This window comes from Agelaius phoeniceus, chromosome 10 (genome assembly GCF_051311805.1).
Source record: "Agelaius phoeniceus isolate bAgePho1 chromosome 10, bAgePho1.hap1, whole genome shotgun sequence".
Classification (NCBI taxonomy): Eukaryota; Metazoa; Chordata; class Aves; order Passeriformes; family Icteridae; genus Agelaius; species Agelaius phoeniceus.
In genome coordinates, this window is record NC_135274.1 from 6,411,217 (window position 1) to 6,483,083 (window position 71,867).

The window sequence follows — 71,867 nt, forward strand, 5'->3', positions numbered from 1 at the left end:
AATGTTGGAGTCAGAAAATAAACTTCCCTTTTTTCCTTCACCTTGAGAACGGTGGTGAGCTTGTGTTCTTTCGTGTCCTATAGCGACAGGGGGCAGAAAGGAGGGAGAGGAGGAGACAGGACGATGATCCAGCCTCTCCCACCCTAGGAATGCACAGAAGCTGGCATATGAATCAAAAACACGCTTGGGGATGTTATTTTGTTTAACTCTGCCTAATTCTTGGATTTCTTAGTGGAAGAATGTTTTCATTGGAAGCTTCTGCAAAGCCACCATGTCTGGCAGCAGGACATCAAGCTCAGCCATGTGAGAACACGCCAAGCTCTGCTGAGTCCAACAATCAGTGCCAAAACAGGCCAAAAACTGACCCAAAACACCCCCAAATCTTCCAGCCAAGCCTTCCTCCTGCTCAGAGCTCCTGCACAGCAACACAAGCCCCTTCTCAGCAGCACTCAGATGTTGCTCCAAGCAAGACCCGGCCTAAGGTCAGGACAGGCACAGCACACTCCCTTCAGGAATGGGGTGAGCCATCAGGAATAAAGCACGTTCCCTCCACCCCAAAACACTCCCTCTCAGCAATGCCACTTCCATCTGATATTTGTGAGGCACTCCCAGAGCAAAGGTAGGTTTTCCACATCCTCACCCATGAGGAAGCAGCAATTACCAGGAGCATGGCTCTGTGGAGCCCATGGATGTCCTTATCTGGTTGGAAGAACCTGGATGTGCCAGGGCATGAAGTGCTTCACTCCCCCAGCAGCAGCAGCAGCTCCACAGATTCCAGCTGCCAGGCTGACTCCTTATCAGGCATTCTGTGGTGCCAGTGGAACTACTTGGATCCCTCATACCAGTTCTCAGAGCTCTCTTGCTTGTTTTAAACACATTTCTTTAATTTCTTCCAATGGCTCCTAACTGAAATTCCTGTGCTGAGATCAAATAGCATCCTGTGATAATCCACTAGCAGTAATTCAACTGACAGGGATTTCTCAAGCTGAATTACCACAGCCTCAAGAACTCAAAATCCATGGGTTATTTGCACATGTGTTGTGCTGAAAAAAATACCTGATGTGAGGCACAAAACACTCCAAGGGGGCTGCTTCCCAATGGGATTGCATGGGCACCCTTCACGTGCCAGGTGAGAGTTTTAACACTGCCATTTGGACTGGTGACTTTTTCTCCTTATTGTTTTAAATCTTCCTTTTCTTCTAAATGATTCCCATCCACCAGCTACCACAAAAAATGTTTAAATTCAATGTCCTGAGAGGAATTCCACCATTTTGGCAGTATTTTCACTTACCTCTGACAAGCACCAGCTGACCTTTCCATGCTGTAGTTTAGAGCACACAACACGTGAGTTTTTGCAGACAGAAGAGCTGGAAGCCTTCTCAGATCCCAGCACAAAGGCTGTTGAACACTCTGGGGTGCTGATTGCAAGTGTCAAACTCCAGGGAATAAAATAAATTAAATAAAACAAGGCCACCTCTTAATTCCCACCTTCTTTTGCCATTTCAGTCTCACCCTTTGCTGCCAATCCGGACACAGCTACAAAACAAAGGAAACAAAGGACATGAGGCTGAACAAGGAAAGTGTTTTGATCCTCCAAGGTGTCTTGAGATACATGGAAAAACCACAGAGCAGCCATTCTCTGAGTGTTGTTTTCCAGGTCCTTCATCTCCCTGAACAACCCCACAGCTCTCAACCCATCACTTGGGAAGCCCTGTCTGCTCTCAGCCTCCTCCTCTCCCCATGGTTTGATCCTTCTCTTCACTCCAGAGGGATCACTCCTCCACCTGAGTCCACCCAAGAACTCTGCCCTCAGTCCTCAAAGAGAAATCCATCCCACCCTGTCCTTCAGCTGCCTTTTCACCTCAGCCACCAACTTAATGCTCAACACCTCTTGCCTTTTACTCCTCCTTGCCTCATTCTGACTTCTGGCATTACCCTCCCAAGAAAAAAAAACACCTGGGAGCTACATTCTTCCTAACTTCCTCTTTTGTGTAACCACAGCTCTCTGTTCTTCATCTCCTCACCTCACCTCCCAGCCATGCTCCATGCAGCTCTTCCCAGGGTCAGTCACACTGAGACTTCTCCACATACTTTAAGACTAAAAGTTATCAACAATGTTGTCCTTACAGGAAGTCTGCCTTTCCAACCTTCTACCCACGTGATTGCTCCTCAAGAGTTTCCCCAAAAGCCCATGGAGCTAAGGTACAGCACAGGCAGCAAAATCCCTGCAGTAAAGCTATTTGCAGTCTTAGGTACAACAAATTCCTGCAAGGCATCTACTCAAGGTAGCTCTGCTATCAGCAGAATGCCTGTGGTCAAAGCATTGAGTCATTGGGACCCTCCAAGACCTCCTTGGTCATTCCAAGACCTCCAAGATCACTGAGTCCAACCTTTGACCAGAGCCCACCATGCCCAACAAACTGTACCATCATCCACCTGCTTTCTGAACACTTCCATGGATGGGGACTCCACCACTGCCCTGGGTGGAGCAGGTGGCCCAGCACCCTCATCCTGTAGATGAACCCTGATTAAATGAAAGCAAATTTCCAAAATGAAGAGTTGTATCTGTACCCTAAGCTGTGCTGATCCACTTCCCAGTCTCTGTGATGAAGGCAGGGGAGAAGCAGCCCAGGGAAGGGAGAGCTGGCACATTTCCTGCTCCCACAGCTGAGTTGAGCAGGTTCAGGTGCAGCACATCCCTGAGCCACGTCCAGCCCACCGTGGTCAGATGTCACCTGTGACACCCCTGGGGTGTGAGCAGAACTTGCACAACACACATCCTGTGTGCACATGACTCTGGGCACAGAGAAGAGGTGGATCATTTTCACCCTGGGCTGTTCTCCAACCTCACTTTCAGAGCTGTGATCTCCACAGATCCTGTTTGAACACCGACCTGGGTGTCAGGAACTGCCACTGCTGACTTCAACGCCCACGTCACTGTCAGGTCCTGCCACTGGTACCAGTTCCCCAGGTCAGAATGGAGACACCACACACCCAAGGCCCTGCTGCTGTCCCCAGACTCAGCCACTCCAAACTCAGCCAAACAAAACCAGTTCCAATTCTGTCAGACAAGCACAGCCCATCACAACGTGCCCAAACTTGAGCCAGCAGGAAAACTTCCTTCCAGGATAATGCAAGGCTTAGGTCACTGTCCACAGGTAACAAACCCTGGAGTACAGACAGGAAAGCTCTGGTGCTTTGAGGGATATGGACCACACAAAGCTCTGCCTCATTAACCCTCTGAGATGATTAATTGTCTTCAGCAAGGTTCACAACTCTGGAACGAACAGAAGCTGCACATCTGCATGAGCCAGCCAAATCCAGCTGCTCATACTTGCACAGCAGTCTCCTAAAACACTGCAATGGCTCCAGAGCCTGCCAGGGCAATGTCCCACCCCTGCAGTTGCACAAACACTCAAGGCAGCAGGTGCTCAACTGCAGATGCTGAGAGACAAAAGGCAACTTTTCATGTCCCACACTGTGCTGAAGCACAACCCTCCTCGTGGTGCCACCAGGCAGAGGATGCAGCCTGCAGTTCACCAGGAGAACCAGGAGTTACCCTGCAAGTAACTTTGTTTCATATAGAAAAAGCCTGAATTGCACATTTTGCTGAAAAAACGTGTTCAGTCCTCTTAAGCAACGCTCAAAACAACCTGGGGTGGATTGGATCTCTGGGTTAAGGAAGGCAGCAGGACAATACCTGAAGTCTCAGGGAGGCAGGTAATCCACCTTCTCTTCCTGCCAACCCCAACCCAACCACCACCAACCTGCACAATCCACACAAAGGGCAAGGTGAGGGACCAAGCTTTCACGTTAGGTGTAATAGAAAAACATTCTTTACTCTGCAAGTGTCTTTACAAATATATATTTATATATTTAAGCCCATTTCAGGCCATAAAAGCCCATAAAAAACAACCAGTACCTTTTTGAACAAGAGAAACTGCAGGGCAGAAGCCTGAGGTGACAGACTCCCACACAGGGGCTGCTCTGGCTCTTCTCTGAAGGCCTTTAGTTAGCACATAAAACCATCTCAAAAATCCTTGGATGTGAAAGGGGGGCACCATTCTTACCCCACTTTCACCACTCTCTGTATGAGGTAAACTGGGATCACTTTTACATCATCACTTTAGAAAGGAGATGTTGTATCCTGAAGACCAGCTTTTCCAAAGAACATTTGTGAATGGGTTAAAAAGGTAAGATGTGTGGATCCAACCATAATGTGCTGTTGTCTCAAAATAGAAGAAGTTGATACTAAAAAGCTATTCCAGATACATACAAGTACAAACACTAGAGCTGGTCAGAAAGATTCAGTTTCAACATTTTTTTTAAAAGCAGGGAAAATTTTCTGCAGTGTGTTTTTTTTTTCATTTCCCCTCTCCTCACTTTTCTACCAGTTCCATAAACCCTTCTGAAAAAATCACGTGTCTGCTGTCAGAGTGCAAAGTCCATCCAAATCTCATGTTTCAGTTCACTATCTCTACACTTTACAAATCCTGATGGCAAACCAAAAGGTCTCAATTTAACTTAGCAAAAGTGATATCTAGAAAATATTCAACACCAAGAGGTCTTACAAAAAAACTTGAGACTACTAAGGCATTCTAAGGCACAGTGTTTTGGAAGAAGTGCTTTCTCCCTGTAGTGTTGCTTTATACACATCATGTGTGTGAGTCCAAGGGATGCAAGGAGCTGCAGGTGGATGCCATGGCTTCTCCCAAGCAGGGAATTCCATCTTCTGCTGCTGTTTCAGACGTAGGCTCCCAACGCTGCGTGAAATTCAGTGAGACATTGCACCAGCTGCTGAAACTTGGGTCTCTCCTCAGGATCTAGGGCCCAACAGCAGGCCATCACAGCAAACCTGCAACACAGAGGCACATGGAGCACAGGGGAACCGTGTCAGCCAGGCAGCCACAGCCCCAGCCTGAAAGGCAGAACAGCATCTGGCACTGGGCAACTGGCTGAGCAGCCAGAGAGAGACAAGGAGCTCTGGATCTTATGGTTCATAATGCTGAACAGCTCCTTCCAAGGATGGACACCTGGAATGATGAGCAAAGGGGCTGTCACCAGAGGTCCTGGCTTGATTTAGGATTTAACCCATGGCAATCCAGGAAGGAGCAGTACAGAGTTCACTGGAAACAGCTCAAGTGCTATAAAAGCATGGAATGGCTTGGGTTGGAAGGGACCTTGAAGATTACCCAGTCCCACCCCCCTGCCACAGGCAGGAGCACCTTTCACTGTCCCAGGTTGCTCCAGGCCCTGTCCAACCTGGCCTTGGACACTTGCAGGGATCCAGGGTCAGCCACAGCTGCTCTGGGCATCCTTTGCCAGGGCCTTCCCACCCTCACAGGGAGCAATTCCTACCCAATATCCCATCTAACCCTGCTCTCTGGCAGTGGGAAGCCATTTCCCTTTATCCTGTCACTCTACCCTTTGTCCCAGGTCCCTCTCCAGCTCTTCTGGAGCCTGTTTAGGCATTGGAAGGGGCTCTAAAGTCTCCCTGGAGCCTTCTCTGCTCCAGGCTGAACATTCCCAGAGCAGAGGGGGCTCCAGCCATCAGAATATCTCCATAGCCTCCCCTGGACTGGCTCCATCAGCTCCACTTCCTTCTGATGCTGGGGACCCCAGAGCCAGAGTTCCAGGAGCAATGTTCACCCCAGGCTTTGTCTGCCAGGCAGAACAGACAGGCAAGGAAAGGCAGCCCTGGCTCTGTCTTTGGGCAGCCTGGCTTTAGCACCCCAGGCAGAGAGCAGCAGTTTGTCCTTCCCCAGCAGAGGCACTCACAGTTCATCGGGGCAGTTGATGGGCTGAGCTATTCGATAGCCATCCTTTAAATAAGCTGCCATCTCAAAGGGGTCGATGTCCACGTAGGGGGTCTGGCCCAGGGTCATCAGCTCCCACAGTGTCACCCCAAAGGCCCACTGCAAAGGAACAGTGCAAAAAAAACATTAACACAACATGCTGAACCCCCAGAGCTCCCCCAGCCAGGCCACAAAGTCAGCTGTGAGGAGGATTGCTGACCAAGACAATTACACACAGTAAGAAAGCTTTACATAAATGCTCTCTATATAACCAAATTCAACATGTCTTGAACTGGGCTACTGAAAAACCAGCAGAACTGGTGATAAATTGCTCAGAGAAGCTATGGCTGCCCCATCCCTGCCCCATGGTCAGGCTACATGGAGTTTGGAGCAACCTGGGCTAGTGGAAGGTGTTCTTGCCCTTGGCAGGGAGTAGGATCCAGATGGTCTTAAGGTTCCTCCCACCCCAAACCAACCTGTGATTCTACAAAGTCAAACTAAACTTAAAATCTTACTGCACTAAGATATCAGTGCTTAGAAATCATGCATTTTTAACATGAAATTACAGAACACCTAAATCGAAATTACTGAATGTTAAATGATTATCTCCTATAAAACAGTTATTTGGTTTTTTACACTTCTTTAAAATGCCTTGAAAATCCTCCAAAAAGTCTGCAAAAGTGAAAGGATCAGAAGTGAAATTATAATTTTTTATTCCAAATTATCTGTATATTTGGAGAGTAAGTTCAGGAATAGGACTCAGGAAAAAAAAAAAAAGAGATTTCATCTCATAAACCTGACAGCACAATCAGCATTCAACACATTCATCTGGCAACCCTTGCCAGAAGGAGCTTGAAGTGATGAAAAATCCACCTATGAATCCACATACAAGCAGAGTACAAGGAAAATGATTTATTATCTGGTACCCAGAGACCCAGGAGACCAAACAGAGATGGGGCTGATACTGCACGCTCGTGACTCACTACTCAAGCTCCACATCATCATTCATTAAAAAGGGGCAGAATCATGCAAGGCTCACACAATTCTTGTTTTAATCAAGAGAAATCCCACTCACTGCCTTGACCCAAGCCTTAGGGAAGGGATATTTTCAGGTGGGAAGGGCAGAGAAGGGAAGGAGCACAGATGTGGCCCCGCTCCAAACAGCCACTGAAGGATATAAAGCCCCTTTTTAGCTGCAGTGGAGAAGAATGCTGAGGGACAAGGGGTGATCATGAAGATGAAACAGAGTGATTCAAGCAAAACCACTCTGGGAATACAGCTGTTCTAATTCCATAGGTAGCTGCATAGAAATGGCATGAAGAGATGCAGAGTTTCATGTGCCACAGCAGGAAAAACAGGGAATTAAGATTCAGCAGGAATCGTGGTTTGTTTTCCTACACTCTGGCTGACTGATAGAGCTGTTGGCAGGGGAGCAACACATTATTGGGAAAGTTTCAAGCCAGCAAACACATTTGAAAGAAAGTCATCCAAAAAGCAAGCCTGGAACACATCCCCTGGCATCCCTGCAGACACAGACACTGTTTGTACCAGACTTCATCACCCATTCCCTGTTACATGCAATGGATCACTGGGTTTGTTCCTACCAAACCCACAAAAACATCTGACATCAGCTTTTTGTGAAAGGAGTCCAGGTAGATGCAAAGCTGATATTTAGGGCACATGGTGTTTTCTACACCCAGAAAAACTGTTCACTTTTGAACTCCACAAAACTCAGATGGCCATGTGTCTGCAGTTAGAACTGGGTGTTAAAAGGTGGGTGGCATTCATCCCTAAGCAATGAAAAAAGTACTTCTGGTTAAAATGGACTGGAAGAAATGCTGAATTGCACTGGAGTTTTCAAAAATGGTTACAATAATGAGATTTACTCATCCTAATAAAATTCCACACCTCACTGCTGCTGTTACATAAACTTTGATTTCCCAGTTCTCACAAACAGTAATTGCTTTCATGTCCCAGATTTCTTAAAAAAAGTAAAAATAAAAAAACCACCATTTGATTGACTTCATTTAGCTCTCTAAAAACATGCTTTTATAGGCAACTTCCATTTCCTCTTCTGTCTTCAGGTTGGATCTAACACAAACCCCCATGTGTTTTCCAATGAACACACATGTGGAGCACAACTGGCACCTTCCCTTCCTTCCTTCTTTTCCTTGTTTACATGGCTGCAGCACTAGAACAGAGACCTTGGAGGGAAAAAACCAACCAGAACTTCTCTAAAGTTGCTCAAACTGGCACCAGACCACTATCCTGGATGGGATGCATCATAGGGAACAGGCTGAGGTCACTGCAACACTGCTCTTATCTCTGAAAGGTCACCTCAACTGGGAGAGGTTCCTGGCCAGTGGAATGAAGGAATTCTCTGGAAGAGCTGGGATTTGGGGGACTGTGGGCCACAGAGTCAAACACCAGCTCCTGGTAATGCTAGGGAGCTCATTATCCTGGAGCTCACTCCCATGTCTGTGAAGCACAGGGATATCTGGGAACAGCCAGTGTGGATTTATCAAGGGAAGCTGTGCCTGAGCAGATCTGTGCTGAGCAGACTGAGCACAGGGTGAGGAATGGATGTCCACCCTGACTTCCAGAGGGTGCTGGGGCACAGAACAGGATCCCCAGGGAATGGGCAGAGGCCCAATGCTGCCAGAGCTCCAGGAGCATTTGGGATTGTTGGGGTGTCCTGTGCAGGGCCAGGAGCTGGACTGGATGATCCCTGTGAGTCCCTCCCAACTTGGGATACTTTATGAAAAGCAGTCCCAGTGCAGCTCCCTGAATTTGAGTGTGTTCCCTGCCAGCACTTCCAAGGGAACAGGGAGCACTTCTGCTGTGCACAAAGGGCCTGACTGATCCCTGAACCATCTGCCACGAGCAGCTGAGGCAGGAGTGGGAGAAGAGAGGCTGCTCTGAACAAGCCACTGTTACCTATCCAGTGCCATGGTCCCCTGCCTCCAGCTCTGGGGTCCCCAACACCAGAAGGATGTTGGAGCTGCTGGAGCAAGTCCAGAGGAGGCCACAGAAATGCTCCAAGGGCTGGAGCAGAGCTCTGGAGCCAGGCTGGGAGAACTGGGGGGTTCACCTGGAGAAGAGAGGCTCCAGGGAGACATCACAGCCCCTTCCAGTGCCTAAAGGGGCTCCAGGAGAGCTGGAGAGGGACTGGGGACAGGGATGGGGGAACAGGACAAGGGAGAATGGCTGCACACTGATAGAGGGCAGGGTTAGATGGGATATTGGGAATAAATTCTTCCCTATGAGGTTGGGGAGGCCCTGGCACAGGGTGCCCAGAAGCAGCTGTGGCAGCCCCTGGATTCCTGGAAGTATTCCAGGCCAGGCTGGACAGGTCTTGGAGCATCCTGGGACAGTGGAAGGTGTCCCTGTCCATGGCAGGGGGTGGAATTAAATGGGCTTTAAAGGTCCCTTCCAATCCCAACCATTCTGGGATTCTTCATTCTGGGATTCTCCATTCTGGGATTCTCCATTCTGGGATTCTCTCTGGAAGTGTTCCAGGCCAGGTTGGATGGGTCTTGGAGCAACCTGGAACAGTGGAAGGTGTCCCTGTCCATGGCAGGGGGTGGAATTAAACAGGCTTTAAAGGTCCCTTCCAATCCCAACCATTCTGGGATTCTCCAACAGCTGAAAAAAGAGCAAAATGTCAACAAAACACATTTCCAAAACGTAAGAAGGAGGAAAAAAACCCTCACCACATCACTAGCACTGGAGAATTCATTGTTGACCAGGCTTTCCAGAGCCATCCAGCGCACGGGCCTGTTCTCGTTGTCCCCCAGGCAGTGATAGTCCATGGGGAACAGGTCCCGCGACAGCGCGTTGTCCGTGATCTTCACCTGCAGGGCATCGTCGATGCTGGGCACAGAGAACAGCACACTCAGGATTGGGATTTCAGGATCTACCTCAGAACCTTGGGCCCCTCCCCGATGATCCCTCCCAGGTGTGTCAATCATCTCTCCTTTCCCCACCCTGACCCCTGCCGAGCACTGTCTGTCAATCCTGGAATTCCAGAAGGGCACTGAGTGATTGGGCAGATACAAAGGATGCCCTCTACCCCTGGGGGGACATTGGGCCATCCAGGTGTCCTTTGTCCATTGAGACCTCCCCTCCTGTACGTGGTTGGTGGCTCCCTACCCCTTCCCTCCCCCTCTCCCTGGAGTTAAAAGGAACAGCAACCACGGGGTCAGGGAGCTCTGTTGGAGCTGTTGCTGCATTCAGAGGCCTGTGGGTCAGAATAAAGCTCTGGATGGAAACCCTCCATCAGAACCAGCTCCTTTCCTTCACCATCACCTTAAAGCTTCTCTACCAGAGGTAAACCTGAGCTCCTGCAAGCCTGGACTCGCCTCCCTGTGCCCAGCTGCAGCATCCAGCCAGCCAAAGGTGTCTCTGGGGTGAAACACCACAGTGCCCCTGCTTGGTTCAGCAGTAAGCTCAGGCACATCCTGTCTGCAGTATTGGTAATATTCCAATAGGTCAGCAACCCCACAGCCAACAGCTCTGCCCAGCCCCAAGGGCCACACTCAGCATCTCACTGGGCACTGCTAATCCACAGCTCGAGCACTGGCTCTCTCCTGCATCAAGACACGCTTACTCTGATTAGCAAATATTATCACACCACCAGTTTAATTCTGTGCCAACTGATAAGCATTAGAAAAATCAGCAGGCTTGATTAAATAAAGCCAAACACTTGCAAGCGCAAAAAAATACTGTTAAAGCAAACAAGTAACTGCCTCAAGTTACTCCTGCTCTGTTGGAGATCCCCTATCAGGGCAATTAAACACTTTGTAGCTCTAGTACCTCTGTGGCAATAATGAGGCAAAGATCTAAGCAAATAAAGAGCCAGTAATATCTTGAACCAACCAGCATCCTTTGTGGTCCAAAAGCATGGCTCCAATCAAGCCATCTGCTGAAAAGTCTTTATTCCCTCCAGAACAGATATTGATGCTTGTCAGAAATAGGGTACTAAGGGAAACTTTCATCAAGAAAAGATGACTCAAAATAACAGAGAGAATTTGCCCCCTCTGGGGTGTGATTCAAACTCTTTGAACTTAAAACTGTGCGCAATAAAGTTCAGTGTTCTCATAAACAGCTGACTTCAGAATATGGCAAAGATGTTGGCTTCAACATTGTATGACAAATATCCAGAAGGAACACTGGGGTGGGGGTATTGTAACAAACTGGTTTTTGCTGTCTTCTCATCTTACCAATTATTTATTTTGATGAGAAAAATGAAATATAAATGATCTGTGTGCTTCTCTCTTTACTATCCCAGATACCTTTTTATTTTTTCTATGCACTTTCAAGCCACTTCATTATCCTCAAAATTTACACAACAGGAAATTTATTATCTAGTAATTTTCAAGAGTTCAGAGAAATTCCTAGAAGACCTGTTTGAAAATAAATGCAATGCAAAGGGCATTTCCCCAGCAATTAGACAGCCCTGAGTTGTGTAACTCTCATGTCCACTGTAACTGGACCTGGCTGTGCCATGAGCACATGAGACCACAAGCATTTCCTCCCTTAAACCTGCCAAGATCACTGGAATCTTGGCTCCCTTCCCAAAATTAGGAGATGGGTCTGATGCACTTCCCAGCCTTTCACCACCCAGAGTAAACCTGGGGAACAAAGAGGGGTGGGTGGAACAAAGTCCTTCAGGGGACCTTGGCTACTGGCACCTCTTTATCTTTCCAAACATAAAGTTCCAGGGGATGTCCCTGATGTTTGTGACTCCCTGATGTTTGTGATCTGTCTCCTGTGGTCCCACTTCCTCCTCAGTGTGCTCAGCAGTGAGGAACAGCAATAGGAATTAGGAACAGGATCTGTCATCACACTGAGCACCCTTATGGGGCACAAGAGCAGAGATGGTGGTCACTGAGTGACTGGGTTCCTAGAAGGCCACCAAACACCTCCACCTCTACATTTTGGAGTGTATTCCAACCTGAAGATGGTCTCAAACCCCTCTCTGGCACTCCTGCCATTCCAGAGCACATTTGTATCTATCCATCATTTGGCAATTAAGAAATCTACCAATGAACAAAGTCTTTAACTCAGTTTTTAAGGAGAAAGAATGAAGAAAACCAACTTCAAACAAAAATCTATCCATTGATAAACTGTCAAAGATAGTCCAAGTTTTTACTAAAATTGAAGGAACCTTTAATTCTTTTCAAGCCTTTGACAAAGTGATACTCAAACCCAGCTGAAGCATTTACAGAGAGGATGTTCTGCATCCTTTAGAACCACAACTCCTGGTTCCCCTTGCTTTGGGGGAAAACAACTTCACTGACTACACCAGAGACCCCAACCCTGCATTCTGAAGGGGAGCTCAGGCTGAGTGCAGGGAGCTGCAGCTGCAGAGGGGACAGTACTTACACACAGTTCCTTGCAGCCAGGTCTTTGTGGATGACCTCCCTCCTGGCCAGGTAGCTCATCCCACAGGCAATCTGGATGGCCATGTGTACCAGATCCTGCTGGGAAATTGCCTGCAAGAGCCCAGAGCAGCAGCCATCAGCCCCTTCAGCCCAGCACCTGCAGGGTTACTGGGTGTCCCAGTGCCTCCTCCCCTTCCAGTCCCCACAGACACCTATGGGCACTCATGATGGTGTCTGACTTGAAATTTTAACTTATTTGACATGCCAAGGGAAAATACTTCCATCTTGCAAGTGCCTCACTCTCTGTACCTACTTTTCCTTTGATTGGAAGTGGGCATAGGCAAAAATGGTCCATTTTACCCCTTCCCACACCTTTTTCACTTTGTTTCCCTGGAAACCAGCTAATCCCAGGCAGCAGCACAGTCAAAATCCTTGCTGCTCTCCAAAACCAGCATCAGAGGCTGCTGCTTCAGCTCCTTTTGCAGCTTCACAGTCCCATCATAATTAAAATCTTGCATGCATTTATAGCTTGGGATACCAAAAGTAGTATCAGTAAATCTGAAATTTCTCCATACACCATTTCCCTTAATTTAATCCACAATTTTCTCTATTTGTTGCTATAATTTTAGGATGCATTGATTGAGCTTCTACCCTAATGAGAAGTGACAGCATCCTGCCCTCTGAACACCCAGGATAAACTTTTCCTGGTGGGAAACAAGGCAAACACTTGCTGGGGAGCCACCTCTGCAGCTCTCCTGGATCACACTGACCAGGAGAGTGCCACAACCATTCCTCTGGTGGCACAAACTCAGAGCAAATGGAGTTTTAAAGGGCACAAAGTCCCATATGCCCAAGGGTACCTGAGGATTGTTGGCCTCCACCAATTTGCACTGTCTCAGGAAGAGTTTAAGGTTCCCCCAGTTCATGTAGGGCAGCAGCACCATTGGTTTCTCTCCCTCCTCTATACAGACATGAGTGATAGGCAGCAGATTCCTGGAAGACACAGAAATTCCTAATGTTAGGGAACTAGAATTTGATTAAAATAATTTTGATTCCTAAACACAGCAATAAAATTAATTCAACATGAAAGAAAAGCATTTAATCTTGTATTAGGAATTGCAGAGTGCAATGTGTCCAATTAACTGAAGCCCTAGACAGTACTTTTAATAAATGAAATATTTGACTACTTTCCCATTATGAAAGAATCCTCCAAACAGTTTCACTTGGTCCAAGAGGGCTGAGATAAATTGTTGTGAATACAGGTGAAGACACAGAAGTGCTATATCCTAAACTGGGAGGTGCAGCATTCTAAATCTATTACAGATATAAAAGATATACTTCTACTACAGCATTTAAACAAAAAAAAAAGTCAGAACATCATGTTTGATCCACTGCAAAGTGACAGAACAGAAAATTTTAGCTGTGAATCAGCCACTTTAAGGGCATTTCCATGACTTTTGTGGCTCAGGTAATCCCCATGCTGCAGTGTCTCTGCACATCTTCCTTAGAAGAAATATAATACATAATATATATATATCAACATGTAAATTCATAAAAACTCAAACCAAACTGGAGACAGTTTCAATTTCCATTAAGCACTTTTTAAAATACCTGTATTTTCCATTGAAAATCATTAGCAAAGTCACCAACGACTTACCATTGTTTTTAATTTTGAATTTTCTTACTCTTTCCTGAAAATTTCTCACAGCCTGGTGTCACATCCAGACCCATGAGGGTCCCAGCTTTTTAGGCAGTGTAGGGAAGAAAAGCTTTCTGGAGTTTTTTAAAAAAGCTTGACTTATAAAAGGGAGGACAACAGCTCATTTGGAATGATGAGAGCAGAGCAAGTTAATTTTGTTTCTATTTAAGTATGTTTCACCAAAAACTTGCTACTCCTGTACTTTAGGCAAGGCCTTTATTACATAAGGCTGGGAATGTCCAGCCTGCAGAAGGATCCAGGGAGACCTTAGAGTCCTTTCCAGTGCCTAAAGAGGCTCCAGGAGAGCTGGAGAGGGACTTGGGATGAGGCATGGAGTGACAGGACAAGGGGGAATAGATGCACACTGACAGATAAGGATAGATGGGATCTTGGGAAGAAATCCTTCCCTGTGAGGGTGCTGAGGCTCTGGCACAGGGTGTCCAGAGAAGCTGTGGCTGCCCCTGGATCCCTGGGAGTGTCCAAGACCAGGTTGGACAGGGCTTGGAGCAACCTGGGACAGTGGGAGGTGTCCCTGCCCATGGCAGAAATGAGCTTTAAGGTCCCTTCCCATCCAAAACCAGCTGGCATTCCATGATTCTACAGAAGTGCTGCTGAATTCCCAACAAACAGCTCCCTCTCCCCAGGGAGCTTTAGCCCAGGTACTTCCACCTCACAGTGACATGGAGTTGTCACCCTACCTGTGGTGAAGCCCTCTGAGTTTACAGCTTTCTGTCAGCATCATTGTCACCTGCACCTCCGAGGCTTGATCTGAGGGAAAAAGGAGCCACAGATAAACTTTGGAAACAAATCAACACATTAATTAAAATTCAGTCCAGATCTGCAAGTCACTTCAGGTCACTTGAGCACGAACAGAACTTGTTTGCCTCCTTTCTTAAAATGGCACTTAGAAAAAGAGACAGAAAAAAAGTTCAAGGCCAAGTTCTGAGGCTCATTTCTGCTTTAAGGAGTGGGGTCAAGCCCAGAAAGGAAATCAAACACATTCCAGGGGCTGACAGGCTCTGGTTCTGCACTTCCTGACAGCTGCACTGGGCAGTGGGGTCTCATCCTGCACAGGAGTGGTGCCCATGGAAGAATGGGATGTGCCAAATGTTCCCAAGCACAAATGTGCTCCAAGGGATGCTTTGCTGCTGAGTTACCACTCCAGGTACAGTTGTGTTTACTGCCACATGGCTGGAGGCTGTTTATGTCTATATTTACTTATTTCCTTGCTCTCTTGCTTGACACACTTGACTCTTGGTAACCTTAGAACTGTTTGCTGTTCTCTCCCCCACCTTTTCAAATGAATAAATAAATAAAACCACTGCTGCCAGCTAAAATTCAGGCACCTGTGATAACTCCAATAACCCAAAGCAATCAGAGCATCCAGTGGGCAGAAACACAGAAGCCTGAAACCCCTTTCCCACCACTATTTGTGTATTTGGGGTTTTTTCCCACCTTTGGTGGCAAGAACCTCCAGGGAAACATAAGGAGACATCAGCAGGAGCTCTCCAGTCCCACCCCCGTCACACCTGGGAGCATTTTCCATGCCTCCCTCATGCTGGGACTAGTTCTGGCAGGGAGCTGGCACAGGAGAGCCCAGCACAGCCCAAGGAGCTCTCCTTGCTGCACTAGGGGGAATTTACATGTCCTGGATGAGTCAAGCCAAGGTTTTACTGCCCTGGGAGGAAGAATAGGCAAGAAATCCTCTGCTCTTTTCCCTCCTCCAAGGTCTGATCCTGCTCCTGTACAGCCCTGACACCCTTTCCTAACTGAGCCTGAGCCCTGCAAAAGAAAATGGGGCTGAGTGAAGAGTGATGGGAGCACTCTGCAGAAACTCAGAGGTGCCACTAAATTAGTGACAATTGTGGTATATTATGGGATGCATCAGCCAGTGCTTTTGGGCCCATCACTACAGGGACTTTGAGAGGCTGGAGATTCTCCAGGGCAGGGAACAGAGCTGGGGAAGGGGCTGGAGCACCAGGGACAGCTGAGGGAGCTGGGAAAGGGCTCAGCCTGGAGCAAAGAAGGCTCAGGGGGGCCCTTCTGGCTCTGCACAGCTCCTGACAGGAGGGGACAGCCGGGGGGGTCGGGCTCTGCTCCCAGGGAACAGGGACAGGATGAGAGGAAACAGTTCTGAGTTGCACCAGGGGAGGTTCAGACTGGATATTGGGGAATATTTACTGACAGAAAGGATGGTCTGACATTGGAACAGGCTGCCTGGGGCACTGGTTGAGGATTTAGGTCTGGAGGGGTTTAAATCTGTGTGGGTGAGGCACTTGAGTGGTGGCCTTGACAGTGCTGGGGGAATGGTGGGACTTGATGGTCTTGGAAGGTTTTTCCAACTCAAACAAATCTGTGATTCCCTTCTATTTGATAACAACTCTCTATGTGGGGATGCTACAAACAGGTTCTTGCAGTGCAGGAGACACTGAAGCCATGGCCAGCTGAGGTCTCTGGTCTGCACTCCAACAGAAGCATGAGAAAGGGAAGGTCCTACCCCTGTGGGCTGGATACTTGATGAATTTAATTATGTACAAGACAGATGCAAAAGGCTTGGAAAGAGGAAAGAAAAACCAAGACCCTACCTTAAAACAAAGTTACACAGCCCTGAATGACTGAATCAGGCAGTTCTAAAAGCCAGCATTAAAAATGGAGGTGGAAAAGCAGATTCTGAGAAGTCAGAGGAGCAGGTTACCTGTACAGAGCTTCAGCAGTAATTACAGGGCCCAAGGACCTCAACCTCTTCATCCAGCACATGATGAAGGCAGGAAAGAGATTCCTGGGTGTGAGTTTAAGCTGATTAACTCCTCACACACTCTCTGGCCCTGTGCTTGCTGAACTGGTTTGCTTTTAATTATAAGAGCCACCAAGCAATAATTTGAAGCTTTAAATCAGAGATTGTTTAAGAGAGGATTTAAGATCTACAGAACGAGTCAGGCTGGTTTGGACAAGGCACCCATTCATCTCCAGAAGGTGACTCTTCTGCCAAAGCCTTTCCCTTTCCAGCACTCAGGGAAGTTTCCAGCAGGTCAGTGTTGTTTTCTCCCCAGGTTATAGTGGTTGGGCACCCAAAAGGATGATTGACTCCCAGGCAAGTGTATACGGAAACTGAAATCTTATCTTGTGAAACAGTCCCACCATCCATATTGTGTTTGCTTATCAATATTATTTCCTTGTTTTCTGCATAGAAAAAACTTGCCCAACACCAACAAATTCAACAGACTCAGAACAAACAATAGTGTTCAAGGCTAATCCTCCCCTAGTTGAGACCAGTGCCAATTTAGAACCACCACACAATTTGATTATTGTGGGTTTGTACTAGATATAATTCAAAACACAGTATTAATCACCATTTCTTGGAGTGATTCTTGTCAAAAGGGGGAAAAGAACACCAAAATACTGCTACTGCAACAGTCCCCACTGCAATCAGGCTTCCTTTTAAGGCATTTACATCAGTTACAAAGGAAAAAGTTCAGTTAAATACTCTGTCACATTTAATAGACTATGACCACTTTTGAGCAACCAACACACACATCTTCACAGACCAGGACAAAGGAGATTTTGGCAATATTACATTTTTTGTTGTGGAGGCCTGGTGAATCTGAGCATCCTGTACTAAAAATCCTTAAAACCAATCCAGCAAACCCACCATTTCTAGTTTTAGTAAGAGAAACAGAGCCCCAGTGCCACAGCAATCCCAGCTTGCTGAGACCTTTTTCCAAGGACATAGTGAGATGAATCCTACAGATTCCATCTTCCTGCCTGGGCCAATGTATAACCCCAAATTCCCCAAACTGTGTCAATCCCTGAGTGCTACATGTAAGCACACACACCTTGTTTTCTTCTCAGAGCTGTTTGTGCAGCCACTCAGACAGAAAAGGGGAAGGATCCTGTCACACCCATGGGATGTAAAAATAAAAAGCCCATGGGCTTTTGTGGCTTCTTTTGTCTGCCCCAAATCCATGAAGGTGTCAGATATGAGCACAGCCACACACACAGCTACAGAGGGGAGAGGGGGAAAAGCCTCCCACAGAGCCAGAAACCTCTGAAATTACAGCAGCTACTTGGAGACACAACTGAGGAGGTCACAGTCTCCTCTTCATTAAATCTGGGCACCAGGAACAGCCCTGAACTTAAGTTGAGTGCTCCAGGGCAAGGCAACAAGGGCTCATTGCAAAACTTCCTTAAAGCCCTGAAAAAAGCTGAACTGAGATATTACCATTCTTTATGATTAAGAACATGTCAGTGCTCAGCCACAAATGGAGTTGCAGTTGGATACTCATGAGGAGCAGCCAGATTTCCACAAGGTGATCATGCACCAACAGCTGAGAAACCAAAGAGCAGCAAATTCAGGTGAGTTCAGAGGAAGATTTAATACCCAGAAATATTCCAGATACTCAAGTTAGGACCAAAAAGGTTCAACTTTCAGAAGGTGCTTAAAACCAAGACTGAGATAGATGTAAATGCATTCCAGAGAGGAAGATGCTCTCCAAGCCCTGGTTTTACCCAAAAGCCTGGCTGTGAAAGCCTGCCTTGAGGCCCAGGGCAAGAACAAGGCAGGATTCCAAGCTCTGATGGAGCTGCAGGTTTATCTCCTGATATCACAGGATTTGTATGCAGCCAGGCACAATGGGGCTCTTGGCACTGCTGGTTTTACATCCCTCTGTGCTGGGATGTGCTGGGGCCCTGCCTGGTTCATGGGGAGAAAAAACACCTATTCCATTTTTACCAACTTCTTAAAATCCATCTGCAAAAATTCATTTTAAAATCTTTTGTTTGTTATCATTCATCAATCACATGAATCATCAGGTGAAAAGTTCTGTGATGACACCAAATTGAAGGGAACTGCCTGCTCTGAGACCAGGCACTCATCAGCTGCAGGGCACCAGGCTCTGCTTCACCAGGAAAAGTCACTCCACACCCCAAAGGACGTAGCAGAGATGAAAAGCAGCAATTACCTGGATATTGCAGAGGGGAACTGATTAGCTGGATGCTTTCATGAGTCACTTTGCAAGTCAGACCTCCCAGAGCCTCAAAATTGCAAAGCACAGCTTAAGTAGGATCACAGAATCCTTTAGGTTGGAAAAGTCCTCCAAGATCAAGTCCACTCATTCCTCCAGTGCTGCCAAAGCCACTCCTAACCCATGTCCCCAAGTGCCACATCCACACCTCTGTTAAATCCCTTCAGGAATGGGGACTCCACCACTGCCCTGGGCAGCTGTGCCAGGGATGGACAGCCCTTTCTGGGAAGAAATTTTCCCTAATATCCAACCTAAACTTCCCCTGGGGCAACTTGAGGCAATTTTCTTCTTGCCCTGTCCCTTGTTCCCTGGGAGAACAGAGTGACACCCACCTCACAACCCCCTCTCAGGCAGCATTACAATTTACAAGACTTCTCCTTGTAGAATGGTCACTGAAATCTGTTTCTTCAGAAAACAAAGCAGAACCTGAAAACCCATGTAAGCACAGGTTTCAAAATTGAACTGAGTCCCATTTGAACTCTCTCACAGCCTGCTACAGGCACTAACAGCAGATTCTTCCAAGACTCCTGTCAGAAGCAGCTCTGCAAATACTACAGCAAGGAGCTCTGAGGCTTCTGATCAATGTTTCCAACTACAATATTTAAGAAGATGTTTTACCTGCAGCTTTTCTCATCTTTGGACCATTTGTAATGGCTTGTTCCCCTGTGAACTTTCTCCTGTTTCATACTGCAAGGTAATACTCCCCCACGCCACAACACTTACACAGGCCATTTTCTACACCCCTGCCTGTTTTCACAAGCTTCTATTACCCTTATTATTTTTCAGCTTTGTGGGCTTTGCCAAATACCCCATGACAAAGTGCACAAGCTCCAGTTATTGAGAGGTAACAGCCACACAGGCAGGCACAGTGGTCACAGGAATTTAGAGTGCAGGACTAGAGCAGCTCCAGGTGATAAATGCTCCCAGTATCAACACATCCTTGTTAATTACTGCTTAGTTAGTTTCTACATGGCAATTAATTAGGTAAAACTGCTCCCAAGGCAGAATTCCACCCCAGTTCAAAGAGAATGGATGCCTGAGTATTGCTTTAACCCCTCTACATGAGTATTTGGAAGTAATTCAATGCCTGTGCTCACATCTGTTGCACAGGATGTTTTTAATGCTCCTATCAGGTAACCTTCACAACTTTCCTTCACCAGAAGGAAATGCATGAAGTCATGATCCAACCTGCTTTATCTCAGGCAGAAAGGAAAGTAGATATAAAAAATATTTCAGCTTTCAAATTTCCAGGCCCCAGGAGTCAGCCAGAGCCAAGTGGAGCATCTGATGCTTCCTCCTGCCACGCACTGAGCACAGCACACTCAGCTCCTGTTTGCAGCTCAGAGCTGCAGGAGGTGTCCAGGTCATCACTTCCACAAATTCAACATCCCCCTGCTTTCCAAGGCAGCTCTGCATCCTACAGAATTCCAGTCTCCTGTAAAGACATGCACTCCAAACCACAGCAGGAAGAGGTTACAGCACAGGACACTGCACTTAGTCCTGATAAAATTTCCACAGAGCAGGATTTCTCTTCCAATCCTGCTATCCAGGCATCAAGTATCAACCACATGAGTTTATTTTGCAAAGCAAAGCAGCTCACACTGACAAATCCAAGCCTAATTTTAATAAATCTTGGGATTGAGTCAACATGACACTGCTAAAATAGGGAATGCTATTCTGGATTTCCTACATTACAAATGCACATGCAGTTTTAAACCACAGAAAAGGGCAGAGCAAAGCAGGATTTGGGGATAGTCTTAGTTCCCTGTGTAACAGTAACACCAGAATCCAGGAAGCAGCAGCAAAGAGGAGGCAGTAAAAGGCTATTTGTTCAATAATCCATTTAGCTCAAAGTGAACCTGAAAGTGTTAGGTAAGTTGAAAGTGAAACTGGGAAAGAGAGACATGACTGATGCCCTGGTCCAAAGGTCAAGTTGCAGCACATAATAAAACTGATGTACAAGTAGAGGTTTTAACTGTATGTAAATTAAAGTGTCCTGCAGGTGAATATCTTTAGCATATGGAATAATAAATCTTTAAATGATCTAGTACAATACTTTGGAAATCATCCCCTCAGTATTTTCTGAAGCATACTGTACTGCTTTAGGTGTCTCAGGATATTTTCCTAAAGAACTAGGATTAAATGGCAAATCAAGTGCATTTTTAGGCTGATATTCAGAAATTTGCTACTTATTCCAAATTCTTTAAATTCAAGTATCTTCCCTTATAAAGACACTCAAGAATTTAGCTCAGATGAGCAGTAACTCTTGATTTCTTCTTTGGCATAAACTATACTCTTCAGAAACAGGATCCTGCACTCTGATTTTGGAAGATTAAATACTTTTGAACAATTACTTCAAATACTGTGTGTTTAAGGTACAAACTTAAACTTAGAACTATTTTCACATGGCTGTGCTTCTTAAGAATGAACTGCCCAGAAGAGCAAATTCCATCAATTGAAACACGACCCCTTGAGAACAACTATGATGCTCCAAGTTCTGTTTAGTGTGAACAAGAAACCTTCACCTTGGTTAACACAGGGCTTCTTGTCCACACCTAAATCCCTTAAATGTGCCCATTTCTTTCTCCTGCTTGGCACAGCCTGAATTCCCAGCATTTCCATTCCTACACTTCCCAGCTGCATGAAGTCCTAAAGGGCCACCAATGTTGCAACCATGGAATGGTTTGGGTTGGAAGGGACCTTAAAGCTCTTCTCACTCCACCTCCTGCCATGGGCAGGGACACCTTCCACTAGATCACAATGCTCCAAGTCCTGTCCAACCTGGCCTGAGCACTTCCAGGAATGGGACATCTCCTCTTAACTAGCAATAAATTTAAAAACTCTAAATAGTAAAATGTCAGAGATAGCCAAGAATGCTGAAAGTCTTTTAGTGACCTAAGGTGACAGAACCCAAAAGCTTTGTTAAAAGTTGGTAGAACAATAAAGTTTAAAGAGCTGACCTTTGTCAACACTTTGTTTCCAGTGCTTTCCATGGATGGTTTGTTTCCAAACACTCCTTCCTTGTACATCAGAAAAATGTTAAGTGGTTAGAACACGAAATGGGAGCAGCTGGGTTATCTTGAACAGCACACTGTGTTGTTTTTACCAAAAGTGTACCTTGGCCAGAACATCCTAAATGAGTCAGGGCTCTGCACAGCTCACCCTCACTTCATATGTTCCTGGAATAACACAATTCCATTTGTTTTGCTAAGAATTTTCTCCTTCACAGGAAAAGCACCATTAAACAATGTGTTCTTTAAATCAAAGGTGAAACTTGTGTGTTTTCTTCCTCCTCTGACATCAGATGATTTAAAAGATGCCCCAGAAAGGCTGGAGCGATCTGTTAAACCCTGGCAAGAGATGTAATGCCAGCTTGGAGAAAGATGCCATCAGAGACACTTCCCAAAACTGAGAGGGATTGGAATCCTTTGATTGGAAAGTGAAGCATTCCATCCTCATAACCCAATTTTTCTGTAAAACAAAAAACACAATGGAGAAAGCAAATGCCAGCTAAGTCTCTCATCTTTCTGACAAAGAACTCATTCAGGTTGTGTTGATCCAAAGATTCCAAAATCCCAAATATTCTAGATAACATATCCTTGCTCTTGCTGGCAATGACACATATCCTCAATCTTCATCAGGGACTGTTTGAAGACAGAATGAAGGTGAATTTTCCACTGAAATGTCTAAGTGTGAAAGTAACTATGAGCACCTTGCCTAGCAAATGAACACAGTGGAAGTGTGAAGTGCAAAGACAACACAACAGCTGTATGGCCAACATGAAGGATGCAGGACAGCCTGAACAAGTCACACTTTTCCCCCAGAGCTTGGGATCTTTGCAGTCTGGAGTTATCAGAGCTTCCAGAAAGCCAAAAGAGATCCAGGTTCCTTTGAAGCTCTCCTTGGCACAAGGCACTGCACATATAAGAAGGCTCAGGCACCCAGAACAGATGATACAGCATTAAAAAAACCTTATAAACTCATCTATTTCATGAACCTGCATGTAGAAACTTTGTCACTACCACGGGCATGTTACAACTTTCTCCCAGGAGTGAACGAAATCTCCATGAAAGAAAAAACTCTTTTAAGGATCTGGAGTAAAACCCAGCGATGAATCCTCCTTCAGCCAGTCTTTGTAAGAGAGGTGGTGTTGAGATTTCAAGAGAAGCATCTCCAACTCTTACACCCCATCAATTTAAGAGCTACAGAACAAGTAACCACTGAATCACTTCAAAAGTACTTCAATAACTTCATGAAGTGTTCAAATGAAAGACCCCAAATTCTGTGGCAGATGAGAAAGCAGTCTGATCATGCTGAACAAGCACACTCCAACCTGACACCCACCTGAGTGGCACAGAGCTCTTAACAGCCAACAAACTCAAACTCTTGGCCCATCTGTATTACTTGTTGGGCTGGGGAGGTTCAGCCTGAAGAAGAAAATTTTCCAAGGATACTTTACTGTGGCTGGTGGACTGTAAGAAATACTGAAACAGAGTTTTGATCACAGCTTGCAGGGACAGGAAAAAGGGCAATGATTTAAACAGGAAAAGGGTAGATTTACATTTGACATAAGGAAGACAATTTTGAAAAAATTAATTATTTATTCTTCCTTGTGAGGTCAGACACTGGCACAGGTGGCACAGAGAAGCTGTGGCTGCCCCTGGATCCCTGGAAGTGTCCCAGGCCAGGTTGGACAGGGCTTGGAGCAACTTGAGCTAGTGGAAGGTGTCCCTGCCCATGGCAGGGGTGGGAATGGATGAGCTTTAAGGTCCCTTCCAACCCAAACCATTCTGGCATTCTAGGATTCTCTTGAAATTCCAGGTTTAAAGCCATAACAACTCCCCTAATGTCAGAACAGTGTCTTCAGTTTCTCAAGCTCTGATCCTGGTGAGAAAAAAGAGGTGTTTTTTCTCTCAAGGTTATTCTTCCTCACAGTACCTACTCAAAGAACCTCAGTTCACATTTTCCAAAGATCTGGGATACTCCACCCCCATCCCCATTGTTTCCTGACATTTGGAGCACCACTGGACTTCATTTTATCACTTTCAGAATGCACCTCTGGGTTAAAAAAGGCAGTTCTGGAGCAGCTCATACTTTTGGGAAAGGGTTAATTTAGCTCCATAGACAAAGCCTTTATTCCTTGTCTGTTTTCCATGACCCTCAGGCTTTACTGCCTTCAGCAAAGAGATACTTAAGTCAGTTTAATGGTTCTCATACCCATCAAGCTTTTATGGTCCTGCCCTGCTTCTGCTTGTGCCAGAACAGCAGTGTGTGTGTGGCCACAGAATGACTGAGATCAAGGAAAAACTCTGGTTACCAAAGAATTTTTGCAGGTTTTTCTCTTCCAACCAGATCAAATTCCCAACTTATTACATGTCCCAGCCACACACACAGCAATAACAGCCAGGGTGTGAAAATGAAGCTGTGTAATATCAGCCCTGCTGTGAGGAGAGGGGATGTTGCAGGTTTTATTCCTTGCAAAATTCTGCTGCCCAGGCCCAAGTATCAGCAAAACCTACTCTACATTTCTTACACACAGATCCTTTTTAATGCTGGGAAATTCTCTACAGTGATGAATGCCATCACTGCACTGAATCCTTCCCTGCAAAGGGAAGAGTTTTTCCCTATAGGACATGAATGTGTCACAGGCACAAGTCACTCTAAGGGAGAATTATGGATTTAGGAGTGCATTGGAAGTACCATTTTGGGAAAGCAATTCAATAAGAGGTCATGGGAGGCAGCTAAATTAAGATCACTTTTGACAAATGTTATGTTGTTTAATCCAGTGCTATAAAAAGTAGCTCGGGTGCCAAGGGCCAAGTTTTTGAGAACTATTATTAAATAAGAGCCAAGAAATAAAAAAGACAGAACTGTTTGGCAGTGAAAGGGAACAGAAGAAGGCAGAATTCAGAAAGTGTTCCCAAAATACTAGAAAGAAGCAAATTTTTTTGGTTTTTAAGCAAGAGAAGCCAGGCTGGGAGAGCTGGGGGCATTCACCTGGAGAAGAGAAGGCTCCAGGGAGAACTCAGAGCCCCCAAAAGGGGCTCCAGGAGAGCTGGACAGGGACTTGGGACAAGAGATGGAGGGACAGGACATGCTTTAAGCTGCCAGAAGGCAGAATTAGATGAATATTGGGAAGAAATTCTTCCCTGGGAGGGAGGTGAGGCTCTGGCACAGGGTGCCCAGAGAAGCTGTGGCTGCCCCATCCCTGGCAGTGTCCAAAGCCAGCTTGGACAGGGCTTGGAGCAACCTGGGATAGTGGGAGGTGTCCCTGCCCATGGCAGGGGTGGGACTGGGTAATCTTCAAGGTCCCTTCCAACCCAAAGCATTCCATTATTCTATGTCACGTGAGGGAGAAGAGCACCAGAAACATCTGTTTGTGCCAGAAACACACCAAAGTGGCTGCTTCCTTTAAGCAACATATTTTCCTTAAGGCTAGCAGAGAATAAATGGGTAGCAGAAAGATTCAACAACAAAATTCAGCAGCTTCACCATTTCCTAATCATTATCTTTAAAAATTAATAGCCAAGCCACAAAAAAAAAAAAAAAAAGCAGAATGAGTTGAAAATCTTATAGTGGCTTTTTTTTTTTTTTTTGCAAGAAAGGATTAAAGAAGTTGTCAAATGAAAAACCAAAGGCAATAAGACACCCAACAGAAATGACAAAAATAAGAGGGAAAACAACCACTGTACTGGGAATTTGGCAAAAAGAGAACTTGTGATGATTGCAGAGGAAGGGATAGATGTAGGATACATTAACACAGGGATACAGGTAGGATACTTGTAATACACACATGGATACATGTGACAGACATGTGGGACATTTGCAATATTTTCATCTACACCCACCTTGCTCCTTAAGTCTACCTATCCCCATTTCAAGGCATTTCCTGAACACAGGTGCTGTATTTGGATAAATTCAGTTCTAAATGCCAATTCTCACGCTTCAGTTGCAAAGTTGAAGGAAGGCAGAAACTATGCCCTGTCTTTTGTACAGCCATGCATTTGTAAAAGACTCTTAAGATACATTTCAAGTGTTTTTCAGCAATTTGCAGGGGACAAGGCTGTGACTGGGAAGACAATGATATGCTGAGAAAAAAAAACAATATAATCTTCTACTTGAAAGAATAATAAACAAAAGTATTCAAGGGTGATGACTGAAAGTACTGGTGCATGCATTTTTCTTCCATATACGATTGCTGTTCTCTATGGCTGAAGGAAGCATCCGAACTGCTTTTACTTTTCATCATTTGCATGTTTTGGAGAAAAGGGGGTTGTTACAAAGCCAAGTTTGGCACTCTCAGCCTGCAGCACAGTTCAAACACCTGCACACAAACCCACACCTTCATGCAAACATACCTTTAACAGTTTTGACAAAAACTTGTTTCTCTTTACTGGGGTCTTTTTCTTCTATTAGAATTCCATGGAAAATGCGCCCAAACGTGCCTGGGAACAGAACAACCAATGAGTAAAGTAAAGAAACACTGATAACATTTGGAGTATCTTAAGCAAACAGTACATTTCTGAGAAAGTGAGGAATGCCTGCAGTTAAAGTGTCTCCAAACCCAATAAAGTCACCAAGAGAGAACCCAACACCAGCACAAGGGGGATTCACAACTACAGGCAGCAAATGCTGAAGTTTTACATAAGTAAGGGGAAAAGCATGAGAGTGAACTAGTGATAGCACTCAGTGGAATTAAATATCAATATGATGATGGTTTATTTGTGGCACTTCAGTCAACTCCCTGCACTAAGAACTCCAGGTCCCTTTTCTCACCCATCCAGTCTGGAATTCTAAGCCAAGGCATTCCTCACAAGGACCAAGTGTTTCTGAAAACATTCACAAGGAAACAGCAATTCTGGCCAGCCAGCACACATGGAACACTTTGAAACAGCCAGCATCACATTATTCACAAGCTTCACCTCAGCTGGAAGGTGCTGGGGTTGTTTGGGGGTCATTCAGACTCTCCAGCATTTTTCCATTCACAAGATGTTACTGATGCTACTGCAGGAAGAGGAGCTACTCTGAGGAGCTGGGCTGGGAACAACTGGTAAAACACAGAGAATTTAATGGGCTTTTACTGCTCAGCTTGGCAACACTTTCCTGCACCAAGGTGTGCATCATCTCCACAGAGTCTACTCCAGCATAACAGCCCCTTCCCAAGGATTCCTCCTGCCTGACTAAGTTGAAAGATCTTTGACAGTATGAAATACAGGTCTTATTTGTTTCTAAATACCTTAAACAGGGGCAGTACAACACTTCTGTCACCTACCCTGAGGCTGGCAAGGAAACCCTGCATGACAGGGGTTTTCAAACTGCAGTCTCAGTAAGCAGCAGCTGAACTCAGGAGTCACTCAGGCACACAACACCATTAATTACCTAACAGCAACTAAATTCCTCCTGTCTTGGTTCTTGAAGACTTTGAAAAAGTGCCTAAACATATATTTCCAAAATGTAAAAGCTACAGAAGCTATGTGAAATTTATAATGAATCTGTGGCCAAGATCTGTAAAAAAGTTCCATGCATGTATTTACTTTGTCCCCTTCTTCCCCTCTGAAACTCTTTTGTTCTTCAATGGCAGAGACTCAGCACCACTATGATCCGAACTAAAATTGGTCAGGTCTTCTCTGACATGTGGATGTGGCACTTGGGGACAGGGGTGAAATTGGCAGTGCTGGGGGAGTGCTTGGACTTGATGACCTCAGAGGGCTTTTCTAACCCTAATGACTCTGTGATTAACTTTTGAAGGCTCTGACTCAAAGTAACAGCTGGAGGCTAAGAAACGAGATCCCAGGATGAACTGGGTCCAAACTGCATTCAGCAGCTCCTTATGCCTCATCTGGCAGAGCAGGGCAGCTCTGCCACCAAACATCTGCAGCGTGGCTGGGGCACTGAGTCACTTCTAGTCAAGGGTGACTCCCAACATCCCAGCTCCAGGCAGCCCAGAGCAACACAAAGCACATCCCACATGCCAAGGAAGGTTTTTGCAGAGCCCACACTGGGAGTGAGCACAGAGCTGCCACCCCAGGGGTTCAGAGGCACACACTGAACAAGAATGGGAACATCCTCCACTGCTGCTCAGACTAACACAAAGCATTCTGCCTCCAAAGGATGATTAACTCCAATCTCCAACCTTTGGGAAGTTGATTTCTCAGGAAACAGAGACTTGAAATTGCAGCAGTAAAGGTGAATGACAAAGAAAATTAAATATTTAAGCCTATTTTTCAAATTCAGTTTCAACAAGAATCAATTCACGTTGTGCATGAGCACTTTCAAAGTGCACAGGAAACAAGGAGTGAACAATTCAGGAACTGGATGATCCTTGTGGGTTCTTCCAACTCAGGATATTCCAGGAAAACAATAATGTAGTATCTGAATCTTTTATATCAGGGCTGTAAATGATGCATCTACCAATTAGATTTTCCAAAGCAAAGTTATCAAACTGAGACATCAAATTAGGACAACTGAAGTTCTTCTGGGCTTTGGGTTGGTTTTGCTTTGATTTTTATGTTGTTAAGAGCAGTTCCTGTTGTGTTGTTAAGAGAGTTCCTGTAGGAACTCCCAGAAGTGAGTTACCTTGTGCCCTGAGTGATTCCCTTTCTCCTCAGGCACCCATCATTTCAGGGAGCAGGTTATTAAGACAGACAAGCTCAATGAATTACTGAGCACACCTGGTCACTCCCCCAGCCTAATTAACTCTGGAAGCTTTCCCCACCTGCACACCCCAAATGCAAACATAACTCATCATTCCTCCCATCCACCAAAGCAACAAAGATCAGAAACATCATCCATGAATGATTTCTGTAAATAAATATCCATATATTTGTATTTATGTATCTACAGCACGTGGTAGGAATGAAGTGTCTGAGAGCTGTAAATACCTTCTTGGAGCACATCTTTGAGGGTGATCCTCTCCCTGGAGATGGCTATGTCCTTCACTTTAGCTTTGGCCTCCATGAGAGTGACACTTTTCAGATCATTCTTCTCTATCCGTAATGTGGGATAACCTGAGGAGCCAGCAGAGCCAAACAATCCAACATAAATACCCTTGGAATGAGAACAGGCATAGGGCTTCACCTCTGACCACCTATGGCTCCACACACCAGGGAGCAGCACCACCTTAAATATATGCTATATTAATTTTAAAAATATTTAAGTATTTAGCAAGAAAAAACACAAGAATAATCATCTGCAGGGAAAGAAATTACACAGGAATTCTCTGTAGTGTCATGCAAACAACTTTGATTATTAACTCCTGTACTGAAAGTGATCAACACTGCACTGCCCTCAGGAGGAGGAAATAGATTGTTGGAGAACTCAGAGCTGGAAAATGCCTTACCCCAGCAGAACATTAACAAACTACCAGTGCCCTCTTCTGGCACTTCCAGCCATCTGGATACTCCAGTAGACTCAGAAAACCCGGAATATTTTTGTACATGTGTATGAATTATTAGAGAAATCTTGAGAATTATTCTGATAATAGTTTCTTCAAAATTTAAATGTTACCAAATTAATGCAACTGTGAAATGTTTTTTTCACACATCAAACCTTTTCTCTTCCTCTCCTAATTTTCACCATTTCCAGTGCTACTTGGGGTGTCCCAAAGCAGGTAAGAGACATTGTGAAACAAGGGCTGTCCCCAGCAAACAGGTGTCACTTGGGCACAGTGGCCACCACACTGGGCAGGGTGGGGAGGGTTGAGCCATCACCCTGGGCTTGGTCACCTGCCCTTGGTCAGAGGATTCTGGGGGCCAGCATTCCAGCAACTGGAACTCAACCAAATTAACCTGAGTCACTTGGAAAGCCAAAACAAAAAATCTGAGGTCGACAGGATGTCAGCAGCTCAAACTGAGCTGGGATAAGACATGGAGGGGCTGGAGCATGTCCAGGGAAGGGATCAGAGATGGGGAAGGAAATGGAGCACCAGGAGAGGCTGAGGGAGCTGGAAAGGGGCTCAGCCTGGAGAAAAGGAGGCTCGGGGGGACCTTGTGGCTCTGCACAGCTCCTGACAGGAGGGGACAGCTGGGGGTGGTCAGGTTCTGCTCCCAGGGAACAGGGACAGGATGAGAGGGAATGGCCTCAAGTTGCACCAGGGGAGGTTTAGAGTGGGCATGAGGAAAAATTCCACTTCCCAAAGCATTGTCCAACCCTGGCACAGCTGCCCAGAGGTGGAGACCCCACCCCTGGAGGGAGCTAAAAGCTGTGTGGCTCTTGGGGACATGGGGGGCCTTGGCAGTGCTGGAAAAACAACTGAACTTGGTGATCTGGAAGAGCTTTTCCAACCTAAATGATTCTGTGATTCTAAGAGACAGAAAATAAAAATGCTGGGGAGGGACTCAGGTGACAAGAGGGAAACAAGCTCTAGGATAATTTGCAGGGTAAGGTCTCTTCCAAACTCTGTGAAAATTAACTTTTTTAACATTTCATATATTAAATTTTTACAAGCCTGTTTCTAAATGAATGCTTATACCAAATACATTTTAATGGCAGCTCTTTGCAAGGGAAAGATGAACTCAGATGACAAATAAGTTTGGGGTTTTTTTTAGGGAGATACTGTACAATTTAGAAGTGAGCCAAATCTCTCCCAGAGGTGCAGTTCAACCTCAGGTAACACCTGCTTCCACACATGGGGAGGAAAAAAGGAGAACACAGGAGGGCTGAGATGACTTTACTGCTGTACTCCCTCATTGTGGGACAGTCACTATCACCAAGTGCCATCAGAGAACAATGGGAGAGACTTTGGGTCTTATTAGTTGGTTTAAGAAAAAACCATGTGTGTCCCTTTGCTGGCCACCTTCCCTCCAGCTGGAACAGTCCCTTCACTGGAGCAGGGCTGGATGGGATAGCCCTCCCTCCAGCAGACAATCATTTGAGGAGTAAAAATTCCACAGGTAACAAATACATTCATTAACAACAGAATTAACTCAGAATACAGCTGAGAGCACTTGGTCTGTTCAACATGGAGGAGACTGAAAGACCTGGTCTGCAGCTGGGACAGCTCTGAGCTCTTCTCTCTGTGACCAGGGACAGGAGGACCCCAGGGAATGGCTGGAGCTGTGTCAGAGGGTTTAGGTTGGAGATCAGGGAAAGGTTCTTCCCCCAGAGGGTGCTGGGCACTGCCCAGGCTCCCCAGGGAATGGGCACAGCCCCAGGGCTGCCAGAGCTCCAGGAGCCTTTGGACAACACTCTCAGGGATGCACAGGGTGACATTATTGGGGTGTCTGTGCAGGGCCAGGTTGGACTAGATCATCCACCCCTGTGGGTCCCTTCCAGCTGGGATATTCTGTGATTCTGTGGTATCAGGACAGTATCTAAACTGCTGCCACTCTTCCTTTCCTCTCACTGCTCTCTTCAGCTATTTTATATAATTTCAAGCAAAGCTGTAAGCAACAGGAGATGACAGGAATAACACAACCATCAGGATTCATGCACATGGCATCACCTGCTTTAGGAACTGATCCCAGGGCTGGGTGGACACATCCTGCTCTCTCTCCTCTGCTTGGCCTGCATGAGGCAGGCTCTTCCCAGTGTTAAAACAGATACCTCACAGCTACTGGTGAAGTCTGGCTGACTGCTCTGAGTGCAGGGAGAACAACCCAAGGCACAAACACAGCCTCATGCTCACATGACCACTCACATCCCCCCAAACTCACTCCTGACTATGGCATGGCTGGATAAAACACACACTGTGTGAATTCAAGAAGCAAAGTGACAGAACTAGAGAATTATTCACATTCTTCTCCTGCATTTGCCACCAAAGCAGCATGGCAGGAGGCTCTGTGCTTAGATTAACACTTACTGGTTACTGGTGTGGCATTGTTGGGTGTGTCAGCCCGTAGGTACTGCGTCGTCTGTGTGGAGGGCTGCGACAGCCCCTGCGAGCTGCTGCTGTCACTGATGCTGTGGGGAAACAAAAATGCACATCAACATCACTGCTTGCCACTCCAACACATTGCAAATTAACCTGTTGAGGTCAAAACCAGGAGAGTTTCCAGGCAAGACTTCAAGAACTCTGCTCTTTTAAAGTCGCTCACACATGAGAATGTATTTCAGGCGACTCAAAAATCTTGGCACTAAGCATGAACAGCTTCCTCCTATTTGCTTCCCAGAACTTGCTCTATCTTCTGGTACTTCTCCCCACTTTGGAATAATCAAAGTGACAAAACATTCCTTGCCAGAACCACCCTGTCATACCAAGAACAACTATTACATCCCAGGAAAGATTTGCACACATTTCTCTCATGGCACTGGTGTCCCACTCCGACAAGGGCTCTATTTCACAGCCTGCCCTACTTTGTCACTCCCCTCCCTAAGGGTACCTCTTACTCCTTCCAGCACCACCTAAAATGTGCTTTTTGAGATGCTTTCTTTGAGCAGAAGGACCCAGGGGCCCACAGAGTACTTATGAAACAGGTAAACCACAGCCTAAACCACAGCAGGCTCACTTCTGTCTTATTTTCGTAGTCAAAACCCTAAAAAGACAGCTGTTGCAGCTGTAATAGACCAAAACTCCTGTTAGCAGGTCAGATGGCAGGGCCAGAAGCTTTTTTGTAGTTCTTCCCCTCCAAACACACACAAACATCTCCCACTTTGATCCAGCTTCAAGTGGGTTTTCCACTGCTGACTGTATTGGGAGGACAAAGAGGAAACTGGTTTGGGATACAACCTCTGCTTTGCCAAATAATCAACATTTAAGGTTTCTTGAGCTGCTGCTGAGCACTGGCCAAGCAGGGCCAGCCACCCCTGTAGGACTGTCAGGCATGGCTGGTGATGCCCTTCAGGCCCACTGCTACCTTTGAAGCCAGGCTTCCTTTAAAAACCAGAAATCCAAGTCCACTCTTCCCCATTATAGCACAGCCATGGATGAACCCACTGAATTTTTAGTTTGGAACAGAATCTACTGGAATCTCACAATACAAACTTACTCATTTATAGCTGGCCTCAATCTCTCCCTGGAACTTTTTTTTTTTACAGTTATTCCCACTTCCAGGTGCAGGGTTCCAGCACAGCATTTAGCACGAGCCTAAAAACCACTGATGCTGGTCCAGCTCCTCCCCTTTAACTTCCTTCAGAGTTTTTGAATGAATATTCTTTGGTGCTGGCAACTTATTACTGCTTATTTGAAGTGTTCCCACTATTGCACCCCCGAGCTGCCTCAGTATGATCCACTCTGCAGCTCCCCAGGAAGGAGAGTCTTGGCATGGCCACCACATCAAACACCAAGGCACAACTTGCATTTCCTTTTCTTGCTCTGGCTGGAAACTCCTTTTGTAACCTGATCACCCACTAGCCCTGCGGATTCCTTTGGCTGGAGGCAAGTGTGAGGAAGGAATTATTCTTTTAATGCCTGCTGCAAGATTGAAAAACTGCCTTTTGGGTTGGCTTCATTCTGGTTTTTAGGTTTAACTCACTTCCTGAGCTTCCTCACTTGCATATTCTGTCAGCTATTTGAGCGATGCCTTCTTGCTTTAATGACTCCCATTATTCTGCTGTTAAGCCATGCCAGCTTTCCTTGGCACTTTTCCAGTGCCTTTGCTCTGAGGTTTGCAGATTTGCTGTGGACTTCCAATACAATGTTCCTAAATAATCCATGTGCAGCCTGTAAACTCGGCTTGAGCTTCCAGTTAACAACCCTGCTCAGTTTTATTTAGTTCTGGGGGTTGAAATTAAGAGCACCAGTGGGTTTTTCCAGGCTCTGTTGCTCCTGGGAGGTCGTTAACCCTAATGACATTGTCATATTCCATTTAGGAACCTTTCACAGAAACAGTCTGAGATTATTATTCACAATCAAATTAGAAATTCTTGCTTCAAAACAAGCCCCTCACCTCCTGAGTTTCAGGCACATTTTGCTTCTGTTACACCTTTGCTCTGGCACTCCCTGAGTACGTCCAGGCCAGGCATCTTCAGGCTCAAAAAATAAATCATCACATGGTGCTTGAAGAGCTAAACCCCAGGAGCTGCACAAACTTCATAAAATCTCACAATGGTCTGGTTTGGAAGAGACCTCAACGATCATCTCATTCCAAACTCTTTCCACAGACAGGGAAAGTGCCCTGAATTTATCAGAATTTATACAGTGATTCAGAGCAAATTATTAACACCTGCAAACCACAAAGGACCAACATTAGATGGATTTTTAGCTTTATCTCCACAGAAAGTCAGTTGTTTTTTTAGGATTTTGACCTTGTATCTCCACAGAAATCCAGTGCAATGGAGTAGAGGGGAGGACATCTGATCACATTGCTGGGCTGGACACCTCAACACCTCACTATCCCACACTATTAATGGAATGTTCTTCCTTTCTGAATTAAAGCAAGCTGCACATCCTTTAACACCTTCAGCTGATTAAAACCCCTCCCTCAGACAAGCAGGCACAAAGGAATTGAGGAAAGCTGACAAATTCATTTGGTTACAATTCAGAAACCACAACTGCTCAATGCAGCGGCAGTGCCAAAGCCACATGGGCTGGGGACACCAGGGGAGGGAAGGGCAGGGAGGAAACTGAAAGAAACAGATGAATGGATAAGGAGGAGGATGAAAAGATAAAGCTACTCCATGAGGCTGCAGGCAGCACAGAAGCACTTCAAGACATCCTTTAGTTCAAGATATCCTTTCACAGGGGTGACCACCCACAGGCTGTTTTCCAAAGGATCCAGTTTCACACTGCCTGCTCCTGAACAGTTGCATCTGATGCAGGCTGTTCACACAGCCTCAGTCCACCTGCTTTTCCAGCCTCCCTTCTCCTTGGTGTTTAATCCCCACTCCAATGCCCTTGGACTCATGTTACAACTCCATTTTCCATGCATGTGCTACATTTTTTCCTGATTGGAAATATATTTGAGAGAGCCCAACACTGCCAGTTTTATAACCAGGCAGTTGTAAAGCTCAGAGACTGTACCCTAAGGCTGAACTGAACACTGGAAAATCAATCAAAGTAGGGAAAACTGAAATTCAGTCTCCTGCAGGTGTCAGTAAAACCCAAATGTTTTCATCCAATCGTGTAAAAGCATGGAATGGTTTGGGTGGGAAGGGACCTTAAAGCCCATCCAGTTCCACCCCTGCCACAGGCAGGGACACCTTCCACTATCCCAGGTTGCTCCAAGCCCTGTCCAACCTGGCCTTGGGCACTTCCAGGGATCCAGGGGCAGCCACAGCTGCTCTGGGCACCCTGTGCCAGGGCCTCCCCACCCTCACAGGGAAGAATTCCTTCCCAATATCCCTAATATTGGGATATTTCCTAATATCCCCAGTATTGGGATTTTCACCTATTTCTTCCTAATATCCCTATTTTACCTAAGGTAAAATAAAGGTAAAAACTCTCTGGCAGTGGAAAACCATTCCCCCTTCTCTTGGCATTCCAAGCCCTTATGCAGGAGCTCCTTTAGGCACTGAAAGGGGCTCTAAGGTCTCCCTGGAACCTTCTCTTCTCTGGTATGAACACCCCCAGCTCTCCCAGCCTGCCTTCCCAGTGAGCCCAGGTCAATTTTTCCTGACAATCACTGCAGATCTTATTCTGTCTGAATCTTCCCACTCCACACAAATATTCTGGCAACACCTGAACAACCCTTCCACTTAATAAACAGCAGAGCACCTGCAACTTGCAACTGCTGCCTTTCTGCAGCACAGCTCTCACCACAGCCCCACACAGGCAGCATCTGCTACAGCTTGGCACTGAGAGCACAAATTGCAAACCACCACAGAGTGCTCATTTTGAGACTGAACTCCCACTAATCTGAGCAAATATGTCCCAAAACCACCCTGGGAAAGCTTGAACACATACCTGTCATCCAACTCTATCCTTTTCATGCTATGGAGGTGCAAGACAGCCAGGATGATTGCCACCAGGAATATCACAGCACAGCACACACCCACACTGATATAGAACACCCGGGTCGAAGTGGTGGGAGCTGCGTTTACAGGATCAACTGCAACAGATGTGGAAAAGTTACTGAACCCCTCTCAAAAAAGGAGAAAAACCAACAAAAAGCCCCAAAGAAACAACATTTGTTTGTTATGGTAACACAAGCAGAGGGGCTGGGGGCAAGGAGAGGCAGCAGCCTCAGTGATCCCAAATGTTCTGTAAGGTATCCTGGAGAACAACTACCCTGGAAGAGACAGTGGGAGGTAAAGAGAGCACTGCACACTCTTTCCCACTGCTTTCCAACAGGATTTTGGAAAAAACACTCCCATTTTGGGTATTATGGAGCCACAGTCAGCCAATGATATTTCCAGCTAGAACAGGAGGAGGAAACTACCTCATTCTATTCCTTCAATAGTGATAAATTGAAACAGCAAACCAGACAGGTCCCAAGGTCAAGAAAATAGATCAGAGCCATGTACAGAAACCAGAGCCCCTAAGATGTGATACAAAAGTTGTTACAAGACTTGGAATAGGGTTTTTTCCTCTTCACCAGTTAAAACAATTAATTACCAGAAACCCACTGCAATACTGGGTATGGTACACACTACCTGGGGATTGTTTTCATAGGGAAAGCTGTGGAATCAAAGCACATAAAAAGTTTTTCAGTTTTTAAGCCCCAAGTTGTACATTCAGGATTACTTACAGATAGCCTTGCTGCTGTTTTTATCAGCTGTTGGAGATTTGACTTCTGGTTCAAGCTCTAAAGAGATGAGAGAAAACCATGAAGTTTGGAGCATATTTATTATTGCAGCCCTTCACATTGTCTCAGGTATGGAAAAACAGATCTGTTTTTCCAAAGGGAAGAGCTGATTCAAGGACTACACCAATCCCTACATTTCCATTTAAACACCTAACCAGGTAGAATTAAAATCACACTGAAACACATGCTCAGGCAAAACCTGAACCCACTGAATCCTTGTAAAACCCTACAGCTTGTCCAAGGTCCAAAGCAGCAGAAAGAAGAGGTACAGAGAATGTGTTTGCTGAGGCACTAAACAAAGACCTCACAGAATCAGTTCCTACAGCAGAGAAAATCATTGCTGGGATGTTCAGTGAAGACTGCCCTGATCTTCTGGAGGAAACCCTGGCTCCAGTCTAATGTGGCTCACCCTAGGAAGGGGTCAGAGATGCAACCATAAGCACTGTGCCTTCTCAGCTGATGCCAGTCAGGAGTCAAAGAGTTAAAACAGAAGGATGGAAAAGGTGATGTCCATTTAAATACTCATAAATATGCAAGTGAAGGCAGGAGGACAACAGCTCATGTGTGGTAGCAGTCCTTTAGAAAGTGGGTAAATCTTCATTGAGCCTACTCTGTGTCTGGGTACCAAGAGGGGCAGTGCAAACCTGGGCAATGCAGGAGATGCCTCCAGATGAACCCTCCCAGAGGATCTGCAGGCAGCTGAGGGAACCCCATGGATTTCTGAAGCTGCACAGGCACAGTCCCACTTGCACACCCCCCTTCCTGCTCTCAGTTGTGTCCAACACAGCACAGCCCCTTCCCACTCCTTGTTGAGCCAGTGCAGCTTAGGAAAAAGTAATCAAAGGGAAATAAAAATCAAAGAGTTTTTCTTTTTTTATCCCTTTTTTGAACTTGAGGAGGAGCTATCAGGAATGCCCTGAGCAAAACCACTAGCAAGTTCCTGCATATTCCTAACTTATGCATTAAATTCAATCAGAAAGCCCCATATGCTCTACACCCATCAATACACACCAAAGAAAGATTTTTTTGTTTTTAGGAAGCTGCAGAAGTCTCTGTAAGGAGCACTTCTGATGGTTCAGGCAGTGGCTCTGTCTCATCCCCAGTGTGGTGCTTCTGGAAAGCTCCATCACACATCCTCAGCTCAGTAAGCTGTGAATGGCTCAGCAGGGCTGACTTCCCCCACTTGGAGTATTTGAAAAAATACCCAGGAAAACATGAAATAAAGGTAAAAACATCAACATTATCAGCCAGACCTCCATTTTACTAGAAGGAGAAACACACTTTGAATTAAGAATGGTCTTCCTGAAGAAAGGAACATGAGTATCCCAACGTTATGTGCTACAAGGCATGGTTGACTCTTCCATCCACACCTTCCCCAAGCTCATCCTTTGGTATTTATACTCAAGAAAAGTGATAAACCCCTCTTTGGAAAGACAGCTACTGTCCTCAAAGGCTCCAGGTAAGCTGAAGAGGCAGAAAGAGCATGCAAAGAGAGAGGTGGCCATCCCCAAATATTGCCTAGGAGTGGAATACCACAGTATGAAAATACTAGAAAATCCTAGGAAAATTCTAGAAAGCAACAACAGTAAACAGGAACAATCCAAGAATAAATTATGCTTGCAAATTCCCAAGTGGTAACACAGAAGAGTCAATTAAGGATTTCCAAAATCTGGATTATTTCCCAAGATCATTTTGTACTTCACATCTAACAGACTAACACCTCCTACATTCACTACACAGCTAATTTTATCACAACTGATAAACTAAGTAGATTTTCTTGGTAATTTTTAAAACAATTTGAATTCTCAGAATGTGGCAGCTTTGAGGGAACTGATTTCTTCTTTCCAAACAGAGAGAAAATATTTTTTGTTACATATCCATTAAAAGGTCAGTCAGTGCAGTGGAACTCTTGGGGAAAGTTGGTTAAAGCAGAACTTGATGAATGAACAAAAGTCCTCATTCCTCTCTGAAAGGCAGGATTTTACCTGGTTTCTTCCAATCCTCCCCAAAATTCACTGTTTTATTCCTGTCCTGGATCATACACCATCCCACTCCCTTTTCCTATCATACTTAAACAGTAAAAACTTTAAAATATCTGAAACTTAATCTCTTACTCTTGTAGCACATTTTCCTTCGTTTGAAATTTAAAACTGTGATGTTTTTGGAGGAATTTATTGTTAAGTTGAGCTGCATCAGTATTGTGACGTCAGAGTCGAGTCTGCCGGTGCAGGAGAGTTCAACACGGAACACTGTGAACACAAAACAGGGGTTACAGGGGAGTGGGGCACTCTCAGACTCTCAGATGACATTTAAATAAGGGCCTTTTGAGATTATGTTTATGAAGCACATTACAAACATCATAAATTATCACTTTATAAAGAACTCTCAACTAAGAAATGCTATTTCAGTCTTCACGCCTCATCACTTCAGCTATTAGAGCATTGAAGGACATGGATTTTAAATTAATTGTTGTCAGTTTTATTAAGTGTTCACAGATCACTAAAACTGCATTTGTGGCTAAATGACCATTATTCATCCATCAGCTGGATGGGGGTGGGGAGTTTACCTGAAAGGGTGCGAGGAACTTCTCCTTGTAGAGAAATGTTGGCCTGGGGCAGAGCCATAGCCATGGGATCATGGACCTGAAACCCCAGTTTATACTCAACCTGTAACAACAGATGGGAGAGAGAAAACACATCAAAAATCTGTTCTGGAGTATAAAGAAATGCAACACCCCTCTTCATAATTCTTCTTGAAAATAAAAACCCATACATTTTTTTCAAGGAGTGCTGGTGATTTTAGGCATCCATATTCCAAGTTTCTTATGTGACATTTTAGTATCAAGACTTTTGTGACAGTTCAAATGAAGAAAGCCAAAACAGAAGCTACTCTTGAAATCATTCCTTAAAATCTGGGGTAGAATTCAGAGTGCTTGTATTAAAAAAAATACTCCACAAATTTCACTCAATTATACTTTTAAACTTGTTCAAAAGTCAGTTTGTTAAAGCTGCTAGAATTCAAAAAATTCCCCCTCCCACAGTCAGTTTAACAAACAAAACTGCTTAGAAATAGTTTATTCAACTATAGTCAAGATTTTGTTTCCACTTAAGAAGCTGACTCTGAAAAAAAAAGTACAGGACCTACTCTAAGTCATAAGCTCCTCTTGGAAATTCATCCTACCCCTCCACTCTCAGCTGAATTAATTTGTTTGACTTTGTGCCAATAGTTAGTTTTTCCCCTTTTCTAAAAACATAATATGGTTCATTTCTGTTATCAATTTATTTTTTAATCAAGATGCCAAGGGAAGAGACACAACCCTGTTTCTGAGCTCCTCCAAGTTGCACTACACCAGGCCAGAGAGGAGGATGCTGAAGGATGGAACCCCAGGAATGGGAAGCTCCAAAATTCCTCCTCAGAATTCCCAGCCAGGCCCAAGGAAACACAGGGCAGGGCCAGCAATGCAGGGAGCCTGGGCTGAAGCTGTGACAAGGGAACTCCTCTCAAATGACAAAGTGACTGAACTGCCACTGTGCATGTGGAATATGGCATCAGAGCTGGCTGGCACTCAACCCAACTCCACTGCAGGCCAAAAGTCACTCCTCTTAACAAGTTACACCTCAAAGGGAAGAACAATGGCAGGAGGAAGCTTCAGGACCTGCACTGGTGGACTTGTTTAATACTACTGCTCCTGCTGCAGCCTTTCCTACTTAAGGGCAGAAGAAGAACCATCACTCAGGTTTAAAAGAACAGAATGAACATCTGGCAGAGACTAAACAAATCATTTCATATATGAAAATAAATTGTTAAGTAACTGGAAATGTTTCAGAATGTAAGAGCATACGCAATCTCTCTGACAGCTGCTGCTGCATGCTCCAGGCACAGTGATTAAGTGACATAAAAAGCCTTTCCATTTAATCAGGGCTCAGTAACAACACACTGGATGCTGCTTTTATAGACTCTCCTTGTCTCCAAGCATATGTTTCTAGAAATCTCTACAACAATTGCTCTACATATGATTTCCAGAGGCTTCAGTTCATGGCTGCCCTCCTGTGTGTCCAGTGCACCAAGGGAAGAGATTCCACAGACAGTGGCTTGTATGCATACATGGACCTTGCCAGGAGCAAGAAGTATAAAATACTTTGAAATAAGTGTTTCAACTCTCTAAAATAAGAAGCAGCTTGGACGTATGCCATCTTAACTTATTGCCTGCAGTCATATAAATAAGTATTTTGCACCTTGCATATGTTAATTTTTTCAAAGAAAAAAGCCAATAAATGATAGCAGTGAGTATTCACCAAGCAGAAGAGCTCATGTCTCCAGTACCCAGAGCAGAAGTCATGCCTGCTCACCTTGGATTTGGCATGCCAGGTGAAGTGGAGATTGTTGGTCTCGCTGGGTATCAGGAGATTGAAGGACAAGGCATAGTGATTAACCACATCATTCCTCACATAAGACAACTCTGCATCCAGACCTGTAAGAAGAAAGAGAAGAGTAAGACAAGGAAGAACAGGACCAAACACATTGGAACAAGCAACTTTCAGGACCAGCAGCTCCACTTATATCTGCATGTTTAAGCAAACACTTCCTCCAGCCCATAAATTCCAAGGCAGGTTTGGAGACCAAGGCTCACAGCCAGCAGCTCTCACAGAGTGCTCCAAAACCTTATAGAGCAATCACTTCAGAGAGGTGCCACAGCCTAAGGAACAGGTAAAAGCTGGAATGTAATGGAAGGAAACACAATTTTTCACACAAACATCCAGGAGAGTCATTACAGGCTCTCCTGAACATCCCCTGTTCTGCTTCTGGGAATCACAGCTCGTTTTATTGACAACTGTGCTCACTCAAACCAAACAGTTCTGGATTATCAGTTGGTTAATCACAGGTAATTCCTTCTGGAATAGCTCATTTCTTGAGCCTGAGACACCTAGGCAGTATGGAATTAGCTCAAGGAAATTAGATTACAGAACCACAGAATGGTTTGGATTTAAAACCCCTGCCACAGTTTAATCACAGGTACTGGGGGTGGTGAGGGGAAGAACCCCAAAGACTGGATGCACGAAAGGAATCAAGATAATGGAGTAATCCCAGGGAGAAATGATCTCACATGAGATGTTGAGCAGAAAAAGATGCAGGTGCTGCTCTAAGTGTTTAATGTAAACAGCCTGAGACAGTTCTTGTACACACAGTCCCTATTTCCACTTAAAAATAAATGGGAAATGCAAAAACGTATCCACCACCAAAAGAGGGAGGAGGGGGAAGCCCACACAGCCCCAGAAACAAAATAGAATTTTGAAAACGCATAAAAGCAACAGCAAACTTCAAAAATCCCAGCCTGGATCATTCTTACATGTCTACATGTTTACACATGAAACCCAACTCAGAGTAGGCAAACACAGGAGTGTGGAGAAGAGCTCACAACTATCAGACACTTGGCATTAGATCCAACCAAGATGGGAAGGTTTAAAGGTAGAATTTTCATTCAAATGAACGCCATTAAGTACAAATAATTTTTAAAATTAGGGAAACAATGTGAAACAATGCAATTGGAACAAGGAAGCTGCCTCTGGAATAAGGAAAAGCTTCTCTTGTTGACAAATGGTCCCAGCAACCAGAGGTTCACAGAAACAATTCAAAAATTTCAGGATGATAATCCTTGATTTAATAGAAAATTTGCAGAGAATCTGGTCATTGTAATCAAACAGGTACACAGCAATAAAATTGCCTATTGCAAAAACCCAGTTTCCTAAGAATAATATAAAATGCAATCCTAACTGAAGCTGCCAGAAATATCTTGATGTGCAATATCATCCAAAGGTGTACAAAACCAAGTTACCCAACAGAAAATCAAACCTCTAAGCTTTAATAGTGGTACAACACTGAGTAGTTCCATTTTATAGGACACCAATGTTTTGTGCCTGTACTAACAGAAAAAGCTCCACACTAATAGGAGACACTAATTATATGAATTTCACAAGCAAAATGTTAGAGCTTCATGAGCATCAATGCTGTGTTGTATTCAAAATATTATGCTTCAAGACTGGCATAGAAAAATAATTCCAGAGGTTTTGTACTACAGCTCTGAATTTCTACAAAAAGGCAGAAGATTGTCTGGCTCAGAGTCCTGTTCCCATCAGGGAGCTAAAGAAACTGCCTAGGGAAGGACTCAAACCCAAGGACACAATGACACTTTACCAGCAGACCCTCTGTGCTTCCAGTGTTCGTGGTCACAAACTTCAGGAAGTTCCTCAAAAAGGTTGGAGTGAGACCTTTTAAAAGGGGCTGGAGTGCCAGGACAAGGGGGAATAGCTCCCCACTGCCAGAGGGATGGGATATTGGGAAGGAATTGTTCCCTTAGAGGGTGGTGGGGCCCTGGCATAGGTTACCCAGAGAAGCTGTGGCTGTCCCATCCCTGGAAGTGTCCCAAGGCCAGGCTGGATGAGGCTTGGAGCAGCCTGGGTTAGTGCAATGGTGTCCCCTGCCCATGGCAGAGTGTGGGATTGGATGGGCTTTAAGGTCCTTTCCCACCCAAACCTTTCCATGATTCTGTGATTAAACTCACAGGCAGTATCTCCCAATCTCTTCTCACTAGATACTTTTTCTCCTAGGAATCTGGGTCAATGTTTTCTCCAAGCCTGGAAACAGATGGATACACCCTTGGGAAATGTTAGTTTCAATACAGCACAGTCATTTCCCCTTTTAAGCTTATCAATGATTAAAACATTTCCCCTCTAGCACATCTCTTCCAATCAGTGAATCAGACAAAATTCCTTTTCCCATGCACAGCTAAGAACCAGGGTCCTCCCCAGACAAGCAAGCTCCCATCTCCCCAGCTCCAATCCACCACAGGACAGATCTGCTTCCAGACCATCCTTCCATTTCTAATTTTTCATCCCCTCACTACCTCCCCACCTCAATCCTGAATTCCCCAAGCACTCTGTCTGTATAATTTATCTCAATCAGGCCAGCAAAACACACAGAACTTTGCAGCTGAACCTGCCAGTGAGAAAAAGCCCCAGCCTGTGCTGCAGGCAGGCAGCCAGGCAGGCAAGCGTGTTCTTTCTGCAGCCACAGGGGAGCCCAGGGCTGATCCTGGGCTGCACCAGCCCTTGGGGAAGGCACAGCCAGGTCAGGAATCACACAGGGCACTGCAGAGAACACCAGGGAGAGCCAGAGCTGTGGTGTGGGATCTGAGTCTCACTGGGACAGCTGAAATCAGAACTGCTTTAATTCTGCATTTCCCCCTTTTCCTTCAGACTTGCAAACTTATACAAGCCTGGCAACATTCCTTATTTAAGCCTTCAGCAAGCCAAGTGCAAGGAGTCAAGCTGGGAGAGAAAACAAGTGGGGGAACACTCCTCAGTGAGTTGAACTCCCTGGATTAGTGAGGATGCCCAGGGGCATCCCACACTGAGGGTGAGACTGCAGCAGCACTTAGATGGAGCTTACACTAGAACAGTCCTGTGACTTCATCAGATGCTGTAAGGTTTTTCCAAATCATGCTTTGGACTTGGGTAGCTTAGAAAAATGGTATCAAATGAAGCAGGTCACTGCCAATACACAGCCTAAAGCAGCAACCCCAATGTTTCAGTTCTTTAGTGTAAATCTCTTCCAAACTCAGCAGCAGCATAACATGCAGCAGCTGAGGTAGCAGGCTGCAGAGGAAAAGAGAAACAAGTTCTAGTTTCTCAGTTGTTTCAGATTTCAAGAATGCTCAGTAAACTACTAAACCTAAGCCTCCTTACTGGTGGGTGAGGGGAGGGAAATGAGAAATGAGAAAATGTCATTCTGCAAGATGCTGGGTTCCTCTGAAGGTGCTCAATTCTTCCTTTGCACTATGTAGGGTAAATCCAAGAGGGATTTAATGTTTTATATCCTAAAAGGAATAATAAAAGGAGAAAACAGGTGGCTCTAGGAGGAAAACACAGATGTAACACAAACAGCTACAGGAAATTGACAGGTCCTCAATAATTTTCTAGGCAAAGTGGCAAAACATAAAGAAAGGGTAGAGAGCCCTACAAAGAAAAATCACAAAACACAGAGGAGGAAAAGCAGCTTCTGTTGGTTTAAGCAGAATATTGGTGATCAATTCTGACCAGTTTGAAAAGCTGGGCTGCAGCTTTGCTTTGGCAAAGCTCCCTAAACAAGTCCATATGCAGACAAGGCACAGCACAGAAGGATCTGGTTTCTCCTTACTTGGACTTGACTAACCTACACCAACACACATGAAATCAGTTCAGAGCAATGCTCTGCTGGATTTCGAGGCAAAACCACCAACCTTTTACCCAGGCAACCTCTAAATCTCATTATTAACTTCCCCATCTTTGTACCTTGGGCGCAGACTTGAAAGAATAAATTAAAGTTGAAGGCAAACAAAAAGGTAAATTTAAGCAGCAGCACAGAGAAAGTCTGTCATTCTTTGCACTGTTTAACATAACAAAGCATCTGAAGAAGCTCAGAAAGGAAGGGGGGAGGCCAACTTTCATTCCTAGATGCCAAGGATGCTGGGCAGCCCTTGTGCTCATGACAAAATTGAATCATGTCAGCCTAGCAGCCTAACAAAATACTTCTTTTCAAATGTCCTTGTGCAAATGCAGTCTAGCTTCAATTCTTTTTTTTTTCTTTTTTTCATTTTAAGCACAATATACAAAAGAAACTTGCCTCTGCCATCATGGGAAAAGTGGGTTTTATTTTTATGAAGAAAATATATCCTGCAACATGCACCAGTATTAACATATTCTTCTTAAAGATGACAGCAGTGTTTAAAAGTCTCTTACCTGAGTTTCCACTTTGTTACTAAATCACTTGAAATCTGCATAACATAATTCTGGCAGATTTCTCTTAAATGGGGAGATACAAAATGAGTGTGCAATGCAAGAGTTTCCCATTATATTTGCTGCTTTGCAAAAAGCAGCATTTCATTAACAGCAGTCTGGTAACAATAGCTCACAATTATCTGTCCAGTGGCTCCCCAGCAGAGAAATGACTGAAATTGGGGGTTGTTTTCTTAATGCTCTAGTCTGTAATTTAAAAGAGTTTCTTCATCAGCAGCTGAGAAATCTCTGCAGTGTGACATCAAACCACCACAGCCCACCCAGAGCAGAGCCACTCCTGATCCTGACTCACAGCCACTGAAACCAATTAAAGGCAAGATTTACACAGTTCAGTGAGTTATGATCTCTATATAAATATTTTATTTGTTCTATTATGCACTCCAGAGAATGAGGCCTCTGCTCCTGAGCTGCTCATGTGGGTCAGTCCTCTGGCCACAGCAGAGGTTTCCATGCCAGGATGAACACTCATGTGAGAGAGGACAGACCCCAAGGTTCAACACCCCTCCCACACCACTCCCTCCCAAGCCTGCTTATCTCACTCCACAAACACACTGGATTCTCCCAGCACTGGATAACTTACCTTGCTGAAAAAGACAGCTTCTTTTTACCTCAATTTTCCTTTCATTTAAAGTGCACCCCCCTAAGTCTGAAACACTGACTTTAAATGCTAAACTTTGCTGGTTTTGCAGCACGTTCTGCAAATTGGAAAATACAGCCCAAACAGAAGGAAATGTGACTGCAGAATTAAAAATCAGCTCTTGACTACTGAAGCTTCTTTTTTTTTTTTAACAGGGTAGAAAGAACACGTTCCCAGAACAAGCCTTATTAGTTTGAATGTACTTAATTAATTCAACAATCAGCTTTGCCCAGGGCTGAAACTACAGCTGGGAGTTCAAAGATACAAGGAAAAAAATGCAAACTGATCCACATGGATCGATTTAGTTTAGAAAATAGCAAACTACTGGGAATGCAATACTAAGCCTCTGAAAATACTGACACACAAAAAGCTACTTACATCATATTTGTGCATATCCAGTGTATACAATAATAAAGTGAATTTTGCTTTAATAAAACAAGTAACTGACCACAGCCTTCCACCTGCATTTTTACTTAAGCTTTCCACAAAGCTACAGTCTGTCAGTTAGAGCTGCTGGGCAGGATTTTGGGCTGAAATACTTGTTTTTTAAACACCTTACACGTTGGGAGTCTGTGGAAAAGATGACTGATGAAAAATAAATCAGGGCAAAAACAAGTTAAAGCTTCAGCAGTATGGAGATGATGAAGAAGCAGCTTTTCAGTCTCCTAACACAGGCACCAGGGACTGTCCAAGGATGGTGATCAGTGTCAAGCCAAGAAATAAAGCAGCAGCACAAACCCAGCAATACTCACACCTCTGCAAGCTCACCCAACTCCAAGGAGCAGCAGCAGAGAGAACATGGGCTGTGGTTATTGGTTACCTGGGCAGAGTTAACTTCTCATGAGCTGGAGGGGGAATACAACGTGCAAGGCATTCAATTTGAGGAAATACCCAACATAACTTCAAGGCAATTAATGCATCCTTGAAAACCAACCAAGACTCCCCGGCAGGAAATCTTAGCAGGAAGCTTCCCAACACCCAGCAAATGGGAGAAAAACTCTTCGCTGAGAGCTCTCATTAAGTCCTTGTGAAATCTTCACAGGCAGTTTACCCCCAATTCACCTCATTGATACTGTTAAATACAATTTGCAAATTCAACACCCCGGGCAAATGGGATTTTTTCCACTGAAAGGCCTTTTGCAAAGTCAGAGGGAGGACTTCACTTCCACAGGAAGAAGCTCCCCTAGGAGATGCCACCTGCTGAAGTAATCAATATTTAACTCCATCCATACTAAATAGAAGATATTTATTGTTCCTGTAACCCACCTGCTTACCATTTATTTGTCTCTGAACAGCAACAACTACATTTCAACCACCTGCTTGTTCTTCTCTCCTTCACCTACAGAAAAAAAAAATCTCGACTTCTCTGCTAGGTAGGATATAAAAATGTCTGTAGAAGTAGTTAAATGACCCTTCTTAATGGGGAGATGGAGAAAAACCTAAATCAAAACTGTATATCTCACCTCAGAGCAAAATGCAAGTGAACTCTGCTCCTGACAACACCTTTCTAAATGAAATTTGGCCACTGCAAGAAAAAAAAGAAAACCTAGAAAACTCACCAGAACAGCAGCCAGGTTGCTGTTAGTAGGCAGGATGGTGCACATGAGTTACCTGAAGCACCAATTCCAAAGAAAAAATGCAGCAGAGATGAACAAAATGGATACTTGGAGGCAGAGGAAAATTAGTGGCAAGGATTTACACACAGGGCAAGGAGAAATGGGACAAGTGAGAAGAGGAATGGCACAGGGTTGGAAGCAACTGAAAGGAAACTCAGTAATACAAAAAATAAATCTAACTGTTGAACAATATAAAAGAACTTTATTCTTAAGTGTACTTATGAAATAAAAATTTAACTTAGCAGCTATGGCAAATCTCATAATTACTGCAATATGAAGTTTGATGCTTCTTTTGAATTAGAATGAAAGCAAACACTGAAAATAGAAAAAAGGTTCCCTTCTCATGAACTGCAGCTGCCAAGAGCATTGCTCTCAAAATAAAATCTCTGATCAAATGCTCAGTAGTGCCCCAAAGCTTTGGAAGGGAGCTGCTGTCACCTTCCCAGCTAAAACACCACCTCACAGGTATGCCAGGTGTCATTTGGGCTCATGAGTAACATGTGTTTGTGGTGTTTCAGTGTCACCTACCCAGAGAAATTGTGCCATTGTATTTTTATTTCATTTAGTTACAGCAATGCACCCACATGTTGATTTAGTTATCCCTGTAGACAAGACCCTAAGTCACCTCCAGAACAGTGTCTGGGCCAGTGCCAAGGCTATTCCAGTAATGAGTACCTGACAGAGCACAAATAAATTTAATATTAATTAGGAAGAATAGACACACCCCCTCCCTCAGTGCATCATGTGGGAAATGGATTCATATAAAATATTTAAAATTTGACTGAAGGTTCATATAGTGTGTATTTGTATGTAAATTTTGAGATAAGAAATGTTGATTTAGAAATGTTATGGAATAGGATAAATATTGTTGAGAGAGAAACAGAATTAGAAATAAGTTTTAAAAGGTGGTTTTGTAAAAATATTAGATATTTTAGAGAAATAGAACTATGAAAGATATTTTAGTAGGATTTAGGAGAGGTAATTTTAGATGATTGATTTTAAATTATTTGTAAGATAGTGTGGTAAAAGTTGATAGGTTAAGAAATGTTTATAGTGTATTGTAACTAAGAAACAGTTGGGTTTTGGTTGTAATGTTGTGAATTGTAACATTTGTATTATTTTTTATATGAGACTGAAAATGGAATAAAAGTTTTTAAAACACCAAAAAAAACCACTTCAGACCCCTCATCTTTGAAGTCTGTACTGCTGGTTCTGTGCCCAAAGGGATTGCTGAAGGGATGACGGACTGCCCACATCTTTTTGAGATGCTTTGAACACTTTGATCAGAGTGATACGGATTGTTTAACACAAAACCAAGCTCTAAACAAACCAAGCCAGGTCTGTTCACTCCTGTGGCCATCTCTAAACCTACAGAGCTTAGTATTTTTTTCTTTTATTAGGAATTACTCTGCAAGGCCATCAACTTATTTCATAAAGGCCCAACCAGATTGGAGAGGATAACCATCATTAGTTTATCAGCCTGCTCTAGCTTTCCAAGCTGCAGCTCCCATGCTTGTGCTCTGCTCTTTCCCAAGCAGCATGCTGAAATCAATATTCTGGTTAATTTAATTACAGCTATTCAACACCCAGTAAGTGGCAGGGAAATTCTAAAGCATCACATTAGTTTCATGCTGTTGCTTCTGCTCCCAGCTCTCTGGAGCAGTCAGTGCAAATATGTGAGTTATCCGCTTGAAAGAAGGACAAAGGCAGCGATGGAAGAGGGATAATGCCTTTGAAGCCTCTGCCATCGAGCCCTTTGTGCCATCACAAGGCATTTGCAGAGAGTGTTAGCATTCATCCCGACATGGGAGCTGCTGGTGCTGCTGCCATTCTGGGGGAAAAAGGGAAAAGAGCTCAATTCAACAGGCACAACTCATTAAATGCACTTCAGCCTGTACTCCCTGCTCTCATGGCTGAGACCTCGAGTAGGATTCAATCCTGCACACTAAAGTACAGAGGAGTAAATCTGACTCCACTGCAAGGGAAGTAGGAGCCTCCACGATATTCCAGTCTGGAGAGTTTCAGGTAGGAATTAGTCATCGAGTCATTTCACTAAAGCTCAGCACAACCGTGAATCAACACATTTGGAATTTGTCTCATTAATTCAGCTTTTCCAGTATCCAAACACAACTGTGAATAGCAGAAGGGGAGGAGAAAAACACAAGGCTTCGAGCTTTAAAATAGCCAGGGTGTACAGTACAGCTGCCTCCACAGCTCCCACTCTCAGGAAAACACCACCCTGGGATTTTCTGTGCCTGTGAACATGATCCCTATCTCCTTTATTTCCCTCTGCGCAGGTGGTGTTTGGGAGCAGTTTCGGTCCCTGCCTTCCTCTCAGTATCCTGAGCCTTTCTTGCTGGCTTTTCTCATGCATGCAGGGAGCTGTGCCTCCATTTCCTCTCTTTCGTTTCCATTCTGTCTGTGCACTGGAGGGAGAAAGAGACCAAACAATCAGCAGTGATAAATAGGATGCTGCCAAACAGAATGCAGGTGTAAAGTCCTCCTCACAGGAATGAGGAATGCAGCTTCGGGAATTTTTCCCCTCATCACCACCAGGACAGCCTTCAGAGGTCAGGTTTCTTCCAAGTCCCTGACACACAAATGTTACAAGAGCCACAAACATTTATCACTAGACAGACCTTGGCCTCTGGGGAGCTGAAATGGCTGTTTCCTCCCAGGCCTGAGCACAGACAGAGCTGCACCAGGCAGCCCAGCTGCACTCCACCCCTGCAGTCCCCCCTGAACACGGATTTCCAGAAGGAAAGAGCCTTCTCCAGGCAGGATTCAGACAGAGCCCTCAGCACTGTAAATCCCAACACATCAGCTGATGTGGTAAAGCAGGGTTCAGAACTCAACCACCCACCTCAGCAATGCTGAGCAGATCAACTCACACAAGGCCTGAAATTTATTTCAGACTTCTGCCTTAGTGGCATCACAGAATATGGTTCCAAGCAATCCTAATCCAGGCCAGAGGCTGCCTCCTCTAGGAGGAAGGCCTTCCACTGCCTATTGCAAGCTTCTAGAAGCTTGTTCTTCTGCAGGTTTGCAAGCTTTACCAATATTGCAGTGGATTATACAATTTCACACATCCCCAAAGAAATGGCACTGTTATTGGAAGTGTGCAAGCTAAAGGGGAGGTAACAGAATGGAAGGGGACAGAGGAGCCCCAACTGCAGCTCATTCTCAGAAGCCCCAATATGGACATGAACCATGTCACTGGGTCAAATCAGACAGACAGACACCCAGGCACAGTGGGAGGCTCCAGAAGGAACACAGGTAAATCAGACAGACAGACACCCAGGCACAGTGGGAGGCTCTAGAAGGAACACAGGTAAATCAGACAGACAGACATCCAGGCACAGTGGGAGGCTCCAGAAGGAGCACAGGTAAATCAGACAGACAGACATCCAGGCACAATGGGAGGCTCCAGAAGGAACACAGGTAAATCAGACAGGCACAATGGGAGGCTCCAGAATGAACACAGGTAAATCAGACAGGCACAGTGGGAGGCTCCAGAAGGAACACAGGTAAATCAGACAGACAGACACCCAGGCACAGTGGGAGGCTCCAGAATGAACACAGGTAAATCAGACAGACAGACACCCAGGCACAATGGGAGGCTCCAGAAGGAACACAGGTAAATCAGACAGACAGACACCCAGGCACAGTGGGAGGCTCCAGAATGAACACAGGTAAATCAGACAGACACAATGGGAGGCTCCAGAAGGAACACAGGTAAATCAGACAGACAGACACCCAGGCACAATGGGAGGCTCCAGAATGAACACAGGTAAATCAGACAGACAGACACCCAGGCACAATGGGTGGCTCCAGAAGGAACACAGGTAAATCAGACAGACAGACACCCAGGCACAGTGGGAGGCTCCAGAATGAACACAGGTAAATCAGACAGACAGACACCCAGGCACAATGGGAGGCTCCAGAAGGAACACAGGTAAATCAGACAGGCACAATGGGAGGCTCCAGAATGAACACAGGTAAATCAGACAGACACAATGGGAGGCTCCAGAAGGAACACAGGTAAATCAGACAGGCACAATGGGAGGCTCCAGAATGAACACAGGTAAATCAGACAGACACAATGGGAGGCTCCAGAAGGAACACAGGTAAATCAGACAGACAGACACCCAGGCACAATGGGAGGCTCCAGAATGAACACAGGTAAATCAGACAGACAGACACCCAGGCACAATGGGTGGCTCCAGAAGGAACACAGGTAAATCAGACAGACAGACATCCAGGCACAATGGGAGGCTCTAGAATGAACACATGCTGTTGTAGGGAACTTGTCTCAACCTGCTGCTGCTGCTGCACAGCCCCAAAGATCTGCCTGTCCCCAGCCCCACAGCTCCAGAGCAGGCTGGGTACAACTCACCCACAATCCCAAACCCACCGTACTGCACACCCATCACAGTCTGTCAGTGAGCTAAAGGACTTTACAGAGCAAGGTAACAGAATTATTATCCTAAAAACAGCACCTGCACTTCACTGGATATATCAGAACATTTTCAGCAGTTCAGTTTTGTTTCAGTGTGTGGTGTCTGCCAGGATTAGAAGTGCACTTTCCATCCAGGTGTGCACCTATGTAAATCTTCCCTTTCTACTGGTGCCATGAAGTGGGATTTTGTACTCCTGCAAAGACAGGCATGTGGAACACTGAAAAAGTACAGCCTGCAAAAAGCTTCTGTTCTTCAAAGCCAAGCACTTAAAAGCTGTGAAATGAAGATTTCAGAACACATATACAAGAGAACCTGAACCTGAACTGTAACTCTTGTACCACACACACACCTGCTTCTATACCTTGGGGTACTCAAACATCTGCTCCTTGGGGGACATCTCCTTCATCCTCCTGCAACCTTAGAGGCTCTTTGCTGCATTTTTTCCAGTACCTGTGAGTTCCCCAACTCCCATGGAAAATGATCTTGGGTGCTGCTAACAGCCCTCACTGAGAGCACAGCACTGGCTGGCTGGTGGTGCTTCAGGCTGTGATTCTGTCCAAGGCAGGCTGAGAGGGATTTTAACAAGGCTCTGAAGCTTTTCAAGAATCACAAAGAATACCCACTTTCAGCTCCCTTTCATAACAATCAGGCAACAAAGGAACAAGAGGATTTCCAGCCACTATAGATGCTGTGCAAGTACCATAAAGCACTTTTGATGGGAACTCCTGTGTGTGACCAACTCCCCAAAACAGTGACATCAACAAAGATGTTTCACAGTATAAAATGAAGACAATTATCATCTGCTGCAACAGGATGATGCTTAGACTCCATTTCTAACATACAACATTGAATTTGGCCTCTAATTTCCCAGGACTCTGCTCAGCCCTGGTGAGAACACACCTGGAGCACTGGGCTTCCCAAGAGAAGAGCCACAGAGCAACAAGAGAGGGCTCAGTGAAGGACCACAAAGGGAATTAAAGAAACTGCAACACCTCTACCATGAGAAGACACTGAGAAAGCTGAAGCTATTCAGCCCAGAGAAGAGCTGGCTTGGGGGGATCTCATCAATGTATATAAATATTCAAAGGTGTGTGCAGAAAGGATGGAAGCAGGTTCTTCCCACCAGTGCCCAGTGAGAAGATCCAAAAACCAGGCACAAAGTGAAACACAGGAGGGTCTGCCTGAGCAGCAAGAAAAACTCATACAGAGAGGGAGACTGAGCACTGGCACAGGCTGCCCCCAGAGGTTGGGAAGTCTCCATCCTCTGAGACATTCAAAAGCTCCTGGATGTGGTGCTGGACAAGCAGCTCTGGGTGGCCCAGTTTGGGCAAGGGGTGGGACCAGATGACCTCCAGAGGTCCCTGCCAACCTCAACCACCCTGTGAGTCACCACCTCAATTTACAAACCAAACAAACAACCCTCTGCTGTAATAGATTTTGCATCGATGGTGCATCTTGCAGCCAGACAACTCATTTTAGTAAACTGCACAATGGCTTTTAATGAAATTCTAGAACACATAAGTACAAGTCACATAAGTGAAATTAATTTAACTCCGTAATTGAGTGAGTGCAAATATAAAACTAACAACAGACAGCATTCAGTGATTGCTCAGAAGAAACTAGGCCAGAGAACACTAAATTTGGAAACTCAATGTAAACATTGTAGGACTTCTGACTTTAAAATTCCCCTGCAATTCTAATTTAGCCCCCTGTATACATGCATTCTGATAGCCCTTAGTTACACAATAATGTGGTGGTATTTTCCCCCCATGGGACTAAAGTCTCAGTTAACATCCAGACCAGACTCCTAAAAAGATCCAGAGCCATGTGACAGGAGGGCTATCCACAAGACCAATTTCACAGCTGAAAGGCACGTAGTCTCCAAAAAAAACCCCTGCAGGGACAGAAAGGGTTGTCCTCACTGCTTAAGCACCTTCCTGCTGCCATGAATGCTGCAAAAGAACAGCATGCAATGCCAGGAAAACTGCTTAAGCCAAGTTTTCACAGGCAGCTATTGATTCTGGTCCTCAGAATCAGAGGGTAGAACCTGTGAGGCTGAACTGCTGGGAACTCACAATCAAAGTCTAAAAGATACACCAGGAATGCACAAAGTGCCAAATAACATTGTGTTCTGAAACAGATTAGATCCAATCCTTAATTAGTAAAGTAAGCCATCTATCTAATAATAATGAGTATTTTCTACCTTATTCTCTAAACCTTAGATTTGTACCTGCAAAACAGGGATGTACCAGCCTTCACATCCCAGGATCCTGTGAAAGCACAACAATGGAGCATTTCAACATGGGGCAAACACCACACTCTGACTTCATGGGAAAACTGCAATGAAAGTCACTAAATCAAGCAGAGACCTCCTACTGAGCAACTCATCACTAACTCCACACCACCTGCATGTTCAGCACCACAGGGTGGTCACTGGAAAAAGGGACAGGATCAGGTGGTGCTCTCACACCTGTACAGTCACTAGGTAAGACTAACAAAACTTTCTTCAGGTCTAAGCACAGGCCCAAAAAAGGGTCTCCAGATGAACCAGCTCTAAAAAGCTACAGATGATGGTGCTAAGAGAGTTCACAGACACCCCTAACATGGTTGTGGTGCTCTGGATGTCTCTCCCCAAAAAGCAGCAATTCCCTTCCTCCTCCCCAACTCCCCCTCACTCTGTCCCTCCCCACTGCTCTCACCCTGACACCTCAGGCTCCTGCTGCCATCGCTGGAGTCACCTCAACCAAGTCCCCTCAGCTAACTCCTTCCTACTCCATCCCCTCTAGTGCTGAATCCTGCCTGGTGTAAGTGGAATCTGACACATTCAACTATGTGAAAACCACAGATTATTTTTCCCAAAGGCTTGTAGTCTGGATGGCTGGGAATATTTTCCATGGGAATGGCAAGGGATATTTCTGACAGAGACACCATATGCCTGCCTTACAGCAAGTCCTGCTTTCAGACCCTGAGAACTCCACAGTGTTTCGAAATAAAAATCCACCTCACACAACAAGACGAGCCAGTTTCCTCTGGTTTTCTTCTACATAAAGTCCTGAAGACTACAAAACAATTCCTCCTAAGGCAGACACATGGTCAGAATTCCACAGCCCGACGGTGGAAATCTGGCGTGAGCACACAGGAAAGGAGCAGGCAGTTTTCACTGTAAATCACTGTTTCTGTCCTTCCTCTGTGCCACAAAGAACAGCAGCCACAAATAATCTGCAACAAGTTCCTGTTTCACTTCCAAGAGCCACAGCCTGATTAAAACACAACCCATGGTTCTGCAAGACACTGAACTCTGGGTCTGGGGAAAGCAGCAGCACCAGACACTCCACTGAACCGTGTCAGCCTGGCTGATGGAGACACCACATGGGGATATGGCCCCACAGATTTCCCACCAGACCCTGGGATGCTCCAGCTCTGCACTGCTGTCTGTGACTGATTCAGCAGCCACATGTGGGCTTACATTTATTCCTAATCAAACTTGTCACCTAAAGATGTACAGGGGTGATATTTAGAAGCATGAAAACAGCACGGGCTGTAGTAACTGTAGTAATTCCATGTAACATTTGGGTTGATGAGAAGGAAATCTGAGTGTTTCTGTTCAGCCACAGCAAGACAGTAGCAGACACGAGATTGTTTAGAGACAAAAGGTGAAAGAATCCAGTTTCTATTAGCAGCTTCAGTGAACTTAACACTTCACTTCACAAGCAAGCTCATTTTCCTATCCCCCGTGACTGACTATCCCAGCATCTGCTGAACCACAGCTTTTCTCAGGGAAGTTCCAGAAGCTGAACCCCCTCACTGCCCTTTGCAAGTTCACACATCAGTATGAGACCTTAAACCATGAACTTGATTATATGTAAATCTGTAAATCCCAATCAGATACTACAAAATGGAACATGTGAAAAGCTGGCTTTGTTTCCAGAATCGTGAGCACCTGGAACAAAACTGTCTCTGGATTTTCTTCTGCCAAAAGAATACATGAAGTTATTGATAAATTGGCCTGTGTCTAAATGCCTCCTTAAACGTCATCTCACCAACAGCCAAGGGCACATGTAGAGATGCCCTAAAATAAATTCTGCTCATGCCAACAACACAATTTAGATTGTGGAAGTTTAGTTTGCAACAGATTTCCAGTGATTTGAACCCCACTAACTGAAGGAAGTCCCAGTTTACCTCCACATTAGATTCCAATTTATCTCTGGCGTCACAGAGGCAGAATAGATCATTCATGTCAGATACTAAAAGTGATATAAACCAGTCACAGAGTAGTAAGTGATTTCAGCCATGTAGTAATAGACACCCATAATGGAAGCTAGAGGAAGAAATTTAGCTTAAAAAATAGTAACAGCACATCTTGCCTCCTCAGTTGCTACTCCATGATGAATAATTATGCCAGTGGGCCACAGAAGCCTGAACAAATCCAACTAACAGAGACTTCAGGCACTAGACAGGGGAGAGCTCAAACCATTCAGTACTCCCAAGATTAACTACTTATTTAGAATCCCAGCTCAGCAGCAAGCCAGACATTTTCACCCTCTATCTGTACCAGAGCATCTGGCAGCAAGCACGTGCCACATACAAATGACAACAGCAGGACACTGATCACCAGGGCAAACCATGAGGGAAAAATGTTTACAGTGTTCTTCAGTGCTCAGATCCCCTGACTTGGGTCAGCTGTGTGCTCATGGAGTGCAAATTAACTGGAGATATTTTTATTTTGTCCATTTGACGCAAATAAAGTCTCGCACTGCCAGTTTTCCAGCTTGCAGAGATACAGGGCACTTGGGAAAAGCAAATCACTGGGGACACCAACAGATTTGTTTTGAGACTCCAGCCACCAACTCTAAACAAGAGCCTATGGAAGGCAAAGCCTACAGAAAACAAATCTTTGTTTAAGTCAGACTCTCCAAGCACAGAACTCCTGTGAAAGCCTTCCACGGCGGGCCAGATGGGGGACTTCAGGAACTGCCTCCAAGTCCTTGCGCAGCAATTGTCAGCCTGCCTAGAAATTAAGATTCCTTTCACACACACACACCCAATTATTGCCAGGTCTCCTCTCTGCCCTCTGCATGTCGCTTGCCGGGCTAATTAAATCATGGGCCTGAGCTCACCTCTGCCAGGGCTTACCCTGCTCCCACAGGACACCATCCTCAGTTGCTCCAATCTGGGGAGCCCCTCACCATAAGGGTGAAGCCTTTTCTTCCCCTAACCACACACACACACACAAAGCAGCACAGAGACCCCTTTGACTCATCTATTCTCACCACGACCCCAGTCCTACAAAACCAACAGATCCCTGGGACCACCCATCCCCATCCCAGTCCCATAGTTCCCCATCCTCTCCTATGCTCCAGGTCTTTCGTCCACACTCACAACCCTTTCCATCCTCCTCTGCACCCCCAAATCTGCATCCCACAGACATTCCCCCCGTCTCCTGGACCCCCCAGCAAAGCCCTGGTCCAGCTGACACCCACCATCCCCACCCCAGTGCCTGAGCCCCCAACCCTCCCGAGCCCCAGCTCCTTCATCCCTGCTCGCAGCCTCTCCCACAGAACCCACACAAATCTCTGGATTCACCCATCCCCACTCCAGACTCACAGACCCCCATCCTCTCATGAGCTGGAGATCCTTCATCCCCACTCACAGCCTCCCCAGCATCCGAGATCTGTTTCCCTCCCAGCATTCCCACAGACACCCCAATTCCCCCCGGATCCCACAGCCACCTCCGGTCCTGCTAACGCCCATCATTCCCAGTCCGGTCCCACAGCTCCCCATCCTTTTCCAGCCCCCTAAACTTGCACTCCGGCCCGCAGAACTCCCCTGAGCCCCTCCTGAGCGGCCGGACTGCCGCCGCCTCAGCCCCGCATTGCCCCCGGGCCCCGGGGCGCACTCACCGATCAGCTGCCGCACCTCCTCCTCGCTCAGGTAGATGCTGAGGCTGGGCCCGGGGCCGCTGGGGGGCCAGTCCGGGGCATGCGGGCCGAGGCCGGGCTGGCCCTGCACGCCGGCGGGCAGCACCAGCAGCAGCAGCAGCGGCGGCGGCGGCAGGAGGCGGAGGAGATGGCGGCGCGGGCCCCGCACCCGCCGGCCCCGCCGCGGCCCCGCGCCCGCCTCCCCCGCCGCCTCACGGGGCCGGCCCCGCCGCCCCCCGCCGGGCTCCCGGCGCCGCGGCACCATCGCTCCGCGGGGACGGAGGGACGGACGCAGGGCCGGGGGGAAGCGGGCGGGACCCCCCCGCCCCGCCGGACCCTCGCACGGCGCGGCCGCCGCCAGGCCCCGCCCCGCGCACGCGCCGCTCCCGCCGCCGCGGGCGGCCCCTGAGCGCGGGCGGGAGGGGCGGGATCCCCCTCACGGCTCTTCCCGCCTCTTCCCGCATCCCGCCCGGCGCCGGGAGGAAGAGGAGGAGGGACACAGAGCCTCCCCGCTCTCTGCCTAGGGCCCGTCACGGAATGACAAAATCACTGAGGTCGGAGAAGACTTCGAAGACTGTCGGGTCCGAGCTGTGACCGATCCCCACCGTGTCACCCTTCACCCATGGCACTGAGTGCCACGTCCAGGCCTTCCTTGGACACCTCCAGGGGTGAGGACTTCAAACCTCCCTGGGCAGCCCCTTCCAATGCCTGGCCACCCTTTCCATGATGCCCAATATGAACCTGCCCTGGCACAGCTTGAGGCCGTTCCTTCTCTGTGCCATTCACATTCTCTGGAAAAATACCTTCACCCAGGATTTTTCTCCTGGGAAGCTGAGAAGCCTCAGACAAAAGGGAAGCAATTCTTATCTCAGTTGCTTCTCCCTTGTTTTGCCCCTTGGGAATGTGTTTGGAGATTGTTTACCCACAGGTGATTGTTTCATTGGATTCTGGTATGAGTTGTTTTGACTCATTGGCCAATCAGTGCCAAGCTGTGTTGGGACTCTGGAGAGAATATTGAGTTTTTATTATTATCTTTTTAGCATTCTGTAAGTGTCCTTTCTGTATTCCTTAGTATAGTATTCTTAAATATAGTATCATAAAATAATAAATTAGCCTTCTGAGAACATGGAGTCAGATTTATCATTCCTTCCTTCATCGGGGCACCCCACAAATACAATACTTCTCATCCTGTCCCTGTTCCCTGGAGCAGAGCCTGACCCCACCTGGCTGCCCCCTCCTGTCAGGAGTTGTGCAGAGCCAGAAGGGACCCCCTGAGTCTCCTTTTCTCCAGGCTGAGCCCCTTTCCAGCTCCCTCAGCCTCTCCTGGTGTTCCAGACCCTTCCCCATCTCCATTTCCTTCTCCGGACACGCTCCAGCCCCTCGATGTCCTTGTCATGAGGGCCAGAACGGAACACAGCACTTGAGGGGCCTCACAGTGCCCAGTCATTGTCACTGCCCTGGTCCTGCTGGACCCATCGGCCTCTTGCCCACATGGGCACACTGGGCTCATGTTCAGCCACTGTTGACCAGCATCTCCAAAGCCTTGGCCAGGTCCTTTATGGCATCTGACCCCAATCCCCCATCAGTGGGATGCACCCACTGAATCACCTCGTGCTCATCCTGAGACTCTACACATCTCCATGCTCCCACTTAGCTGTGGTTGATTCCATCCCCAAACACTTCCAGCCTGCCCCAGCCATCCATCCAGGGTGGGCTAGGAGTTCACGGCCATGAATGGAAATGCTCTGCCAAAATATCCCTGAGAAAAGATAATCCCCCAGGGACAGACTGTGAGATGCCTGGTGCCCACCAAAGCTGCTCCATCAGCTGGACAGGGGAGAGAAAATATAGTGCTCCTAAGTTGAGATAAAAAACAGGAAGAGACCACTCAGCAATTACTGTCATGGGCAAAACAGGAGGGAAGTTTGAGGAAATTTATGGAATTTATTACCAGATTTGTAGGATAATGAGAAGTCTGTTTTGGAGCTGGCCGACATCAGCTCCATCAGACACAGGGGAAGCTTTTGGCAGCTTCTCAAAGAAACCACTCCTATAGCTCCCCCACTACCCAAAACCCAGCACGCTGCTCAGAAGCTTTCCCAGTTGGAAATACTGCTGGAATACCCGTGCTTTAGTTTAAGAGAATTTCCTTTTTTGGTAATTTTTTTAAAACAAAAAAAAAATTAAGGTTTTTTTAAATGCGCTGTTTATAAGTATATAAAACATACTGATGTTGTATTTAATGTTTTAATCTGCTTTTTTGTCTTACAGTCCTTTCAGAGCTAAGAAGCAGCAGCATTTCATTTCACTGTAACAAAGGGCTTTTGGCCCACAGAGGATGGGGATTTCAGCTCCAGCCAAGCCATTGCTGCCTGTAACGATCCTGAAGTAAAATCCAAACTGTAAACACATCTCCTGTTCTGTTACAGTATGGAATGCCAGCAGCAGGGCTGCTTGACAGCTGATATATTTTAAAAGAATGCAATAATAATCAAGTCCAACGATGCAAACAACATTAAATTCCATTGAGAGGCTTTGAATCTCCTATACAAACATTCCTGACCTTTTCCCAAAATTCTCTGCTGTGTAGTATTTCAAAAGTAAGGATTTCTGTGGCAGTTTGGTGCAAAACCCTTTTTCAAGGTGTCCACCTTTCCCCTGAAACACAAAACCTTTGTTCCAATTGGCTTAGGAGTGGGATTTTGTTTTTCTGAGCTGGCTGCTGACCTAAACACACCTTGTTCCTCATTTATCAAGGCTGAAGAGCCACCTGCATTGTCACCTTCCTACCTGCTGTCACACCTGGCTGCTCTCCAGCTCCTCTGGAATCCCTAGAGCAGTGACAGCTTAGCTCTTAGCAAATCCATCGCTGGGAGCTGCCTGCTTGCTTGAAATTTTCAGCAGAAGCATCACAATATTCACTTATGACCATTAAATCCCTTAATGTCTTTAAATTCTGAGCTCCCTCCTGAGCTGCCAGGAGGAATGTTTTCCTGTGGGACACTGTGACAGGAGGACACTGCAGGCTAATTTGCCACAGCAGGGTTCAATCACTGAGTCTTTCAGCTCATAATCATAAGAGTGGAAAGTGTGTAGGAAGTTCTGTTCTTCTAATCACTGAGGTGAAAGAGAAATCGCTCGCACTCCTCCCCACAATATCCATCACTTACTTAAACAGTGTGAGGTGTAAAAAAAATAAAATACCAAACTGAGATGGAGCTGGAAATTACATGCAGGCTTGTAGTTGGGGGATGTGGCCCAGGCTGCAGAGCCCTCCACACCACAGCTTCTCCACAGGCCATTTCCTCAGCCTGGAAGCACGGCGCCTGGGCATCTGTGTTTATTTGCCCTGCAGATGTAGCCTAAATCCCAGACTCGGCGTGGTTTCTGATGCACCTCACTTAGGGACTCGTGGACAGACAGACAATGTGTGGTATCTGATGTGATCAAAACCAAGACTGAGGCTTGCCAGCCAGAGACCAACCAAAATTTTGATGCCCTTTTCTGGTGACATTAGCAGGCAGCTTATATGGGAAGGCACTAACAGAGTGTTGGCATGGATTTATGTCTTGGAGGGCCCCTGCTTCGATCACAGTGAGTGTGAAGGAACAGCAGAAATTGCTGCTGCTCTCTGGAGGCTGGACAACTCCAGTGAGGTTGAAAACGTGGTGTAGGCACCAGGCAGGAGACAAACAGCTCTTTTTATCTGTGAGTGACACTCCTCAGCTGTAACAGCCTGTAATGGTGGCAGGACCCACAGGAACCCCAACATGGGGGTCCATTTTTCATTTTCCACTGAGCCCCATTTTTCCCAAACTTATTTCTGGCCTGTCCTTCTTCATGAGCACCAAAGGGACAATATTCATGCAGCCACCATGGATAACAAACGTGACTTTAACCTTAACCTCAGCCACCCCTGCCTTGGGCATAAGGACACAATATTCAGCACAAATGTGACGTTCAGCAGAAGGGCCCGTGCGGGGTTATTTCCCTGCATTTCTTTTCAGTGAGTATGTAACTTTGCCTCCTGGAAGCCACTGGCTGATTTTAACAAAAGGTCACCAAAACCACATAAACCAAACACAAATAAACACATTCTTGGGCTGCAGCTGCCAGCCTGTGCACAGCCGCTCACGGGGCTACAGGACTGGCTAGGCCCCCCTTGCCTATGAAGCCAATTGCTTGCTGGGCTCTGATGTTGTAATTAAAATGCAGGCTGCAAGGATAATTGGGGGTATTAGAAGCCAAATGAAGGTTTCATGGATGTCAAGAAACATCTCATTGGAAAAAGGTGAAAAATGCAATTCACAGGCCAGCTCAAACACTGAAGATCTTGTGTTGATTTTTTTTGGCTGCACAGACTATTTTTGGCAGGATCGAGTTCACGGTCTTTCAAAACCATTCTGGGGAAGATTATATTGCAAGAGGATACACAAAGTCTGTCCGTGGCAAGCTGCTAGCAATAGCTGTGAACTCACAGCACTCACATGGAAAAGTTTTGCTTGGATAGACACTGGGATGCCTCACTGCATGTGCTCCCAGCCTGATTGTATCAGCATTTACCACCGCCGTGTCCCGAGAGGCACAGAGGAGCTGGGATTCATTTCTGCATGTAAAACAAATCTGTAAAAGCAAATAGCTGACAATTAATGGCACTGATAGGAATTTGATACATGAGGGCCTCATGGAAGACACATGATACAGGGATGTTTATGTGGGTGCTGGAAGAAGGGAGACAGGGCTTTGGGAATGGCTGCTCCCTGTCCAGACTTGCTCGCACACGCTGCTGCAATGGGGGCTGGCTTTTCCCACCTCCTCTTCATGATTGTAAGTCACTGTGCAGCATTCCCTGGGGAGGAGAGCTGGCCCCTTCACACAGACACAGGAATGAAGTCCTGCTGCCTCTTCCAATCAGTCTTCCAACATTTTCCCCTTCAAACAGCTTCTCCCCTTTATGAGTACCAGGTGACCTCAGTGCTTGGATGGCTTCCAACTCAACTGCACCTTGGTTCTGTCACCCAGGAATCTTCAGCTCATCATTTGCTCAAGGACCTCTGCCTGCAAGGCTTCTCTGCAGAAATGCTCTGGAGCTTTGGCTTTGCTCGTGGGTGAGCATTAGAAATGGGCAAGAGGGGCTTCAGATTTAGGAATGCTAGGCACAGCTGAGATTGTGCAAGCAGCAGGCTTCCTCAGCTATTTAGTATTAATTGACCTCTTTATTATTTAGTATTCCCCTTTATTTAGTATTTATTTGCCCCTTTCCATGGGCAAGCATGCGTCCATACACTTCTGCGTAGGAAAAACCCTGTTCATTTGCTCTGCTTCACTTCCTGCCATTTCCTGAGGGCTTGCCCTCTCCTGTCTTTCCCAGAGCATGGTGCCCCAGGATTTCCAGTTCTCCTTGCTCATCAGGGTGGAACAAACTGGTGACTTGCTGCTTGTTTTCTCCCACATCCCTGAATTTGCCATGCCTTTTCCCAAAGCAGGAGGAGAACTGAGAATGAGGGAATGGACAACACATTGAGTAATATAAATAGACAGATGGCTTCACTCAAATCAGCACTGATCCGTGGAGTCTTCCAGGGGAGGGAAGAGCTGAAATTTCAAAGTTTAAAAGGTACAGACCTTCCTACAAACTCTTTTTGTCCCATTACATCAACTATAAACAGGCAGCACTGTTGGGAAGACCGGTGCCCCCTGTTTCTTGAATAGCACTGAAGGAAAGGTAAAAGCCTTCAGACTTCCACCCTGCTCCCCTTTGCACCAGATTTCTACTTTTCCTTTATTTATTTCCTAATTGTGCCCACAGGTCCATAAAGCTGCCCTGGAGAAGGAAGGGCTGTGTGCTCCATTGCTGCAGCCAGGATACACAGAGAGGGCTGGGATACACAGAGAGGAAAATCACACAGCAGCACAGGGAAATGTGTGTACAAGTTCCTGGAAATGTAGCATTTAATGGCAAAAACATCCTGGGAGCATGAAGCTGGCTGGAGCTGCTGTGGCATGAAGCAAGGGAGGCTGGGGGAGAGCAGAGCCTTGGAATACGGTTTCAGCATGTGGTTGGGAAGGCACATGCCATTTCTGTGTTTGCCTTATAAGGGGAGTGTGCATGCCATGATATTGCTAAAAAGAAAGAAATTGTTTGTGTTTGGGGGCTGGCTGTGTCACCTCTTCCCTCCCCAGGACACCCAGGGGTTGCTGGCTGATGTTTGTGTGTCATTGGGAGCCTTTTCCTTGCCAGTGGATGCCAAGATTTGGGGCCATGGGTGTTGCACAACAAGGCTTATAATGCTGTTGCAGTTTGTTCTGCACTTGATCAGAGCTTGATGCTCAGGTGAGTGTTGGTATCAGGACAGAAAATTACAAATCAAACCATTTTCCATTGAAAAATTGAGAGAAAATTGAGTATCTGTCAGAGGGAGAAGGAAAGCAGACACCTGAACCTACTTCTGCTTGGTCTTTTGTTGGCTTTTCAGTGCAAATGATCCTTCAAAATTCGTCTCCAGGGGTTTTATTATGTCTCTGCTCAAACAACAGACCTTTCATTGTAGTTCAGCACATGACTCCAAACACAGCACCCATCCTCAGAGAGCTCAGTCTTCTCCAGGACTTCCCCTTTCCCTTGGGAAGCCAAGAGAGCAGCAGTTACAAACTGATGTGGTTGTGTTTTACAGGTCACTTATGCAAGTGTTTCCCTGTGCTCTGGCAGTTGGAGCTGGTTTATGGTTTACCACGTTTTTTCAGAGCCCACACACAATACAGGAATGGAGATAATTAATTGTAGGAGTCACTGTATCCCATCCCTCTTTTACAAAAGCACAATTGGAGCATTTGCCCAGGAAGTGGAAAATATTTATGTGACTTTCCCTCTGAGAAAGTATTAAAATCCCCATTTTCACTGGGATAAATGAGAAGCAGAAAGAAGTACTGAGCAAATCCCACACCCTCTAGAGAAGAGATTGTAGAGCCCCTGAATCCATCCAAACTGGAAGCAGGAAAGAGCAGGACTCCCCCACTCCTCTCAGGGTTTAGATTGCTCTGGGCAGCAGCAAGCCTCAGTTTCTTCAGGTGGCAGAGATCTAACTCTTGTCTCCCATTTTCTGTGCAAATGGCATTACAATTCTTGGAATGTCACCAGCACCAGCCAGCAAAGGGACTGGGAAGCTGCAGATCCAGGTACCTTTCTCTCTTCCCAGAACTGGGCAATGCTTTTGCACACTGAGCTCACTTGGATACTTTTATTGAAGACAAATATATTTTACTTCCGAAAAAAAACCCAGATTCCTCTGGCTGATATATTCTCATATGGATAAAAATAGATGGATTTTAATCATGCTTACATTGCAGATCCCACAAGCCAACTATTTTAATAGATTCAGAGTCCTTTTCTTTGGGTTTGGAACAGGCTCAACACCAATAAACCAAAAGACTTAGCAGGATGTTTTTGCCTCATTAAAATGCTTTGTGCCTTTGGCTCTATTCTGTTCTTTCAGTGCTGGTGTGTTTTCATAGATCCTCATCTTGAAATTGTGGGAAGAGTCAGGAAAAAGGCTTTGGAAAGGCAACCTGTCCTCCTCCCATCCAACCATTCCTGGGTGATTTCAGAATCCTGGCCAGACCGTTTGCTCTCCAGCAGCTCCCACCACATGGAGCCCTGTATACCTGAAATTCAATGAAAACTTCTTTTAAAAATAAAAAAAAAAAAATCCAAAATATTTGAAATGCTTCTGGTAAGACCTGCAGTATTCCCACATTGATTTCTGTGCTAGGAAATCTTTTAAAGCCCCAAAGACAGTGAGAAGGGATCCTGGAAACAAGAACCTGCATGGGCCAGGTCTTGCCCTAGTTTGGATGAGGACTGCAGGGTCCTCACACATTTTCACCAGCTGATTTAAATTTTGTCTCCGTTGTGGCAAAAATCCTTGGGCATTTTCTTGCTTTGTGATGATTGTGCTCAGCTGTTTTGCTTGCATGAGTAAAATAAGCTGCATTTCCTTGGGTTTTCCCTGTGAAGAGGAAGTCTGACCTTCAACCACTTCCATAGGTCTTATTTCAGCATTTTCTTGAGCTGTGGGTGACAGGGCTGGACACTGATGGGTCACAGCAATTCATTCTGTCCCCTGTTTCCTACTAGAGGCATCTCCTTGTGGGGCAGGGTGAGGGTTAGGTCAGCTGGAAAGGAACTTTCTGCTGCTTAATATCTCTTGAACCCCACGAAAAGCAAAAGGCATGTCTTGGAAAACCATCCACAAGCATTTTTATGGGGTGAAAGCTGTATGGATAATTTACAGCCATGCATTTCACTCACAAAATTGCTTTTAGATTGGTGATATTTGCATCTCCCCGCCCGTGCAGTGAGATTATCCCTCCTGGACAGGGCAACAGATCCCCTCTCCCTCATTTCTAAGCTTTGTCCTGAACATGCAACAGGATTGTCATTAAAGACTCATTATTGTGAGCAGAATGGAACCAGCCAGGGAGAAATGTTCCTGAATGAATGATGGGGAAAAGACTGGAAAACACCACTGCCACGCTCTGCTGTGGGGAATGGGTGACTAAAATCCATTTAAGTTAGAAAAGCCCTCTAGGATGAAAGAGTCCAAGAGTTCCCCCAGCACTGCCAAGCCTTCCCGTGCCCCCAAGTGCCACATCCACCTGGCTTTTATGTCCCTCCAGGAGTGGGGACTCCGCCACCTGAACAGCCTTTCCATGAAGAAATTTCCCTTCATATCCAATCTAAACTTCCCCTGGCACAACTCAGGGCTGCTTCCTCCTTGTCCTGTCCCTGTTCCCTGGAGCAGAGCCTGACCACCCCCAGCTGTCCCCTCCTGTCAGGAGCTGTGCAGAGCCACAAGGTCCCCCCTGAGCCTCCTTTGCTCCAGGCTGAGCCCATTTCCCAGCTCCCTCAGCCTCTCCTGGTGCTCCAGCCCCATTCCCAGCTCTGTTCCCTTCCTGGACACGCTCCAGCCCCGGGATCTGCGGGACCCGGGCGGGGGTGCAAGGGCGGCGCGGGCCGCCAGGTGTCGCTGTCGGAGCGGGAGAGGGACGGGAAGGGACGGGAAGGGAAGGGAAGGGACGGGAAGGGAAGGGAAGGGAAGGGAAGGGAAGGGAAGGGAAGGGAAGGGAAGGGAAGGGAAGGGAAGGGAAGGGAAGGGAAGGGAAGGGAAGGGAAGGGAAGGGAAGGGGAAGGGGAAGGGGAAGGGGAAGGAGCTGGGATCACCTCACTGCACCTTCCAGAGCTAAAGGGGATCTGGGAGAGCTGTAGAGGGACCTGGGACAAGGGACTGGAGTGGCAAGACAAGAGGGAATGGTTTCCCATTGCCAGATGGGATATTGGAAAGGAATTCTTCCCTTCTGGGAGGGTGGAGAGCTCATGGCACAGGTTGCCCAGAGAAGCTGTGTCTGTTCCATCCTTGAAAGTGTTCCAGGCCAGGTTGGACAGGGCTTGGAGCAACCTGGGATAGTGAAAGGTGTCCCTGCCTGTCTCAGGGGGTGAAGATAGGTGATCTTTAAGGTCTCTTCCCACCCAAACCTGATTGTCTGATTTTATCCCTTGGGAAATTGTTCCTGTTCACTTCCAGCTCCAGACCAGCTCTTGCATGTGGTCAGACAGCGCTGGCACTCCTGGCATGGAGCACAGACCATGGCACCATCGTTCCATATCGTGTAATTAACAGTGGGAATCCCAGGAGAGAATAAACATTGCTGCAGATCCAGATTCCTCCAGGAGATATGGGAGCCAAAGGTGCCGGATCATTGCAGGGTTTTAAACCCAGCTGGATTCTGGCATGCCTGTGGCTCCCCTGTGAACTCCAGTTGGTACCACAGGGATACATGAGCCAGACTTGCATCACCCTGGCCAGAGTGGGAACTCCAGGCTCCTGATGCTGTGCACTGCCTCTGCATGAGAAATGGGATGCTTTTCCAGAGTGCCATGGACACAAAGCACAGGAAGCAACCCCTGTGCCAAAACCTGCTCATAAAAAACTGCCCACAGAGTGACTTTAAATACCCAGGGCACTGATAGCAACAAGTCCCTCCAGGATGAGAGGAGCCAGGATACCTCACTGCCTGCAGGTGTGCATCTCACCCTCACTCAGGCTCTGCTTGCTGCTCAGCTCAGCTCCTTTCTCACACTGCAGCCAGCCCTTGCCTGTCCTTGCTCAGCCTCTCCAAGGCTCTGATCCTGTAACTTAGGAGTTGATATCCCACACTGCTGTTTGCCAGCTCTGTGCTGGGTCCTGCTCTCAGGATCCAGCCCTGCTCTCGGGATCCAGCCCTGCTCTCAGGATCCAGCCCTGCTCTCAGGATCCAGCAGCTCCCCTGCAGCAGGCTGCCTTCCACAGCCAGCAGGGATATTTTGCTTCCAGCCCCTCTCCTGGAGCCCAGGACCTGCTTTTAACAACGTTCCCGAGCAGCTCGTGGTGCTGCAGAGCCCCAGCTGGTGCCAGGAGTCATGGTTTAAATAACACACAGTAAATATTGGAACAGCCTAAGCTGTGGAGAACTCCTCAGACACCAGTTTCTGAGGATGATCTAATACATTTCTTGGACTCGCTCGTCCTTCTCATTACTCTTCTGCATTTTTCCCCCTCCTATTTTTCTTCCCTCCCATTGAAATGTTTTGGTTTTCTCCTTTTATTTTTTTCCCTGCTTGAGTCTCTGAAATATGCAGCCATGGCAACAGGCTGGAGGAGCGAATTCCCCTGCTCCGCCTGCATGTCCTTGGGGTCTGCTGGGGAGCGAGGGGTGAATTCCAGCCATTCCCTCTGGCCGGGAGCAGTGTTTAGTAAACACAGGGCAGCAGCACACATGTGCTAACCCTGCCCGGCTCTGCCAGCTCGGCAAAGGCTTTCCTGGAGGAGCAGCGTGTCTCCCCTGATCCCCCCGAGCCAGTGGCACCCTCTCCCCGGCACCCTCCGGGCTGGCATTCCTTGGGAGCAGCACCGGGGAGGAATGCCAGGCCCTGGCCTCTGGACAGGAGCTGACATTCCCGGCCCTGGGCTGAAGAATGTGGACACAGTGTCCGCTCCAAACTCCAGCAGCACTGGAGTTCATTCACCCTGGAGGAGGGGGACGCTGGAATCTGAGCAGGGCTCGGCCCTCGGTGACCAGGCTGCCGTACCCTGGGGGTGATGGTCTCCTCTGTCACTTCCAAGGATCTCCCCACATCATGCCATGGCATCTGGGGACTCGTTTCGTCCTTGTTTTGGTGGCTCTGTGGCCTCTGCCCCTCAATCTGCAGCTGCGTCAGCTTTTTCTTGGAAAAGCTGGGGGAACATGAGGATGCTGCTGGCTGAGGAGTTGGGTTCAAGGCAGCAGGCAGCTCTAACTTTGGAGAAGCCAAACCATCCTCAGTGAGCTGCTGGCAGGGAAGGAGACCTGCACTTGGGGACCAGCACCCCAGGTTGATGGGTGTTACTTAAAGACCCGAACAAAGCAGTGCAGGCTGGATGTATTAAGCAAAGCCAACTTGTTTTAGTGCCTGTAACATGGCAGGAGCCAGAATTGAGTGTGAATTCAAGCCCCAGGCCCATAGCTGGCTTTCAGCTCATCTTTCCAAGGCTGCTGTAATTCCCCCTGCCCCTCCGACACACCCGGCTATTTATACCCTTTACAATGTTACACACTGCTTGGATTACTGCATGGCATCCAGGCTGTTTGGAGCAGGGTCCCACCAAGCAGAATAGTTTGGCATGAATTCAGTTCCCACCAGTTCCCAGGTTTGACACTGGCTGCAGCGGGGTTACTTGCCATTTACTCCGGCTAGACTGTGTGGGGTTTTGTGGATTAGAATAGCAAAACTTCAGCACTAACAGCCATACAACATGGTTCAGGCTGAGAGATCCCCACTGATTCACCACCCTCTTACATCAGCATTTCAACACCAGGAAATGCTGCTCATTCCACAGATTTTGGAGGGCTGTGAAGCCCCGAGATTGCAGCGAGGCCGAGAAAGTTGGGGAGTTTTGAAAGAATTTGTGGAATTTCTGCATAAAACCTGAATACAAGAGGAGAGTTTCCCCCAGCCCATGGGTAACTGTTCGAGAACAGGATAAAATAAAAGAAAGTATCACAAAATCTGCCTTGGTTCTGCTCCTGGGGAGGGGGTGAGTGCAGCAGCATTGCCAACCCACCGTGCCAGGAACCTCACGGTGTGGGACCCCAGGCTGACCCAGCAGCATTCCCGGAGCAGGCTCCCATCCCTCCCTACCTGCCAGCCTCTGGAAAGGCTCCAGGTGTTGCACAAAAGCCCAGCAGCAGCAGCAGCAGCAGCAGTTTGTTGCAGAACCTGCAGGAAGAGGCAGCGCTTGCCTCGGCACGTTGGAGCCAGCAGCACTTTCTAGTCATGCTCTGAAAGTCAGGCTTGGGGAGCACACGGGGTTACCTGGCAAACTCAGTCTCCAGGAGGGAGAAGCATTGAATCCCAGAGGGGTTTGGGTTGGAAGGGATCTTAAAGCACATCTCATTCCACCCCCCTGCCGTGGGTAAGGACACCCTCCACTAGCCCAGGGTGCTCCAAGCCCTGTCCAACCTGGCCTGGAACACTTCCAGGGGTGGAGCAGCCACAGCTTCTCTGGGCACCCTGTGCCAGGGCCTCAGCACCCTCCCAGGGAAGAATTTTTTCCCAATATCCCACCTAACACTGCCCTCTGTCAGCAGGAAACCATTCCTCCTTGTCCTATCCCTCCATGCCCTTGCTCAAAGTCCCTTTCCAGCCCTCTCAGAGCCCCTTTGGCCATTGGAAGGCTGCAGTACTTGGGTAAGCCCAAACCTCTCTCTTCTCCAGACTGTCCTGTGGTGGTAGAGCTCACCCTGGAATTCTCCTGCTTTGTCATCCCAGGGTTTTGTTCCCTGGCCTGTGAGTGAGATGTGGCAGACTGGGGCATGCAGAGCCCTGCCTCAGTTGTGCAGCACATGACTCTGTGTCTGTGTGTCTGTGTGTCTGTGTGTCTGTGTGTATGTGTGGGCAGCCAGAAGGATCCACAGCACAACAGGAGCCTGTGTGCTCAGGACTCCATCCCTGTTTGTGCCATGCTCCCCCCAAGGATCCCTTGTTCTACCCCAAGTGCTGAAGCCAGGAGAGGTTGTGGAGCTGGAAATGTTCCAGCTTTGGGGCTGTTTTCAGTGTTCTCCCACCTGGCAGGGCACCAGCCTTCAGGGAGCACTGGGAGTGGAGATGGACCATGGACTGGAGATGGTCTTTGGACCACAGGAGTGGGGATGGTGTTTGGTGGAGCATGGAGAGCCTGTGGTTTGGAAGGGCTGGGACTGCTGCTCCTGCCTGGATGCAGGCGGAGGCCGAGGGGGTGGTGTGATGTGATGGGATGTGATGGGATGACTGTCCTGCTTCACCACAGAATGACACTTTCTCCAAGCTCTCTCCACGCCTCCCAAGCCAGCCCATGGTGCAGCAGTCTCCAGGGAGATGTCCATTCCCATTCACTCCTGTTCCCCTGACCACAAAGCCATGAGCTGGCTCCCTGAGCTCTGCTGCAGCCGTGGCACACATCCCTCTTTTCCATGGGTTTTCTCCTCCCTTCCAGCTGTTCTGGACCTTGCAAAGCCAGAGTGGATTTTCCTGCATTGCCTGCCCAGCTTCCCTCACACTCTCCTGGATGCAGCTCTGTGGCAGGGCAGGAAATCACTGCCAGCAAATGCCTGGCATAGAAGAGGAGGACAGCAGGGATTACACCCTGCAAGCAGCCGTAAACAAGAGAGCAGAGTGCAAAAAACCTCCTGGAATTTGCAATCCAGTCTTCCTGATTGCCCTGTGCTGGGTGCTGGGCGATGCTGAGCATTCCTCCCCACTGATCCATGGGCATTCCCAAACCATGATGGCTCCAGGCACTGCTCAGCCTTGGAGCCAGCTGAGCATGGGG

The 71,867-nt window shown here is 46.5% G+C and overlaps 1 protein-coding gene across 2 annotated transcripts; it reads right to left on the reverse strand.

Annotated features, from left to right (window-relative positions):
- Positions 1-3,849: 3,849 nt before the first annotated feature.
- On the reverse strand, positions 3,850-58,362 carry RYK (receptor like tyrosine kinase). Of its 2 annotated transcripts, none has more exons than XM_077183740.1 (15): positions 57,967-58,362; positions 40,872-40,993; positions 39,089-39,188; positions 38,637-38,771; positions 36,466-36,522; positions 35,682-35,826; positions 31,700-31,801; positions 28,783-28,916; positions 26,260-26,346; positions 14,579-14,648; positions 13,042-13,174; positions 12,183-12,292; positions 9,509-9,668; positions 5,779-5,915; positions 3,850-4,855 (listed from the first exon to the last, which is right to left on the reverse strand). In XM_077183740.1, exons 1-15 carry the CDS (start codon positions 58,247-58,249, stop codon positions 4,744-4,746), a joined length of 1,887 nt encoding a protein of 628 aa, XP_077039855.1. In that variant the 5' UTR covers positions 58,250-58,362; the 3' UTR covers positions 3,850-4,743. The 2 variants fall into 2 exon arrangements, with proteins under 2 accessions (XP_077039855.1, XP_054495247.2); XM_054639272.2 differs by having other exon boundaries at positions 28,783-28,908; positions 31,701-31,801; positions 57,967-58,361.
- Positions 58,363-71,867: the final 13,505 nt, after the last annotated feature.

Coding starts and splice junctions, on each gene's coding strand:
- RYK (XM_077183740.1), bottom strand. CDS start 58,249: ATGGTGCCGCGGCGCCGGGAGCCCGGCGGGGGGCGGCGGGGCCGGCCC. Junction 38,772..39,088: donor AGTTCCTCGCACCCTTTCAG/GTAAACTCCCCA, acceptor TTGTGTTCACAG/TGTTCCGTGTTGAACTCTCC. Junction 14,649..26,259: donor TTTTGTCAAAACTGTTAAAG/GTATGTTTGCAT, acceptor TTTTTCCCTCAG/ATCAAGCCTCGGAGGTGCAG.